The 72089-nt window shown below is 42.9% G+C and overlaps 1 protein-coding gene across 1 annotated transcript; it reads right to left on the bottom strand.

The window, feature by feature from the left end:
* Positions 1-12596: 12596 nt before the first annotated feature.
* Positions 12597-71178, bottom strand: RAD18 (RAD18 E3 ubiquitin protein ligase). Its single transcript, XM_062610787.1, has 13 exons — positions 70877-71178; positions 70413-70494; positions 66648-66709; positions 65221-65291; positions 57316-57671; positions 55100-55199; positions 52589-52773; positions 48676-48752; positions 47914-47974; positions 41953-42087; positions 38584-38740; positions 26155-26217; positions 12597-15121 (listed from the first exon to the last, which is right to left on the bottom strand). The coding sequence occupies exons 1-13, from the start codon at positions 70934-70936 to the stop codon at positions 15019-15021; spliced, it is 1512 nt and encodes a 503-aa protein (XP_062466771.1). The 5' UTR covers positions 70937-71178; the 3' UTR covers positions 12597-15018.
* Positions 71179-72089: the final 911 nt, after the last annotated feature.

Here is a 72089-nt window from a genome sequence, read left to right as displayed (position 1 = left end):
GGACAAAAAGACCACGTCTGTTGAAATCCCAATCCAAGCATAAAAGTAACTGCTTAACATGTACAGCCAAAGGGGAGTCACCCAGAGCAACAGGATGAGAGAGGGACAAAAAGACCATGTGTGTTGAAATCCCAGGTGCAGATCCTCAGTGCTACCCACCTATAGCCTATTCCCATAGTTCCAGTGCTGGGGGAGCCAAAGGTTTTGCCCACATCTTCCTCTGTGCACAGCTTCACCCGCTGCGTTGCTTCACCACCTAACTGTGAATCAAGTATCTCACAGCAAGTGAGGGCAAAGCAAGAAACCAGGTGCCAGTTTTAAAAGGTTAGACTAAACGTGATTAGAAACCTTGTGAAATTCAGGGCAGAGTGTGCAATTAGAATTCATGCTCCACCTCGAGCATGAAATAAGCACAGGGGCAGCGCTGGGCTGGCTCCACTTCCACCCCTATTCTGCCAGAGGGAGCGCAGGCTGCAGCGAGCAGGTGAGGATGAGCTTCATTCATCAGAGACAGACTGAACTATAAAGCGCTCTGCAGGAGCAGTCCTTTCTGCTGCCAGCATCAAAACCTTCCCGGTTTGGCTTAATCTGCTTCCTGCACACAACGTTGCTCCAAGCATAAAGCCTCTTCTGCAGGAGCACAGTGTGGTGACACGCCACAGAGCGATGCCATCAGGCTTGGTCTCCCCCACCCAAACGGTGCTTTTTCCATCCTCTCACCTTCCCACAAAGCAGCATTATGGGTGCCATGCCCCACATTTGCCCCTCTCAGATCATACTGGGTGTTTCTGTGCTACCTTTGCTATGTGCCATCCATCCCCCTGTTCCTGCTGCTCCCATAGCAGCTTTCCTGGAGCTTTGACCAATGCAGAACAGCACACACTGATTCCAAATACCTGTCAAAATACCTCCTTTTATAAGTTTGGTTTGTTTGCTGAATTTTGATTTAATGCAAGCTACGTTGTATTTAGTGTTATCATTTATCCAGTTGGTTTCTTCATTGTCATTTTAATGTAACCCTATGGCTTTCAGCATTTCAATTGAGTGAGAAGGGGGAAAGGAGATGCATCCACACAGACACACATCTGTCTCTTCACAGTTCCTCTTCTCCTGGCTATGTGCTGCTAGATCCCCTGCCCTGCAGGTGAACTGCTCCTGCTTCATTTCCACATCAGGTTGGGGTTTGTTTTCCCAGGAAGCAAAGGTGTGTTTGGGATTTTTATCCCTCTGCCGATTCAGTGAAAGAGGAACCTGCATTTAGAGCAGGCTTTCATCACGAGCTGATCACCAGAAACAGGACAAGTATTCACTGCTTTCAGACTTGACAAGAGCATTTCAGACCTTCTTTGAAGGCCCACTGTAATACTGGTGAATAAACACACTTTTGCCACAGAAAACATTGCCTGTTTGTTTTAAACATGAATCACCAAAACGTAAAAGAATTCAACCAGACATTAGAGCTGGAAAGGCAAGAAAAAAATCATCAGCGTTAAAGAAAGCAAATACTTTCTGTAAAAGCTTCCATTAACCGGGAAAACGAATGCTCCCTGTGGAAAAAGGGGAGATGGAAAATTTCCCAATCACACCAATTTTCAGAAAATGAAACCATTTTTCCTCTTGTTCAGACTCTGAAGTACCTACAAAACACAGCTGCTATCCTGTTATTTCTGACACAAACCAAAGACACGAGGAATTTGACCATCAGTGCAGTTCTCTTTTCAAATCAGACCTCTTAGAACAACAGTAACAGCAGCACCTCCATCCCGCTGCAGGCACATGGTCTGCTCTGGAACAGAGCAAGACAGGGCAAGAGGAGCGAATTCCTTCTTATTTCCTCCACAGCACCAGCGTTCCCAGGGACTGGGAGCGATATTAGAATAACCCCATTGCTCTTCTCAGCGTGTAAAGCGGATGCAGATGCACCATTTGCATTTTCCCCAGGTCAGTTGGTGCTAGAGTGTTTCAGCCCAGGATGCTTTCCCACCATGTCCAGCACCTGGTCACTCACAGGGGCATGGAAATGGGTTCAGGTGTCACGTCTGTGGCAAGTCCTTTTGTTTCCAAAGATATTCCTGCCTGGCAAAACTAGTCTGATAGAAACTGCCCGCACTCTACAAAGCAAAACCAGATAAACGCCTCCTTCCAATCCCCTACTTAACCCACTGGCTATTGCATCTCAGAGGGGTACTTGAGTGGGAGCAAGCAGGGAGCCGATGCCCCATCAGAGGCGACCTCCATTGCTGCTGCTCCAGCATTCCCAGGAATTGTGGCCTTTTCACACGGCTCCAGTGCCGGTCTGTAGGAAGGGAACAGGACAGGACATTTTTACTGTGCCTGTGATTGTTTTGTTTCAAGTTCTGCCCTCCTGCCCTGGCCTGAGGGACTGCTCCGTGACTAAATCAATTTCCTCTCAATGGATGTTCTGCCTAAAGCAGCCGTTCCCAAAGCTTTCTGCTCATGGCCCCCCACATATCCCAGCAGTGTCCCTAGCCCCGGCTGCCAGCAGCAATAGAGGGTTCCCAGGAGCTTCTGCCCTTTTGACATTCCCCCATCATCCCTGGGAGCTGCAGCAGCCGGGGTCTGGCTTGGGATCTGCTGACTTGGGGATGTGTGAAGGGGTCAGGATCTGCAGTGGGGCAGGGCAGAGGGTCCTCAGGACCCTGCATCCCCCTGCACTCACCAGCCAGCACAAGGGGTTAGCCCTGGATGATCATAAAGCGTAACCAGCGCCTTTCAGAATCAGCCCAATGAGGAGGTGTGCAGAGAATGGAGTAACCTGCTTCGTGATCACTCACTTCAGAGGCACAATTGTGCTTTTCCCTGCTTTTACCATCCTCCTTCAGGCTGAGGGCTCTGCTGCAGTGAAGGCAATGCTCAGCAAGCGCTGCTCAGGCAGGAGGAAGCATACCAACATCCATGCATCACCACTTCTGAGCGCTGCCTTTGCTCCTCTTTGCAGTGACTTTTGTCCCCAGCCTAGTTGTTCACAAGTCCCTGACTGCTCCCCAATTGCCCCTTGACTTGGTGACGGAGGAGCGGAGCTGCCCAAGGGAGCGAGGGGACAGGACAGCGCGCTGAGGACACTGCGTTTCCTTCGCCGTTGTTGTTTTTTCCCTTACGTTATCCAATTTATGTGAATTTAGGGCTGGTGAGAGAAGTGCAGTGAATGGCCCTGGAGGAGTGCTTTATGGCACCCAGGGGACCAGCAGACACCCGCAGCAAGGGCTGTACCCGGCAGCACTCACCCATGGCCGGAGCTTGGCCCCAGTGCTGTGTCTGGCAGCGTGCAGGCAGGACTGCCGCAGCCCCTGCCCATGGCCGTGGATCCTGCCCAGGCTCCATCGGGATGGAATGGGAGGCACCAGCCATCAGATCCACATGTTTTTCCTAAGCTTCCACATTGTCAGAGGTGTCTGCTCCATGCAGCCTTCACCCGCACCTCTACGGCTGGTTCATGCATCCAGACACCTCTCTCGGGTTTGTCATGTGTACAGACAAAATCACCCACCCCTGGTGCTGACACACGGCTCATTACAGAAGGGAGAACAAACCCCTTGTCCACAGTCCTATGTTGATGTTCCATCTATCTCCACACCAGAGCATGGGACCATGACTGTCCATGCCCCATGTGCTGCACATCTCCAATGGGACCGAGACCTCAGGGTCTCTCTCACAAAGCAACTCACCTGCTGTAAAGCCGTAAGAGGAGGTGGCACAGGCACAGAGTAGCTGATGCACTGATTGCCTTTGGAAGATCCTGAACAGTCTCTTAAACTCAGAGGTCTGTAAGGACGTCAGTAAAGATGCTTACCACAGGCACATGAATGAAAAAGTCTCTATCTTCAGCAAAGAAAGATAGCTATTTTAGACATTAAGTGGGTACTTCAATAATAAGTGATAAAAAAAATGTATCACAAGAGGTTGTCAGCAAACCAATTTGATTATGTCTGTATTGAACACGTCATAGCTGGTTCTGTCTCTTCTTTATACCAGGTAATTGCTTCATTATCTTAATGCTGCAATTATTGTGGTAGCATGGCTCTTCAAATTATTTTCAGTGAATGCACCCACACCATTTCACTGACCAAAGGTGTTGTAGAACTGGTGACCTGCTTCATCCTTGCATCCTTCCAAGTGATCACCCAGCAGTGGCCTGCCTTGTTTGCCATTGCTTGGAGAAAGCTCTTTACAATACTGTGGCTCCTCTCACACGAAAGGTTTAACAGTTTACTCAGTGGTGCATGGCAAGGAATCACTAACAGCTGAATTTGAATGAAAGGATCACTAATACCATGCCAGCATCCAGAGCCTGCAGGTCCAGGTTTTGCTAGGTGCTCCTGCAGTGTGGAAGAACATCCTGAGGAGGAAACTTGTCTTTCCAGGGCAAGGCAGAGATGTTCTCCATGGGGCTTTGTGTGCTAGGTAGGACCCACATTACCCAGTAGCGCCAGTGGTTTGTGGTAGGTGAGAGTGCCCCTCAGAGGCGCCAGCCAGGCCGATGTCAGAGGCTGCATAGAGGAAGCGTGAAGAGGGCAGTGGGATGCATGCATGTAGCAAATCAGTGCTGCTGTCTGCCCTGGGATGCTGCTTGTCAGGCACACAGGGCACTAGGTTGCTTCACCAACCGGCATCATCAAGCCTTAAAAGAGAATGGGGGAAAAGAGGCTGATGTCATTCCAGCACCTGCAAATACTCCCTGGTTTTGTTGGGTCAGGAGCACGGTGCCTCGGAACCTCAGCAGGTACAGGGTGTATGTGCACAAACCCGCACCAGTTTAGCAGCAATTATCACCCAATTCCTCTTTGAGTAAGTACTCCTAATGGTCAGATTAGTTCAATTCTCCCTCATTTCACCACTGAACACAATAAACAGGTCCCTGGTGGGTCAAAGTCAGAGCAACTCAGTTGACCCTAGATGGAATTAACTTGAGCTTGTTCCACTTGGAAAAAAAATCCAAACACCCTTGATTTGCAACGCTTTAGTCTCACTGTCATGTGGGCAACGGTCAGCCAAGGCAGAGGGTCCCTGCAGGGGCTGGGAGAGGGGCAGGCAGCAGCCCAGCCATGCCCAATGTTGGCAGGGAAATAATGAGAGCAAATCACAGGTGGAAAATCACGAGACAAGTACAAGATTTTATGGCATGTCACAAAGAGCACATTTAACTCTGAGAATACCAATGTAATCCCTGTGTGCTACAAGTCACCAAATGGTTTGGGTTGGAAGGGACCTCAAAGCTCATCCAGTCCCACCCCAAGCCATGGGCAGGGACACCTTCCACTACAGCAGTTTGCTCAGAGCTGGTTTCACTCGCACCAACCTTTAGCGCAGCCAGAAGAAAGGGCATCAAATCCCCTTAGCGGCCATAGGCACCAGGGAAACTCCTCACTGGCCACTGATCTACAAAACCCTGAAAAAGCCTTTAAAGAAAATAATGTGAGCTGTTCTGTGTCCAGACCTGAGGGGACCCTCATATAATGAAGTAAAATGGACTTTTGCAAAGGGGAGTCCCAGCCTAAAACTTGCTGCTACAGAGAGGCTATAAACCAACAGCAATGCAGTTTGAGATGGCAAGGGACATCATTTCTCTCACGGAATGGCTCATGGTGCCTTAAAAGCTGCTATTTCCCCAGCACATTTGTGTCATTCATCACCAAGCTCTCTGGCAGAGATGGTGTTTGAGGGGCAATTTGACTCATGGGGTTGAAGAATTCCTGCTTGTGCTCCTGATTCCTCCTTGCAGCAGCAGACCTGGGATTTGCCCTTTCTTAAAATCCTTTCCCAAGTTGTATGGGAAACACGGTTCAAACTCAGGCAACTCAGAGGTGGGGAGCTGAGTTGCCAGAACCAAACAGCCTGTTAAACACACCTTGGAATGTTTTTATGGAAAATTAAACGTTTTGATAATTACCACAGCTTTAACATGTGCACAAGCTTTAGCAGCGTGGAGGGAACAGTCGTTTTCCAGTAACAGCAAAATCTGCCTTCCTTGGGGCATTCACATCACTTTGCAAGGTGTAGTCTTCAGAATAACACTGGTCTCCCTCTTCTGGAAGTCAGGTTTGTGGTTACCTTCTGCTTGGTGTGTGCATGCCCTTTCCCAGTGTCCTGGGTTCAGCAGTAGCACTCATTTTTCCCCTTCTTGGTAGCTGGTGCAGTGCAGTGTTTTGACTTTCAGCTTGGGAACAGAGCTGATAGTGATGTTTAGGTTTGGCCAAGGACTTTGTGAGCCTCATGCTCTGCCAGGGAGGAGGGGAGGCCAGGAGGAAGCAGAGACAGGACACCTGACCCAAACTGACCAAAGAGGTATTCCATACCACAGCACGTCATGCCCAGGAGGTAACTGGGAGTGAGCCGGAAGGGCTGGGAGACGGCAGGGTTGGAGGAGGTATCGGTCAGAGCTTGGTCGGGCTGGGGGGGCGAGTTATCGGTCGGCTGGTGGTGAGATGATGTATTCTCTTCCCTTGTTATTTCCTTTATCATTATTATCACTGGTGGTAGCAGTAGTGATTTGTGTTATACCTTAGTTACTAAACTGTTCTTATCTCAACCCGTGGGAGTTGCATTCTTTTCGATTCTCCTCTCCGTCCCTCCGAGAGCAGGGGGAGGGCAAGAAAAGGGGGGGAAGTGAGCGAACGAATTACCTGACTGGGTTTAAACCACGACAGTTCTTTTGGCGCCCAACGTGGGGCACGAAGGGTTGAGATAACGACAGATTTGACTGGATTAATAGTCACTCGTCACAATGCTGATTTATTGGCTCTCAGAGTTCTTTCTCTTGATCTCACAGCTTCAGAATGTTGTAACTTACGTAGAGCCGGTATTTGCTGTGTTAGTGTTTATCAAGTATGGGGCTTGGGCTAAGGTTCTTGTCTCACTGTGCTTTATGGCAATGGCTTGTAATACGGGCGGGCTCCAGCAGCAGGGCGGGACGGACGTGGCCGTGGACTTGTACCTGGCCGTGCGGCTGCTCTTCACCGCCCTGGCCCTCGCCCTCGCCTCCATCTTCGTGAGGCTGCGGGGAGCTGAGGGGGAGCGGCCCCGGGAGCCGGCGGCAGCCGAACCGGCCCGGGAAAGCGGCCCCGGCGACCAAGCGGCGGCGGGAGCGGGGCCGGAGGCCGCGAGGGGACGGCTGCCGGTGGAGGAGGTCGGGGCGGTCGAGGAGCAGAAGGAAGCGGCTGCCGAGCAGCGGGAGAAGGCGGCGGAGGAGCCGAGCCCCGCGGCCGAGCCGAGCCCCGCCACGGCCGAGAGCATTTCCCGGAAGCCGCCCGCCGAGCCCCGGGAGGATGCAGGAGACCACGCAGCATTTCCCAGCAAGGCAGAGGAGGAAGAGCTGGACTCAGGAAAAGAGAAGCTGGCGGTGGGAGAGCCGGCAAGTACAGCAGCTACACCAGCCCCAGTGACAAGTACAGCAGCATCAGTTGAGAGTTCTGAAGGTTTTGAATGGCCTTTGGGTGTCCTTGGTACCTGCCTGCTGATTGTGATGGGGATCAGCATGTTGGCACACACACAGGCTGTGTTCTACCCACGACCATTTTGTCTGATCTCAAAAGTTAAGCAGAGTCAGGTTTGGGTCTTGTCTGGGGTTAGACGAGGATATGGGGGGACCAAGAGATTTTCCCCAAAGCTGGACAGTCATGAGTGGCAGGGTGTGTGGGACAGTATGGGCAAGTATCTAGTCCACTGGGCCCCTCCAGTGCTTTGGAAGCGTCGGAGATGGAAGGCAGCTGTATGGAGTCCCCAGCAACAAGCTGCAGAAACTGCTGAAGGGGACAGTGAATTATTTTAAGCCTGGTGGGCCCATGGCACTTCAGGCCATCAGAGCAGAGATGCAACACAGAGATGGACTCATGATCGAGGGGTGGACTTAGCAATGGACACTATTGCCCAATGTTATTCACGAGTGTGAACACTGCACACAGTCTCTCCTGCTCTGACTGTTACAAGAGATGGAGCCTGACATCATGGACCAGATGGATTCAGCAGTTTTATAGCTACTGGTCCATGCACTTAGATAAGAGTGATGGTATATTGAAAATGTGGGATCTGAGCATGACGTGAATGGTATGGAATAAGGGGTGGATAATGTCCTGGGTTCAGCAGTAGCACTCATTTTTCCCCTTCTTGGTAGCTGGTGCAGTGCAGTGTTTTGACTTTCAGCTTGGGAACAGAGCTGATAGTGATGTTTAGGTTTGGCCAAGGACTTTGTGAGCCTCATGCTCTGCCAGGGAGGAGGGGAGGCCAGGAGGAAGCAGAGACAGGACACCTGACCCAAACTGACCAAAGAGGTATTCCATACCACAGCACGTCATGCCCAGGAGGTAACTGGGAGTGAGCCGGAAGGGCTGGGAGACGGCAGGGTTGGAGGAGGTATCGGTCAGAGCTTGGTCGGGCTGGGGGGGCGAGTTATCGGTCGGCTGGTGGTGAGATGATGTATTCTCTTCCCTTGTTATTTCCTTTATCATTATTATCACTGGTGGTAGCAGTAGTGATTTGTGTTATACCTTAGTTACTAAACTGTTCTTATCTCAACCCGTGGGAGTTGCATTCTTTTCGATTCTCCTCTCCGTCCCTCCGAGAGCAGGGGGAGGGCAAGAAAAGGGGGGGAAGTGAGCGAACGAATTACCTGACTGGGTTTAAACCACGACACCCAGTCACCACATCATATTCTTGCTTGAATAAAATGGGGTTTAGTAACTTCTGAACCAAAAGAATCATAGACTCATAGAATGGTTAGAGTTGGAAGGGACGTTAAAGATCATCTAGTTCCAAAGCCTCTGCTATGAGCAGGGACACCTTCCACTATAGCAGGTTGCTCAAAGCCCCATCCAGCCTGGCCTTAAACGCTTCCAGGGATGGGGCAACCACAACTTCTCTGGGTAACCTGTCCATTACACATGGACAAATTAAGCAACTCTGGAAAACACCAGTACTGGTTTGCAAAGACCCATCTCCCGGTTAGCCAATGGGGAACAATATAAAGGATTTGGATAACCAAGCACAGCAAAGAAGAGCTCAAAGCTTGGGTAATTCTGTCTGCATGACCCCAACATACAGTAGGAAAGCCATCAAAGCAAGAAGCTTAGACAACAGTACAACCTTCATGCACATAAACATCTCTATTCTAGCATTTTTATCTGAATGTTCCACACCACCACACATATTCAGCAGTGATGGAGAAACAACACTGAAGAAACAGCTCCTGCCAAACAGACCGCTGCCAAGTGACTATCATAGGTGAGACAGATCATTTAATAATCAAACTTACTTTCTACCTTCACACACTGAGTGCTCAGATTGTGCACATGGGTCGAGGAACAGACAAGCCTCACATTCAGGGGTTTTCACCTCGAAATCCTATTGCTCAAGTGTTTATTCGGCAACCATATGGATTAAAAGTGAGGCACTTTGATGTTTAAGGATTTCAGTTCATTTAAATCTTAAGCTAAACATAATGCGGCAGTCTCCCCATTGAATAAGATAATATTTCTATCAATTTTTATTTCATAAACCCCCAAATCACTCCAGAGATATGCTGGGTCTATAAATACTCTCAGACATATTTCTCTCATTTCACTGGTATGATAAAACTTCATTTCAGCCAGTGGAAGCCCTTCAAAACAGCCTTGTTTAACTTCCTAGAAATTAGAGTTTGCAACAAATATCTCTATAAAAACCTTTTCTCAGGCAGACCTTCTGTTTCTGATCACAGAAACCAGACTGGAGGCTCTGGAGGAGGGGTATCAGTGTGCTGGGGAAGTCCTTGGGCTATTCCTGCCCACTGCAGGCAGGGGTTTGGTAGCAGAAACCACCGCTGATGAGGAAGAATATGAATCCTGCTGCTCCCCTCGCCTCTCCTTCAGAATCTAACCTGTGGGAGCAGTGATGGGCAGGATGGCCATGCAGGCACATTGTGACCCACCAGCACCAGACTGGCTCAGTGGAGCCTCGGGCACATCTGGCTGATGAGGATCTCTTGGAAACCCATCATCTTGATTTCGTTCAGCTGCAAGGCTGGAGCCAGGCCTTGAAAGCTCTGGTTTCCTACAGAAAAAGAGACCGCAAGAAGAAAGCTGTTTCAGGAGTGCCTCTCCCATGCCTGGGACCTGGCCCCGGGGGGCAGGAGAGGCTGCTGCCTGTGCCCTGGCTCTGCTGGCAGCTCCAGTGTGGGGATGGCCACCTCGGGAGGCAGGGATGCTGCAGGCACCACTAGGATGCTGTTAAACCACTCAGTGATGGCTTTATGAGCTCTTGGTGGCTCACATCCACCACCAATGACTACTGAGTCACTGCCACACGGCTGCTCCTTGGCTGAAGAGAAGACTTGCCTGGTTTAGGAACATGGCTTCTTTATGAGCATATTTGATAATAAATCATTTCCTTTGTGGCAGATATCCCCAAAGATACCTGGGACCCAGCTGCTTGTGCCAACAACAGCTTGGCTTTGGGCTCCCACCAAAGTCAAAATGGGACCAAGCCTGCAGGGGACCACCGCAACAGTGGAGCTATGGAGATGCCCTCGGATCTCCCTCAACCTCTGTAATGCTTCTTGCACTGCAGGGTTCATCTCCAGGAGAGCACTCCATGGGCACTGTGTGTGTCTTCTGACTGATGAGGTATTTTAAGGAATCTGAGGAGCAAGATGACATTTCCATGAGTATAACTGTCATGTCTCAACAGTGAATGAAGCTAAAAAACATCTTCAGCTTTACAGCTATTTATAATTACTTGCGAGTCATTTGCTTTCCAGTCCTTAAGAGCGTCACTGAAATAAATACCCTCCATTCAGCCGCTGTGATGAATGGCGCCACATAAAACAGTCAAGAGTTTTCTGGCAGCACTAAAAGCAATACAAGTCACCAAAAAGAAGCCCAAATCCACAGTGGATATGGTGATGCTATTGCTGAAACATAAACCTCTGTTAATTACCATCAGTACAAAGCAGGTGTCAGAAAAGCCCATCAGTTCCCCAGCACAGCACCCTGTGACATTTCTGCGGGCATACTCAGGTTTCCCATCAGGCTGCTTTTATTTAAGCCCTTCATTGTGGCCTTGGGTGCTTATGGAGCGTGGCATGGTTTAGCACTCAGTTTCTGGCCTGTCCCTCCAGCTGCCAGCCCCTCTTCTGCTGAAGGTCCTGTATTCCTCATGGGGAGCTGTCCCCACAGAGATGCTCAGTAACAGCTTATCTGCTGGGAGAGTGTCCCAGCTTGTGCTCTCAAACCCAGTGACTCCAGTGGGTCACTGCTTCTTTGCAGAAGTTCACTTCACCCAAGGAAAACACGACAGCCAGTTCTGTTTGAACCATAACCTAATAGCAGTATTCTTGTGTTCACCGTCCTGCTGGCTTGTTTTGAATAGCTGCTCTGTTATCACTCAGAGCATGGTAGCCAGGAGAAGGCAAGCCAAGGAGGGTTGCATGAAGACTTGCAGGATCACCTCATGATAGAGTCTTTCACCCATTGAAGTTAGTATCCCGGAATTTATATATGATAGTGTATTTTATCTGATCATTAAATAATTGATTTAAAGCTGCCTATACTGGAAAGTTAAGAAGTTTCCTTAGCAAATGGACTATGGCGTTACAGTGGGCTCCCTAAACAGTCTGGACAAGTAAAATGGTTAAAGAAAGTGGAAGCTGAATTAAATTCTACTTACTGCAAGGAAGACATTGAATGGATTAGTTTCATTTACTACACCACGCAGCTCTTGAACGCAGGACAGAGATCCCAGCCAGGCACCCCTCACTATCCCAGAGCAGGCGGGTCAGGATCTGCTTCCACCCTCTCCCCCAAACTCACCTCTTTTCCAGGACCACCAGATTCTGCTGTTTCTTCAGAAGGCAGAGCGCCGTGTACTCCAAACGCTGCTGCTGCCATGCTGCTCCCAAAGACCAGCAAAGCCAGTGCTAAACCCCTTCCAAAATCCCACCTCTGCCCATGGAGCCCGCACTCCCTCAGCAACTTGGCTTCATTTTCACATGAGGGTCTGACATGTTTGCAGGGATAGGAGGGCTGTGATTTGCACTTGGTGTTACTGGTCCCCTCAAGACTTTGCTCCTCCAGTAAAGGAAAAGAGAGGCTGCATCTTCTGAATTCCTCCCTTCTACTCGTCCTCCCCCGTGCACAGCACCAGGAGTTCCTGCATCTTGCAGGAGGAAGGAGCAGAAGTGTTACACTTGACTCATCACTTAATTATGTGAAAACAGATTACGAGAACAGTAGAGCCAACACAGCCTTAAGAAGGAGCTCCTGAGCCTCCCCCTATCTCAACCTCTATGCACCATCCACAGCCCAGAACACATCCCAACCCAGCTCAGCCACTGCCATAGCCCCCAGTGAAGCCAATGTGACCTACAGCAGCCGAACCAAAGGGGCAGGGATTTGCTCCATCCCACCTCCGTAGGTCCCCATGGGTGATGGGCAATGCGGATGCAGTTACAGATTTGGCACACAGCATCCTGCAGCACCACAGGCACCAGCTAAACAGCCACACTGACAACGCAAGCTAGGGCAGCTGTAGATGCCAAAATCAGTATTAAAACAAGAAACACTGGAGGCTTGTTATTTGCAGCAAACAAAGAAGATGCACATAAGAAATCACAGAATCATAAACATTTTGGTTTTTATTTTAGCTGAAAACTTCTCTTTTGGAAAGTCACCACAGATCCAACATAGCAGGTCACTGCAAATGGCCACAGAAAGGTTTATACTGAAAATATATGCAAAAGATTAAACACTGTTAGGAAGGTTCATGTCTCTGCACGTTCTGCCCAGGCCGACAGGAAGGGAATCTTTCATAATGCACACCAAAGGAGCACCAAGCTCTGGCTTTCTGCTTGGAGAAAGATTTGATTGAATGAATGGAAGGAAAAAAGTCATTTCCACAGCTTACGACTTTTTATACATTAAAGGGTATAGCTTCCAAGGGCAATGATTTTTCTTGCGTTCCTCAAGTGTCCGGGGACACATTCTGAAGACGTGATGACAGTCAGGACCACACTGCTGCTTGCTGCTCTGCTCCTGCCACCCGGGAGGACCCTCGCAAGGGCTGCACTAGCCTCTGCAGCACTAAGGCACACAGTGTGTACTTCATGTTTCATGGGTTTATTCACCCTCTATATTGATTTTCCCAAGTACTTCCTAGCTCATACTTACTTAATAAATTTGACTATTCTCCTTATTGGGTATTGAAATACATTTCCACCTCACAGCAGTAGTTACTGTCATTAACTACAAATTTAACTCTGCGAGTGGCACCTGGTTCCAAAGAAGTATCTGCTCTCAATACAACGTATTTATAGCCCATTCACAATACTCAAAAGGAAAGCTCCCATGTAGATAAGTATCGCAGGATCCTAATTTTCCCTGCCAACCCAGCACTGTTAGGGACCTCATGCAGTAAACAGCACCAGGCTGACCTTTAACATGTTGGCCACTGAACAATGAATCAGCTGTCAAGGGCTCCCAGCCTTACAGCTCCCTGCCTAAATCTGTAACTGTACTCTAAAACCAAGCCAGCAATGGTACTGTTTCAGATCCTGCTGCTGTGGGAAGGATGATGGGCTGTGACAGGTCCCTGTTGCAGCAGCCAGCGCTGCTCAGCACCACAAACTGAGCAGAACAGAATGGGCTCCTCCTCCAGCCTCCTCAGAGATACCCTCACACTCCTCCTCAGCGTAGAGCTCACAGTATTGGTACTGATAGAGTTTGAGGCTAATTTTTGGGTATGACAGTGGATATTATTACCACATTAAAGAAAATGAAGAGCTGCTAACTCAATCGTAATTAAAACATAGAATAAAGACCTCCAAGGGATGCTCGGCAGCTGATGTAAACTGGTCCACATGAATTTCATTGACCATTACACATACAAACATTTTTATTCTTCTCTGGTGAACTGCACAGAATTTAGATTGCTCTTGTATTAACTGCTGTGATTAAAAGGCAGACCTACAAGCAGAAGTCAAAAAGGTTCACTTTTAGTACAAAATAACCCCAAACAAACAAAACAAATCCGCTCCCCCTTTTTCCTCTGCATCCACTTACCTCAGTGGTGTTATTACAGTTCACATTGGCCTCAGATTTAGCCTGCTCTGAACAAAAACACTGCTGGGAACCGCGGTTTGAGGAAGAGTATTTTTGAAAGTGCAATGTCCGGTCCCAATTACAGCTACAGCCCAAAGTCAAAAGACAGACAACTCTCAATGTTATACAGACTTTGTGCTGTCTTTGCTACGTTTCTGATGGAAGCCTATGAGCAAAGCTCCAAGGCTCAGTGAGAACATCTTTGAGCATTTTGCATGGTATGTATTTTGCTTGCAAGCTGTGCAATCTTGTTCAGGTGTACCTTAATTCTCTTGCATTGCTGTATTCCACTACAAAGCTCTGTCATCTTCTAAGAAAGATGAGACTTTTGAATGCTAATATTTATTTTAAAGCTAGAATACTGAATGTGCAATGACCTTCCAATTCCTTTCAAATGTCATGACTTCAAACTGAAGTAGTGACACATACTAATGAGTACATTTACATGGATGCATTAAAAACAAGTGTATTCCTGTGGACTCAAAGTCTGCCCCATCCCTCAGCTGCCCCACGCCTTCCCCCAGCTGAGCCAAGGAACCAGAGCGTCAGCATCTGCCTGACCCCAAGCAAAACACTGTCCGGTGGTTGCTTCCAAGAGGAGAGAGCAAGCTCCTGCAGGATGAGATGTGAGCAGGAGTGGCTGGAGTATTCAAAGCCATATCCTTCAGCAGCAAAGCTGCATGTGGCACAAGAGCTCACTGAGGCTCCAGCTGGACTCCAGCACTTCATACCCAACAAGTTAAATGGCCCGCAGTGTTGTAAAGAAAACCCATCAGCACACCAGTCTGGTTATTTTAAGGCAGTCTAATTGACAGCTATGTGAAAGTTCAGCATTTACTAGTTACCCAGATACACTGAAAACTGGAAAAAAAGTAAGAAGTATCTCCCAGCGTTAAGCCTTCTGCGTAGTTTTAAGCTTCATGGCGCTGGAGCACTAGTTCTTCTTCCTCTTGCTCTCAGGAAGCAGTTGAACATTTTCTAGCTCATGGGGCCAACGTGACTCCCTTTTGTTAACTCTTGGACCTGTGGAAGTGCTTCTGGAAAAAGCAAAGAAAAAGGAAAATAGGGGTTTGAAGATGCAAATACCAAAGGCTGTATTAAAGTGCTGTAAGCAGTATGTGGCACACACACATGTATGTGTTACTGGTGATGGTGAAGAGAAATACTGCTCTGCTGTCTTGTTCGAAGAAGGTGACAGCACACACAAGTCACGCCATCCATCCCGAGCCTGCAGGAACAGTGCGTCTCCTCCTGTCACAGGACCACTGTGGAAGAGGAAGGCGCAGCAGCACCCTCTCAAATTCCTTGTCCATAAATGAGAAGAGCCCCTGGCACTGACTAAATGATTATGTTAGATCAGAAAAGGTCGACTTGAAAGGGAGTCATCTCCAGCGGCACAGCCACCAAGGAAAAGGACAAGTGGTTTTGGTCATGGTTACCCAAGAAGGAAAGCGCGTGGGACTCCCATCTTTAAACAGGCTTTTTGCCAGATGCTCTTCTCATTTATGGACAAAGAATTTTCCATTGGAAACTCAAAGAAGTGTTTTCTTTTTAGTCATACAGTTAATTTTAAAGAAAATGAAAAGTTAAACTAGCCATATTTAAATTAAGCAGCTAATTTCCATCATTCAGCCTCAGAGCTTAAAATTCCGTGTAGTGTTGACATGAAGGATACTGCTCATCTGTCAATAGTTATCACTTATTAAACATGCCTTATAAATGCACTCTTTTTTTGACCATTTGCTAGGATGAATCCATCCTGCAAGGACTATTCATTTGGCTTAAACTGGGAATTCACAACTGGAAACAACAACAGAAAACTCCCAAATATATACCAGAAGAGATTAACAGGAACAACCCACGTTGCAGAGTTCAGTTCAGCACCATGATGGAAACAAAAGTTCACCATGTCCAGGAAGATCCCAGCACTGGTTTATTCTGTACCTCTGGAGAGGCAGTGTCACCAAACACACACACCTGCAGACAATGCACAGGCACACCCCTTGCTAACCACTATTTTGCATTATTTAAATTCAAAGCAAATGCTAATGCTGAGTTTTGCTACATCTCCGAGCACAGTGCTGCATTGCCACTAGCAGTCCCACACCAAACCAAACCACACGGGCTAACAGATGAAAGGATTCATAAATGGATACACAGATGTTTTAAGAATGTCATGATACAAATTATTTATTTTCTTTTAAATTAAGCTTAAAGCAGCTACTTTCAACCAAACCCATAGGAGCTGCTGCTCTGTGTATCCACAATACCCAGCTCCTGTACATGGGCTGTATCTTATGTTCTAGGTCAAGAAGAATTTGCCTATCTCCATCCAGCTCTGCAGTTTTATGGCTGAGCAGAGGATAATTAACCTCGGAGGTTAGGTCTTTATGAGCCTCTGGAATGATGCTGGAGAATCACGCTTTTAGGGACGGAATAAGGTATGGAAGTGATACACCAACCATCCTCTACAGCACATGGCTTTGGCCACTGATGGATGAAGGACCCTGAGCTGGATGGACAACTTGTTTGATGCAGCTTTATAGCCTATTAATTGTCTTTGCTTTCCCACTCCAGGGCTTTGCCAGCTCACAAGCACACAGCAGCCTTGTAGTTCTCCAGGCCAGATGGAGCCTTTCAGGTGTGTCCATTTGGTACCAGAGAGAACTGTCTCCTCAGCCACACACTCCAATGAATGGGGGAATGAAGTTAACTCCCAATGGTCTGCAGAGCACTCCTGATGGCAAAACCGAGCAGACAAAGCAAGCTAAGGGTTTTTTCCAAAAGGTAACTGCATAATATAAAGCTAAAACCACATTAAACACTTGCTGTTTCTTTCCTTACCATTAATTGCTGCACTTTCCCAGAGACATCACTTGGGTAGAAAGGCTGTGAAAAAGGGGTGTTTCTACGAATTTGTATTGGTTTATTTGAGATCTTTTTGTCAGATACAATTCCTGCAGTTTGGGAAGAACTGCACTGCTTGCTTACTAATGAGTTGTTGAGGTCTAGCTTCCAGTAACCTATCTATAGGTAAACAGTAAACTGATACAAAGCAATGCTTCAGATTCAGTAAATTATTTCAAATATGATCATATAATTACTACACAGAAAGTGCTGTGAGGCAGGAAGCAGACCACAGTGAACACAGCAGGCAGGCCAGGCAGCACTTGCGCTGGTGTGTGCCATGGCAGTGGATGGGAGCCCATCCACTAAAAACCTAAAGCCCTGATGGTTTTGCATAGCATCTTCTGAAGCTGAGAGTAAAAATCAAAGTTGCATTTGTCCGTACTGCAGATATGTTTACTTTGGCACAGTACATTCTCTTAGATGAGTATTCTCCCCTTCCAGTAAAGAAAAAACTAAACTTAATTACTTATTTAAATCCAGAGGATGTTATCTCAAAGTATTTCCAAATGTCCTTGCAGCTTATGATGGCAAAATAAACTCTTGTAGCAGCCTTCATCTCATAGCAAATATCCCACTGACAAAATAATTACATTTATTGGAGTTTAAAGTGCTTGAGGACAACTGATTTTTATTTTTACTTCCACAAATACTTTTGCAATCCTGCCTCTATTTATTGGTATTCAATCCACTTTATACATGATCCTACAGATAAATCTCCGCTGTCTTTTTATTACATGCCGATTTTGTTCTATCATGAAGTATCTCACATTCTACTTCTGTTTTGCTGAATTTAGGATAGGATGCAAACATTAGAAAAAAATAACACTCAAAGTAGGAATTAGTAAGTTATTTTCCATGCAAATTAAAAAAAAAAAGAAAAAAGAAGGAAACTGAAAAAATGGGGAAGTTAATTTCAACTTTTCGTAATCTAAAGCTTTGTAACTACCACTAAGCCAGAGAAGATATTGGTCACAGAAATCCATTCCAAGAAATAACTGATTAAAATCAATCTAAAGACCCACCCTGCAAATACTATGCCCTTTGTCTTAACTGGGACTGCTCACATGATTTATAGCTGCTTATGTAAGTTTGGAGGGTGCCTAAATAAGATGTTTGTGTGATACTGGAGCCTGAACAACAACCCAGCTGCACCACCTCACTTGAATACCCAAACGTCATCACTCTCACAAGAGACCATTAGGATGCCTCAATGCCACTGCCTCTACGGATTTCATTACAGTGACCATTCCTATCAAGCCTTTCAGAAATAAATAACTATGAAATGTCACATTTCACTAGAGAGAAAGGCAATAATGTCCAAAAATATGCTGGTTAATGGGGTTCCACTGTATTATGGGGAACTTGTGGAGGATGCAAGATATTCAAAAGGCTAAAAAGGAGAAATACAGCTTCCGGGTGAGAGTGATGGGACACTAAGGGGCATAAACCAGACCAAACCACGAGTTTTTCACAGAATGCCCCCAGGAGGGTCAGTTCTAGCAAGGTCTCAGCTGGAACCCCAGAACAATGTGTATATGGCACACTGGTTTTCCCCTCATCATTCCCTTCTCCTCTAAAGGAGGCTAGAAAGGGAAAATAACTAGAGAGATTAGAGGCATAGGGAACATGACAAGGGAAAATCAGTTTCTGTAGCCTTGCTTCCTCTGGAAAAGATAAGGCCAAGAAGAAAAGGCAACAGTTTTCCAAAGTGTAAAATGCCCACTTCTCTCCTTACCAGGCTTATACATGTCACTCACTTTGCTACAAAGACATAATCACCCTTTTAATGTTGGCAGTAGTTAAGCAAATTAACGCTAGGAGACTGCAGAATCCTCACCACGGGACATCTGCATCGAGCCATTAAAGACCCAGAAGCCCCTTTCCCACCATCACAAGTACAGGATTTGTGAAGACACCAGACAAATTATTGGAAGCCCAGTGATTAAAGAAAACCCATTTGAGTTCCCAAACTCCATCTGATACTACTTTTACTATAGTTATGAGGAATACAAATGACTGCACCTACGAAACTTTAGAGAGAAAAATATTTTCTTACTCATCTGACACTTCTGTGGGTTCGTCTCGACCTTAACTGAAGACTGCCAGGTATCAGCCAACACCTTCAGACAAAATCACACATACCCTGAAAGTCTGGGGCAAAAAAAGTAGTATTGCCAATCCCAGGTACTCTAGAAAGCATAATATAGACCCCAAAATGAGACAGAAAATTAGCCTTTGTTTTCTAAAATGAGTGTCCAGCTAGCTTTCTCTAGCTTTCTCTGGAAGTGGAGGACGATGGCTGCACACTGCAACCTGCTCACCTGCACTCATCTCACTGCCACAACTGCCTGCTCCAGCCTCCAGCAGGCAGCCTCTTCAGTGCTCCATCTGGAGCAGAGAGCCCTTCCTAGGGAGCAGCAATGTTCTGAACCCTGTGACTTGGTTCATTCCTCCCCTGAAGCACCAAAGGTACAAGAGAAAAAACAAAATTCACTAAAAAAAAACCCAACTCTTTTGATGACAAAATACGTAGCTGCATTCACAAAAACATGAATTGGAGACCTGCAGACACAAAAATGGGTTAAACAAGCAATTGTCACCAGGAGGTTTTGCTTAATAAGGCGACTTTTGAACGCAGAGTCCATGTCAGTATAATATTAAATGTTCATCAAACCATGAACCTGCAAAGTCTTAGGCATTTGCATAATCCTATGTGCCAGCAACATGCTGAAGTCAACAGAGCTATTCAGATATATAACTGTTTCCAGGAGCATGTGATTCAAATTTTTATGCCTCGCCTATTAACTCTTACCTACACAAGGATGCTTTCTCAGGATCAGGAACTTGATTTATATCTGAAGAATTAAAACCTTACTCTCTGAACTTGAATGGAAAACCATTTGTCTGCCAATAAAAGTTAAGTTGCTAACAGCATAGACTAACAAATATGTGTTGTTCATGGGGAAAAACAGGCAATGATTCAGGCATACCTATTCAACTCTGGGACTGAGAGGCACAGACCACAGTTAAAAAGACTAGGTTGAGATGGCTAAAGGACTTGGCTTGTGGAACCAGACAGGGAAGAAGTAAATGCATTCTTCTGAAAGCAGTGAAGGTGATTTTGATTGAACTAGGCATTCTCTTCACACAAAGAAAAGGCAGTCAACTATTTTAATAATTAACTACAGAAGAGGAAAGAAATATTTAACTCCAAACTGTCTTACAGTGGAATATTAAAAGCATGAAGAAAAAAGTTCTCTCCACTGCATGGCTGGAAAGACACACCAAACGTGTGTCTGATCTTTGATATGCTTTCAGAAGGCCTGAAACCAGGATGCTTGTGTACAGGGGATGGCACCAGCCTCAGAGCTGGACAGCAGTAAGTCACCACAACAAGGAGCCCTGTGAGTCTGGAAACTTCTGGGAGTCCCATGGCCTCCCAGGCGCATCTCCTTGTGCAATAAGGACATAAGACTGATTATTTCAGGGGTTTTAAACAGATTCAACTTTGGTTCACATTCGTTTTAATTAGGGTAAGAATATTTTTGTACTCCTAGACTTTAATCCACTGGTCGCATGGCACAGTGCCATCACCATTAAGAACGCAAAGCAAATGTACTTGACCTTCTACAGAAACGTGCAAATGTTAGTACTTTGGTAAATCAGATCCTTTCCTGTATCTTATGGTGCATTTTGTAATAAGGAGGGATAAGAATATCCTGACTACATACTACATAGTCATTTATGCCCATCTGTGGTGAAGTCATACATTGTAATGGTATTTCTAGCACCCTGCCTTACCTGTTCCTCACACACCAAGGTACACTTTGAGATGTGTGGGGAACTTGTATTGCAACAGTGCAGAGTTAATGACTGAAGCTACATCTGTATTTAGGAGTGAAACTGAGCTATGACGTAATGACAAAGTCACAATAAAAGCCTTTCATCAAATCCACATTAATTTTTAGGCATTCAGATCCAATACTGCCCAAGGAACTGACCCAAACCTGCAGTTAACTTGGCATCATCTATGGCTACTTGACATCCATACCAGAGAACTGTGAGACTTTCAGTAAGTGCTAACCTAGAGATTACTGAGAGCTTGAAACCTCAGATCCATCAGATACAGAGCAATATGAACTTATGTCATCCCAACTGTATTATTCCACAGCCATTGGATCTGTTACTTAACAGAGGAAAAAAAAGCAAGAAAAAAAATGCTGTTGAAAGCTCAGAACACACTGAAATTGTGCTTAAGTAAGTTTCAGGAAAGGAATGAAGTTTCACTAAAAATATACTCCAGACTGCCACTAAAATATCCCTACACTGCTCCTTTTGGGCAACTTTCATTACAAATTAATAGCGAGGATGTTGCATACAAATACTTGGGTTTATTATTCAGTACTAATCTCTGTCTCAAAAAGAGACAATTATGGAATTGTCATTAAAAGCTTAAAAAAAAGCTTTTTAAAAAAAAAACAACCCAAACCCCAAAGACTATTTATTCTAAATACAGAATATGAATGTTTAGTGCTTCCTTATTAGATCTGTCATGTAAATAAAAGGCTCAAACACCATTCCCACTGAAAAAGGTATGATATCCTGGTGCAGGGCTTCACCTATTCACACGGGTCTCTCACTGCCTGCTAAGAATGAACTGCAGCTGAATAAGCTGTTACGGTCAGACAAGCTTCAGCTTAAGCCCAAACAGACGAGAAGGCTGCTTCCAGAAACCAAAGCGATAGATTTCAATTGAGACCCAGCTGTTCCATCTCACTTTTGTAACTTTTTCATCCGTCCAGGGAAAATAAAGGGTGAGCTTTACATGGTTTAATTAAGGTTGGTTTACGTGGTCTAATTCTCTTTCAGAGACCTGCAACCTGAAATTGTTTGAAACCTGTAAATCTCCTGTTCAGAACACTGGCAAACACTAAAAACAGTCACAAAATAGGCAGTGGAAAGATTCAGCCCTGCTTATCTCACCCCGACAAACCACCACAGGGACCATCATGGGTTACAGACAGGGATACCAACCTGAATTTTCACAATGCAAGTGTACTGCCACATGCCTGGCATCCTGTTCTTGCTGGGGAGTGAGGAGGGGAGATAGAAAGCAGGGATCTTTCCCACTCTCCCAAGAATGCACTCCCTGAATGAAGTTAAAATTACTAAGGTATGCTTTCACTGCTGAGCAAAGAACAGCCTGTTCCTATTTCTTTCACTGAAGCTTTAGCTTGAATTTAACCCAAGAAACTCCTAATCTAAACTGTGGAAACACATAAAATGGATGGTATTTTTTAGAAGGACTGAAAATCACATTTGACAAAAATGAATCATTCACATGAAAAAAAAATTTCTGCTAACAAAACAATCCTGCTTTTTAAGGATCGTACTCTGGAACAATACTGGCTTGTCCTTCGGAATGTAAAGCTAAGAGCAATAACAAGGATTTGCATCTAACATACTAAGGAAGCATAAATAAGTGTATTCTCCATGCTCACACCTGTAACTAAATGAAGACACTTCCCCTTGGTCTTGTTCTGCAGAGACCTCAGTGAGTTCCAGAATGAGACCTGTCACCAGCAGAGCTGGTACTTCAAAAGTGAGATTCTGTAGGGCATACAGTAATGCTTTGGAATGCTCAGTACTCGTGCCTTCCTGTCAAATAATGCCATTTAGGATTTATAGGTATTAGAAGACATAAAAGTCTGAATACGGCCCATTTAGAAGTATTCCTACCAGTACAAAATATGCACTTGAGCCCAGACCACCACTGCATCTTTCAAACTTCAGCAAGAAACACCTAATGAAAATATGCTATCTAATAGAGGAATTCAAGTTGCCCATTAGCTAAGAGGTTTTGTTCTACATGCAAAAACCTTGCTCCTCATAATACTCACCCACTGGCAAATGTTTATTGTACTCCAGAGGCAAGACAGCAATATAACTCAAAGCCAGTAGTTCAAATATCTGGAAGGCTTAACTATAACACAACATATAGCAAAGATAAACAACATTCAAACTACCAATTTTGCTACTGTGCCACTTTACAAAGAGCATCCATCAGCTCTTGCACCTTCCCTTTTCCCCCATTTCTGCTTGTTTGGTTTTGAGAATTTGCAAAATACAACTACCCTTGCAAGAAAAAAATACTTCGGACACAGAATGAAGCACAAATCTCATTTAGTTTAAGGCTAGCTTTACTGGTTTACAATCTGCCCATTTCTAGCTCTGATGCCTGTCTTTTTCCACAGCAGAATAGTAATTACCTGATGTTCAAAAGTGTATTAAAACACAAAGCCAAAAACTGGAGCGTTTCAGTCACTTGGTTCTCTTGCTTTGCAAATAAATGATTATTATTTCTTATAAAAATAAAGTAAGAGAGATGATATCTTTCTGGCATAAATCAACTTCTATAAAATCTGGGCTGGTGATGAAATATACCATCTGCCTGTTCTTTGGTATGCTGGCCTGTGACTTCCTGCGGTAAGTCTGCCAAAGCAGAGCCCTCATTTGACCTACCGTGCCACTGAGCATCCTGCAGGATACAGTTCTGCACTAAACAGAAAGGATAACTTCAATGAAAGTTGTAGATCTGCTTTACTTAACATTCTTCTGCACTCACCAACTTGGGCAAACTTTATTACCACTCAACTTAAAACCACCACATGACCCATAAGTTTCCTGGGTGAAAGAAATTATCAGAGGAACAAATGATTTTGTTACGGATATATAATCATAACTAACATTAACATCCATTACGGGACAAACACTCCATTAAAGAACTCTAGTACTGTTTTCAGTATTGGCATTCCCATTTCTTCTTCTACTAAGGAACATGTTTTTCCAACTCATGCAACAAGCCACAGACGCCAAACCCGTAAGCCATAGCATATTCTGTACTGCAGAAAACGATTGTGCCAACTGGCACCTCCAGTATGGAGTTCAGGGAGCACAATAAAAAACAGCAGACAATAATTTGATTGTACCACCACCAAAATTAATTGCAAGTCACTATCTGCCTGTGGATAAAGAAACGACAGTCCACCACCTGCAAGCTTGGAGCCAGCAGTTTTCCAAAGATACGGAAAATATGACTGGGAAGGTGAAGACTGTTTGCTGGCTATTTGCTTTTACAAAATTTCTCCAAAATGCTTTTAAACTGGATGTTTTTAACATGTTTGGTAGACTAGTTACTACCTAGAAAATTAACACTAGATCATAGAATCATAGAATAGTTAGGGTTGGAAAGGACCTTAAGATCATCTAGTTCCAACCTCCCTGCCATACATTCCAGGCATTACATGAACAATTAAAAACTCATTAGAAGTATGTTAAATATCCTCCTACAGGAAGCACAGACTCATCAAAACCTAAGATTTCCCTCACTAAAAGAGGCTGCAATGAATCCTTATAGAAAACACTGAGAAAGTACACAGTTCCCTATGGTAATTAATTACAGTTCTCCCATTAAGTGCAGGTTTGTTTTAAAAATATAGACCTTGTTACCGTTCCCTGTGCTAGTGCAGAGCAATTTACTCTGCTGCTGTTACTGCCTGGCCTGCTCCTGAGCCCTCACAAACCAGCAGAGCCCCACAACATCCGCTGGGTGCAGTTTCCAGCCCCACACTCCCCCACCTCACTTGCAAGTCCTCCAGTTCTGGTAGCCACAGTTCCCCCATTCCTGCTTAAGCATAATTCAGAACCACAGATCCTTATGGTTTTTATTCAACTCACTGAGAAATAGCCAGCTAAGATTAATACTTCACAGGTAACGGAATTATGCAATGAGGTGGTTACCAAGGACTTCAGTTGATCCCTCATCTCATGATCCCTGACCCAGTTCATCAGTCATGTATAAATCTTGCAGCAGATGTAAAGATACCTGTGAGAGAGCTGTGGCTGCTTGCTCTTTGATACATGGCAGCAGCAGATCATCACCACCAGAAGAGACTAGCCATATGTACAACCAAGTACTTTTTACTTTGCTTCCCCTCTCAAGGGGTCACTTGCAGGTACTACAAAATAAAAGGCACTTGTGAGTGTTCTTCCAGCAAACACCTTCCCAAAGCAATGCCTCCCTGTACAAGAAAGGCTCTGTGATTACTTTCTCCAGTGAAGCATCTACCTCTGCCACCAATGTAATCAAAGCCTTATTGGTGATACTGTTAAAGCCCCTTTAAAATCCACTAGGTTTTCTAACCACACATTGTAAGAGAATTTCAAATGCTACTCTACCATTAATCAGGAATTTTAGGAGCTGTCACAACATATTGACCACATATGTATGCAATAGATAACAAATTGTGTCATAAATACTCTTTAAAAAGCAGACTACAAGAATTAAACACAATATGGTTCACATCACGCTGCTAAGATCAGCTACCAAAGTGGATGTGATATTCAAAGAGAGATGGCAGATCAAACCAGTGTCAGCTGCAAGGGTAAACTGTACTACTTTTGCAGACTCTACCAGTCTTGTTCCTGTTCCTTTGTATAGCTACACAGCCTTTCAGTTGATATCACACTACAGTATTCCAAATTTCACTATAACTGCACACCTTTAGCACCCACACAGACTGCTGTATTTCCTCTCCATCTTCGTGTATTTCATTTGGTTACTTCAGGAATCCTTGGATGGTTTCTTAGTATTTCTTTGTACAAAACCTTGCACAGCTAGACCCAAAATTTAAATATTAGCACTATATAGTACAAATAAGATGTTAAGATTTTAAAAACAAGAAGATGCTCTTCTCTCTTCAAAAAGTAAATCAAAACAGATGCTGCAATTCCAGCATGTTCAATTTGACAGAGATGTGAGTGACAAGAATGCAACTTTAAATACAGTAAGATCAGATTCTCTTATTTTTCCACAAATATCAGTTCCCTCATTATTATTTTTTAAACAACTATTCATATTCAAATATACTTTAGAACAATGATTTTCAACTGGTAAACTGACCCAGATTTTCAACTTGGAGCACCCAGGTATTCAGGGATCCAAAAGTACTGACTAAACTGTGATGATTCTCTGGAGATTCTCCAAGAACCTGACTCTTCAGAGGCATTTGCTTCCCCTGCAGAAATCTGTAGTATTCCACAGACTGGAAACTACTACCTAAGTCAGTAACTAGGACTTTACCACTCATATTCTGCTTACTCATCAGAGGAAGCTGAACGTGTCTCAAGTTCTTCCAGATCTCTCAAAATGTCTGAACTGGAGCTGAAAGGGAAAATAAAACAGATGTAAATTATTTCAGTCACAGAGACTACTTAAGTCAGGATGTTATCAAATTCAGCTATCACTACTGCGTCAACACTGGAAGAATCTGTGTGTGTAGATACATCAGACATGCACACACACACACGTATTTAACTACAAGTATGAGTTTAGCAACACCAGTCAGACCCCTTCTCAAAGTTTCAAAGAAACCAATTCCACAGATGATTTCAGCCTGCAATTTAAATAAGAATTTTTGTTAAAATTCAATAAAATCTAAATTAAGTGAACATATTTCTTAGGTCAAATGCTGATAAATAACTTTTACTGCGTGTTCAGGTTCCATGACATAAACTATTGCAAAGCTCTTAAGTATATGCCAAATTGCAGGGTTGCAGAAATCAACTGGGAAAACGGCGTTTTCTGGAAGCTATCCTTCAAAAAGATGCCTGTCAGCTCAGTCTGTACCTCATTACAGAAATTACATCACAAAGCATGTTACACAAACAGTTGAGAGAGATTCTACTGTAAACCATGGGACAAGCAGTTAGATACCAGTCCTCTTGGATTGACTTTAAAAGGTTTTACAATCAAATGAATGCTCTGTTTGTTAGAAGACAGCAGACATAAACTGTAAAAATACATTCCCCAAGTCATAACTTTATACACAGATTATATGTTTGTTCTAAACACATATTAAGGAAAACAGCCCAAAAATACTCATTCTCACAGGACAGATTCCAGTGTGGCAAAGTGGAGTCTTCATAATATGGATGATTGCTGAGGTTTATAAATGGCATTTCTGCCAAAAAAAATAAGTTTTAACAAACAACATGTCTCATACTAGAGAGGTTGTCTTTGTGTAGAAGACCCATGCAGTGGTTTAGTGGGCACTTCTCAAAGGTGGAGCCACATTTTCAGTCCCTGGTAGAATGGAAGGTGGAAGCATCTCACTGCCCACTTCAGGCTCAGCAGCCCTCAGAGGGTGAGTGCTATGGTCTGCTGCCCTCTTGTACCATTTCAGTATTGTCTTTGCTTCGCACTGTCCCTGTTGGAGTTACAAATCATAGAATCATAGAACAGTTAGGGTTGGAAAGGACCTTAAGATCATCAAGTTCCAACACGCCTGCCATGGGCAGGGACACCTCACACTAAACTATGTCACCCAAGGCCTCGTTCAACCTGGTCTTGAACACTGCCAGGGATGGAGCATTCACAACCTCCCTGGGCAACCCGTTCCAGTGCCTCACCACCCTAACAGGGAAGAATTTCCTCCTTATATCCAATCTAAACTTCCCCTGTTTCAGTTTTAACCCGTTACCCCTTGTCCCATCACTACAGACCCTAATGAAGAGTCCCTCCCCAGCATCCCTATAGCCCCCCTTCAGATACTGGAAGGCTGCTATGAGGTCTCCACGCAGCCTTCTCTTCTCCAGGCTGAACAGCCCCAACTTTCTCAGCCTATCTTCGTACAGGAGGTGCTCCACTCCCCTGATCATCCTCGGGCCCTTCTCTGGACTTGTTCCAACAGTTCCATGTCCTTTTTATGTTGAGGACACCAGAACTGCACACAATACTCCAGGTGAGGTCTCACAAGAGCAGAGTAAAGGGGCAGGATCTCCTTTGACCTGCTGGTCACACTTCTGTTGATGCAGCCCAGGATACGGTTGGCTTTCTAGGCTGTGAGCGCACACTGAAGCCGGCTCATGTTCATTTTCTCATCAACCAACACCCCCAAGTCCTTCTCCGCAGGGCTGCTCTGAATCTCTTCTCTGCCCAACCTGTAGCTGTGCCTGGGATTGCTCTGACCCAGGTGTAGGACCTTGCACTTGGCATGGTTAAACTTCATGAGGTTGGCATCAGCCCACCTCACAAGTGTGTCAAGGTCCCTCTGGATGGCATTCCTTCCCTCCAGGGTATCAGCCGAACCACACAGCTTGGTGTCATCGGCAAACTTGCTGAGGGTGCACTCAATCCCACTGTCCATGTCAGCGACAAAGATGTTGAACAAGACCGGTCCCAACACTGATCCCTGAGGGACACCACTCGTTACTGGTCTCCAGCCTGACACTGAGCCATTGACCACAACTCTCTGTGTGCGGCCATCCAGCCAGTTCTTTATCCACCGAGTGGTCCATCCATCAAATTGATGTCTCTCCAATTTAGAGACAAGGATGTCGTGTGAGACAGTGTTGAAGGCTTTGCACAAGTCCAGGTAGATGACATCAACTGCTCTACCCCTGTCCATCAGTTCCGTAGCCCCATCCTAGAAGGCCACCAAATTGCTCAGGCAGGATTTCCCCTTAGTGAAGCCATGCTGGCTGTCACCAAGCACCTTGTTGTTTTTCATGTGCCTTAGCATGCCTTCCAGGAGAATCTGCTCCAATCAAAAAGCAAGAACCGTTTTGTACACCACTTCCATTCCCCAGGTGCAGGACAGCAGTCCAACATCGTGGCTCTTTACCTGGTTCACAGATTTTTGAGAAGAGGAGTTCACCAAACACTGAATATTCATAACACACTGCATCATTAGAGAGAAGATAATTCCAATAGGAGAAGGAATTTAAACCCCAGTGATGCTGTCAGGCAGCTGACAATGCTCAGGGTGCATTAAGAATGGTTTGGGTGCACTCTGATCATTCATGAAGAGCCCTCTGGGTATAAGAGCTCTTGCAGGCAGTCAGCTTGGCTGCTCCTGCTCAGCCAGTTTGTCGCTGTCATCCTGGGCTCTCCCAGTCACACAGACACAGTTGGTGGCTTCCAGCTCCCCAGCCTGCTGTCCAGCACATCCTGCACAGCGTGTTCTCCGTGCCCAGGACACTGTCCCCAGTGCCTCTCACCAGCCTGGACCTCTCCCAAAGACACCAGCCAGCATGTCCTCACAGAGCATCACTTCCACCACCTGAAGATGCCCTGTGTTGAGTTAGGCTTCAGCTATAGAGATCTCCACACTCTCAATGTAATGGCATTACAAAACACCAGCTCCTAGGACATACCTGGAGACTGAGAATCACATGCAAACATAGCTGTTTGGTTTTTTTTTTTTAGCAAGCTTTTCTTCAATTAATAAATGGCATGCAACTCTTACAAGGTGGCAGGATTGTCTCATCCATTACCATTTTGTCCCCTCTTGCTGCCTGTCCATCCCTCTGAAGAGGGATTCATCAGATGTGACTGTGGTGATAATCATAGAACCACCAATGGATTACACTTTTCAACACATGCACATTTAGTCATAAAAATAAAAAGGAAAAAGATACCAAAAATGTACATAACGAACTGGTGCCATATGGCAAAAATTATTTTGAACAAAACGGAATTAGAAGTTTCATGTACAATTTTAGAAACTCTGATGATTTCCTGTGAATTTTCATGAACGGCTGCATAAATCTACCAAATTACAAGCATTATCCAACAGAGCACTTTTAATAGGGAAACAAAATCACCTGAAATTAAAAGCAATGCCTGCACTTATAGGAGAAAAATGTTTCATCCTGCACCAATTACCAATACTACTGCTCCCAACAACCAGCAGAGCAACAGGCACTGCCCAGAGCCCAGCCCCACATGAGTGCCTGCACAGAGGTGAAGAAGCCCTGGGATGCAGTCAAGGGGAAGGCAGAGGATCACTGTATCTTCCTTCAGAGCATTGGTTCAGTACAGCTACAACCTGGTAATACAATTGACTGCTAACCTGTTTTTTTCTCTCTAAAGTCCATCAAAACCTCATTTTGGATACACAAACTGGATGCCAAGGAATAAGTTATTATATTTCTGAATCCTATTCCGATGTTCCAGTCACATTTCAAAAAAAAAAGGAGGGGGACAACACAAGGGCCTATGTGCATGCTTTTAGTCCCCTAAAATAGAAAAAGAACAGGTCTGATGCCCGAACATGATGTACTTGCTTGTGTTATTATCATTTATTACCAACTGCGTTTGTCACAAGCAAAACAATAGAAGTGAAAAAATCTGGCTAATGCTCAGAACAGTAATGCAAGTTCATAATTCACAAGCGTAATTCACAGTCTATGCCTACCAACTTATTTTAAAACAGAGCACAAAATGTCCTGGAGTGAGTTACCACCTTGGCCTATTCGTGTAGACGTGAACGGGCTATCGACTCACGAGTGATCAGTCCCCCAGCAAACCAAATTAACTCCTGCGCTGTGACTGCCTTGAGAGATGGAGGATGTATGAACGTCACTGTGCAAAACCAAGCTGCAGGGTTATGAACTTTCCAGCTGTAGCTTGAAAGCCCTTTGGTTTTGGAATTTCTTCAAACAATCCATTGTTTCAAGCCAACCACTCTGTGAAATAGTTTTCTGCATCTAGTCTCTCCAAATCAATTTCTTTTACAAAGACTGAGCAACTGTTTGATTTTGAGTTGAAGTGATTATATACCTTCTTCCACATGCAGTGGAAACAAACTGTTTGCAAATTAAAAACCGATCAACCAACCAAACCTCCTTAAATATGCCAGACAGTTAAACAATCTAAAAAATCATTTTCAACTAAGCAAAAGGAATTTTGACCACCAACTGAATTCATACTTTAAAAGAAAACTCTTAAGCTCTTCTTATCATTGAATGAGTAGCCCTTAAACTGAAGAAAATTAATTAAATAAAGAAGGAGCAGCTACCTCATTACAGATGTTTCTATACATTTTAGCCTCCGGGGACCAAACAGATCACAGAATTTAGAATAGTTTCATTCATTTCTTCAGTATTTTTTGTCCATTCACTATCCCATAGATATCTACCTATACTGAGGCCAGACAAAGCAAAACACATCTTCAGACTTTATTCAGCCTCCAGATCAGAAACAATTTCCCACAAGAGATTTTCTGTTCTTTACTAAAGGTCATTGTTCTATCCTAAGATTTTACTTATCAGTTCCAGATGAGTACATTTTTATAGCAAAACCATTAAAGTTCTGATACTTAACTGCTCAGGATGCAACAGGCTGACAGAGCAGGTGACAGGCTGTGAAGAGATTTCTTTTCCTGGACTTGTTCCTGTCTCCATGTTGAGCAAGTGCAGTAACCTCCAGTGACCTGGGCAACTCCCCAACTCTGCCTCACTTTTCTTCAGAGTTAGTTTCTTCTGAGCACTTATAGGCAACCAAGAGTAAACTATTCCTTTCCTGACCATCATTTGGATTGGACTTCCAATCCCAACCCTTTCTTTTTATTAAGATAAACAGACCACCTTAAAATAGAGAGAAAAAGGCTGACGTAAGTGTGAATAACATGTCTCGTTCTAAAAATGAAAGGAGCAAACGTCTCTTTGTTTATTTTAAAGGCAGATTAAGTTCCTTCTTGGCTTCACGGTGACCAGACAGGGTCCTTTAATCAGCCCATGCTGCTGTGTATTATGTACTGAGCTCTGGCACGTGCATTGTGCATTTTTTTTCCTCAATGCTGACATTAGAAATGAATTACAGCCTGTCTCATTTTATCAATGTCATTTGAAGGTGAATGCCCAGCCACAGGGAGTGAGGGAAAATGGTTTTCTCCACCTTGCAATCCTGCTTCCCCTTTGACTTGCCTGTGATAAACAGTATGAGCTTGGTGCTGGAGTGGCTGTAAGTCCTGTCTAACATCCAAGATTAACTGTTTACTAGAAAGGCTTCCCTGGCTTCCCACTACCTCCTCTTCAAAACATGTGCCCCTGGTACCATTGAACTTCATCCTCCTCTCTTTGGAGGACAGCAGGCTTGCCAGGCTTGGACCTTCTCCACAACTCCCCATGGATGGCTCTCGTCTACACTAAACCTTATGAAAGCTCCACTGTTTTTCTTGACTCTTTCTAGGCTTTCCTGGCTTCCAGTGGCCTCCTCTGCACCTCGAGAGTGTGCCCTTGAGGCTCTGCTTTTAGAAAAGATCTGCTAGATCCATCTTAACTGCTTTCCTCAGCAGTATGGCAAGTGATGTCCAGACCCCATGCCTCTAGACTAAGGACCAATGACTATCTGAGTACATGCCACAATATAATCTTTTCCCCATATACATCTGAGGTCATCAGCTGTTGCTGTTTGAAATGACTTCTCCAGGACACTCTTTACCGTGTCTCACAGTACCTGGCCATTTGCTACAGCTCACATTTTTTGGAAGAAAGGTATGAATCAACAACACAGCAGATAAGTATCATCATCCTTCCAGAATGAACCCATATTTGAGGCCAAAAATCGAAGATAAAACACTCTTATCTAACATCAGAATATACATCATCTCTGAGCCAAAGTAGTTTAAGACCTATTAAGTCAAAAATGCACTGAAAAAGGCAGTTATTCCCCTGATCAACACACTTTCATTTACTTCACTCATTTGACAGTGATGGCCAGCCTAGGGATCAGCACACTTTCTTTAAACTCAGACTGCCAGGGAAGAGCTTGCACAGCTTTCCACCGTTCCGTCCTGTCAATGGACAAACTGATGTCTACCAAGAGGTTTTCAGAGGATTGCTGCTATCTGGTGAACTGTAAACTGAAGCACAGCTTCCTATTTCTACCTCTCCTTCTGCTCATGAGCTAAACCCCAAACTCTGCAAAGCCCATAAATCCAAGAATAAGTGACTAGCTAGATCCAGATCTTAGATCGTGATCAATAGCTCCTAAACTTAATGCCAAGAAGCCTCATTTACTGCAAACGAGGCCCCTTACTCGGGCATCAATCTCACCTGGCAGAAGCTGCAGCCACTCTGTGCATTCCAATGGCAGAAAAATTTATGCAAGCTGTAGATATAGCACTTCTCCACCAGGATTTCAAAATTAAATCACTGTGTTTCAATGTACACCTTAGCATCCCAAACAAGGCCAACAGTATATATTGTCTACTGTTGCAAGTCCTCCACTCTGGTCATCAAGCACAAACATTTTCTTCTAACACTAAGTTTTAAAGAAAAATAATTTGCTTAAATACCTATTATCCCTATTATATAAAATGCTTTTAATAGAATATTTCCTCTACAGAGTTCATTAACCAGCTTATCATTGTCCCTCCTAGCTTCTTTTCTAAGTTTCCTATTGTTTAAGTAGTTGCATAAAATTTGGCTTCAGTCCCAGAAAGTAAAAGGACACAACAGGACTATTTATATGGAGCACTAAAGCTCTGTGAAAGCTTTATGTATGACTTCATAGCTTTGAAAAATTATCCTTTAAAAGTCATGGCTTTGTTTTGGTGTTTATCTGTTGTGCACATTTTGCTCCCTTGGTGGGATCATCAATTTATGAAGAGACCAAACACATTTGGGTCAATACTATACTCTCTGTGGACGGCCCATATCTTTTTGCCAGCAGGTGTAAAACCTTTCACTTTCTCAATTAAAGTATCAACTTTGAATAATATCAGTACAACAGTGATTACTGTGCAATGTATGAATTTAGAACATTGACCAACTGCTCCTTAGAAAATATTGACACAAGACTGACAAAAGACAGAAGGCCCTGAGAAGGAGGAAAGAGTCCCTAATTTACTTGCAGCATCGTTTTACAGAGCAAACATTTCCAGATTTTGTTATATTCTATATACTGCTCAAAATCCTTTTCTTAATCCATCATAGCGTCAGCCCTCCATTTAGAAGTGCTCTCTTCATAAAAACACAGCAGATCTGGACTTCCAAATATATTTCAAGTTTTGACACTTCAATGTGAAAAACCTTTACCCTTGTCAAAGGATATCCTCTTATTATCAGAAATAAAATACAAGCCTCAGAAAATCATTACTTTGTACAATAGCACAATGCTACTTAAACCCTCAAAATCTAGATCATTCTTTTTTGATCTGTGCTGTATTTATTTTACTACAATTAACAAAACATTAGCCCCATGGTAACCACAGAGTGACAAAATACATCTCTTACTTTCATGCAGCTTATATGACTAAACCTACTTTCTCCAATCCCTGCAAATCCTGCCATAATTCAGGTCCATTTTGGCTGCAACAGGAACGTGCAAGCAGCACACTGAGTACAAACCACCATTCACCACCCAGAGGTCCACAGCCCAAAGCTAGTCCACAGACATGGCAGAACTTGACACAAAGGGCCAAGCAAAGAGCTGGGTATTGCCCAGGACATCAGACTTTTGCAGAGCAGCTATCAGGAACAGAAACAGTAAAGATGAAGAGCACATTTAATTCTTTCTCGTATGTGTCCTCCCACATCACCCCTCTCTTTCTGGAGCAGGTGAGATTCCTGTAACCTGTTTCCCAGAAAACACAGGAAAACCTGGGAGTGCTCTTCAGAAAGGTACAGTGTGGAACAAGGAACAGTTGTCAGCCAAGAGGGGCCTCCCATGCATCATCACAAGGCATCATTTGTCACTTTAACTAAGCTTTCACTGTATTATTGCTGGTTTGACCTCTTCTTGAGAAGAGTATAAAACCAGGGAGTTGGATGTAAAAGATGAGAATCTACAGTGTGTACTGCCCCAAGGCACACTCCAGAGCCCAACTGCCACTCAGTTGAGTCTAATGCACAACTGGAAGAGGAGGGGCACATACAACAAAAAACAACCAGCCACACACACCACAAAGCCAAAAAACCCACCACTTCATTTAACTTCTTGGGCAGTGCAGCAGCTCTCTTTTAAGGTTAAGCAAACTGCCTTGTATGTAAAGAAAAATAAACGGAAAGCACACCACCCAAACCAGGGATGTGCATAGAGAAGGAAAGTGAAGATCCCAGAGAGATACTGAAAAAACAATTCTGCGCAAACTCTAGTCATTCTGTTCCTGTTGCACAGGAGCTGAATTTAGGAGAAAACCACAGGGAGCTATTAAGCATGCTTTTATCTTATAGAAGGTCCAAGTATCTGTGATATGTACCCACTGGTCTGTACAACTGGGGGACTCTCTCTTTGATTCAATAAGTTTATGGAAATATTTCATTTGGAGAGAATGAATGCACAAAAAGAAGGAACAAACAACTGCCTTGAGCCAGGCATAGCGTACACAAATGCACACTTCCCAACAAAATCTGTCAACTCGGTTCATGAAAGCACATTCAGATCATTAGTAACTGCCACATGCTAATACCCTCTAGCAAACTTCCTTACAGTCCCTTAGATACACCTTCATCCAGACTTTAGGTTGATATACACTGCTGTCTGCCGAAAAGAAAAGGCAAAGAATAAGAGTTTAATGTCAAAGGCCACTGGAAGAATCATTTATAATGTCATCCACACACCACATTGGCAGTGAAACAGAGATTTAATGATACCATGGATGAATCACAGACTGGTTTGGGTTGGAAGGGACCTTAAAGCTCATCCAGTTCCAACTCCCTGCCACAGGCAGGGACACCTTCCACTAGAGCAGCTTGCTCCAAGTCCCTGTGTCCAACCTGGCCTTGAACACTGCCAGGGATGGGGCACACAGCTTCTCTGGGCACCCTGTGTCAGCACCTCAGCACCCTCACAGGGAAGAACTTTCTTTAATCTAAATCTCCCCTCTTTCAGTTTAAAGCCATTCCCCCTTGTCAAAAGCCCCTTCTCCAGGTTTCTTATCAGCCTGTTTAGCCACTGGAAGCTGCTCTAAAGTCTCCCTGGAGCCTTCCCCAGGCTGAACAAGCCCAGCTCTCTCAGCCTGTCTTCATAGCAGAGATGCTCCAGCCCTCAGCATCTTTGTGGCCTTCTCTGGACTTGCTCCAACAGTTTCACGGCCTTCTTATATTGGGGGATGCAGTACTGCAGATGGAGTCTTACCAGAATGGAGTAGAAGGGGAGAATCATCTCCTTAGACCTGCTGATCATGCTGCTTGTGATGCAGCCCAAAACATGGTTGGTTTCTGGGGTGCAAGCACACACTGCCACATCATGTGGAGCTGCTAATCAACCAACACTCCCAAGTCTTTCTCCTCTGTGCTGCTCTCAATGAGCTAATACAACAATGAGCTAACACAAGCCCTCTCTACCACCCAGGAACTCACGCTTTAAGATTAAAACTCCAAATTTTCCAAGGTCCTTAGCACCAAAAGGTTAATTTGCAATTAAGAAAGAAAATAAAAATTCAGTAAAATAATGGAAGAACAGGAATACTTGCTTAAATTCAGGATGAAGAGCCAAGCTGAAGGTGTTTATTTTGTACAACTAAAATAATCTGAGCTCTAGGGCAACTGCAACAGCAGGCACAGGAGGATAAAGCAGCCCCATCTATCATCCCTGCGCGTGTCAAACATGACATCTTGCACAGATCTGCATGAGCTGGGCCTGTATTAGCCCCAGGGAAGAGCTTCTGCCTGGGCTCCTGCCCACAACCACTACACAAACCAAATGTCAAGATTCCTCAGAACTGCCTGTCAGCACCAGACAGGCCATGGCCCAAGCTGCAAACCGAAAAACTAAGGCTTCAGGCATATAAAACAAAGTCACAGGGACAGCTTCTTCCTTCTAAGTGAGCACTGAAGAGTTGTTTTCCGTGGCCCATTTCATTCTTCAACTGAGATCCTGAGTGGAGCAGCTTCAAGTCACAACCCAGAACAGTGCAAGCCTGCAAGCACCTTTTAAGGGGTGCATCTACCTCCCCCTTCAGTTTAAGGCTTAGTTCTTGGTCCACTTTTAAAAGGGCTTCAGTGTTTAAAATCAGGAAGCAAGTCTCTTCAAGAGTCCAGAGCACTGGACCCTATTTTAAAAGTAAAGAAATTACTGAGATAACAGTTACCTGCATCAAAGGGAAGCAAAAACTATCATCATTTACATGACATCCTGAGAAACCTAGATAAAACCAGTGCATCAGTAATCTTAATAGGTTTGTTACGTATTAGATAGCAAATACAATGATATGGTACGTTTCTCAATTTTACAGTAGCAATTCAGGCAGAAAGACACACACAGGAAAGAGGGGAAAGGCCATCAGGAGGGGAATGACTTTATTGGTATAATGCAAGTGTGAAGCTAAACAAAAATGGAATGATCCTTTGAATCTGCCACAGAGACCCTTTCTGTCTCCACATTAAGTGATCTGCCCAGCCACCATATTGCTGTTTACAGACAGATGTTTAATATATGCTCTCATTTAGTTCAAGTAACTGGAAACAGGCAGCAAAACCTCATCATGTAAAGCAAAGACATTTAACATTTAGTGCTCTACAATCCCTCTGAGCTGATCTCCTCTTCCCTGTGTCTTCCTAGGCTTTCATTCACTGCTTAATATCTGCCTCTGTGAAACACAGTATCTTTAATCCCCACGCTGACTGTGAGCCAAAATGAATTGAAGAAAATCTGTTTCTGTTAAACTTTGACAACTAAATTGTTCTTTTAATAAACAATGATGAAGCCAAGCGCTATATTATTCTTAATATTTCCAGAAAAGGGAAGAAGCACATACTATTGGTGTAATGGATGGGAAATGAAGAAATGTTACTACTAGCCCAGCAGTTGTCCTTCAGTTACTTCCTCTGATTATCTCCCACTTCTAAACGCAGGAAACCTTTTTCCTCCTAGTACTGAAGGCCTGCAAAGGGTGCCTTCTCCACTCATTGCTGTTATCAACAAGATAGCAAGATTATTTTCAAGATCAGCTTTTTTGCTCTTAGACAAGCATCAAAAGTCAGTTATTCTGTATTTGTTTTCAATTGCTTTTCACTTTTCCTCCAGCAGCTGGGGCCGCAGCAGCCAGTACTGCAATAGGATGTTTATCTCGCTCATCATTGCCATCTTTGACAATTGAGTAGATAGCAAATTATGATCCATGAAGTAAATATCTTAAACAGATACAAATGCTACCTTCAAAAACCAGATAGACCTTATCAGCAGTAACAGCTGAGTCTCCTTCCAAGAAAATTCACTGCACTATCAAAAGGATACATTACTTATAAAGCCTTCCTTGATCCTTCATTCTCTGAAACCAAGTAAGGCAATTTCAGGAGGCAAATCTAAATGCATGAAGGAAGAGAAGTGAATGGCTGTCAGGACTTCAAGTTTCAGTGGCATTCTACCACTGACTGCAAACAATGGGGCATTTAAACTCCGTTTCTTACAGCAATACTCCACTTAAAAAGCTATTAAAATACTTTAGGCTAGATCGATTTTTGGACCTCTCTAAATAAAACTTAAACAGAAGGGAAGATGATGCAGTGGAAGAAAAACACCAAATGGTCTTCTCATTCCCTAGACATTCCACTCAGTGTTACACTATCACTCCTCTATCAAGACATGACAAAACTATTAAGTGAACTCTGAATGTATTTCAGCTCCATCCCTCAAGCAACTAAACAGCCAGAAACATAGAGGAGAATGAATCAGCAACCACAGCTTAGAAACCCATCCTATGAAGCAGGATACATCTATTGCTTGAGCTTACTGGCAAAGCTTTTCCATGTTTGGTCAAATCTGGTATGAACCAGGGAGAAGAGACTCTTCTTCACTAACCTGCTTGTTGATTCAGGTAACAGCGAGGACGTAGGAGATTCTGATCTCCGGTCTTCCTCCAAGGAAGGTAATTCACTTCTTTTGTCATCAGGAGTATCAGGTTTGAGTACCTGGTCTTTTGCAAGGGCAAAACCTGTGTGATGCTCTTCCCTGTGTTCTAGCAAGAAAAAAGGCAGAGATTAGCAGGAATGACAAAGCAAAATGCTGTCATTTAAATTTCTGCAGTGTTGAGATAGATGTTAATAAAAACCCCGAAGTTTTATTACTTATTTAAATACCAATGTTCCATTCCCACCTACTTGCTTCCCAAAGCTCTCAGTTTCAAAGGTTTAATTTCTTCTCTTGCACAGTAAAAAAAACTCCAAATCAAAATGAAACCCTACCCTCTAAGAATCAGAGACTGAACCAGAAACGTTTCATTGTTATGAGCTTCAAACACAAACAAGGAGAGAAATGAAGGGTAAGGATATTTGTCTCATTTCCTAAGATCAAACTGCATTTCGGAAATTAGCAAACACTTAACAAGACAGCGCTGTTCACCGCTTCTGGCTACCAGTTCACTTCATCCACTGCATGAGGGAGCTTGTTCACTTTAAAGTTTTACATGTCAAGTCCATAGGCTTGTTTTAATACGACAAACATTATGACTTATTTCCTTATGCACCTAAGACAGTGTCAATCTAGATTAATTGATGTTTCCACTTTTTAATAAGAACAGTAATTTCTAAACAAAGCATCAAGCAAATCATAACACCATTCCACTGTGCCAAGTGTTTTTACTTATAAAAAGACGGACAGTTCTTTCAAGTACCTTCTACCTCTCCAAGGTGAAAACAAACATAGACTTATAGGATGTGAAGGTAAATTGTCCTTACACCACATACACAAGTGTTTTCAAACGAGTTATTTAACTAGAAAGTTGCACAGGCCATTAAAACTATACTGATACTCATCTCATTAATAATCTTTATTATAGCCACCCACAGAAGTGTTCTGTGCACCCTCATGAACCAAGCTATAGTCCTGCTCAAGTCACTTTGACTTTTCTGCCCCTCCAGAAATTACTTTGACAGAAATGGCCAAACAGAACTGCAATTAGAGTGCAGAGGAGCTATACAATCTTTGAATCCAGCCACAGCTTGCCCTTTCCCTTCCGCTGAAATGCATAATTAAATATCAGGAGCATATTTTCGTCTGTTGAAAACAACTGGCAGATTACAGCAAGTCAGTTGCCCACCTAATGAAACATCTCTGAAATTAACAGGTTAAAAATAGCACAGGCCCTGTGCAATAATGCAACCCAGAAGAGCATCATTTTGTATCACAAATATTTATCAAATCCTGATGGTGCTTCCCCTTAGGCAAAGCAAAGCCCTATGTTAAAAGTTATAAACACTGGAAATGAAACACTTTAAGATGATGTAAATCAGGAACCGATGCTTAAAACATCACCAAAACCAGAGCAAGATTTACAGAGAAGCTTAAAGTTACATCAGCCAATACTACAGTAGAGGGTGATGGAAGATACGCAGGTGTTAAAAGGAAGCACAAAGCAAAACAAGTATGATTTAATTCTGTATAATTCCACTGCTTCCATGAGAACCCAAATCAAGTGGGGAAGGAATGCATACAAAGCCTTTGGTCTTCTCAGCAGTTATGTTTCAAATGGCAAGTCATCACACCACTGCTGGCTTTCTTCCTTTCATGTATTTTTAATTTTCCGTTTGATAAAAAGGCAATTGCTGTTAATAAGAAATACAGGGGGAACAGGCTTTAGGCAGCTGGTCCTCTACCCATAAGCCTTCTTTTATTTTGTTTTGTTTTGTTTAAATGGTTTACAAACAGTCAAACAGATGCAGATATTTGGGATAAAACTAAAAACTGAAACTGAAAAGACTACTGAAAGCTCAGTGCATAAAAAACAATGAAAGTTTTGCAGGTTTGTCAGAACCAGAAGAGGTGGGATCACATACGTAAGTCAACATGGTACAGGATGATACATCTGATAAAAAGGTTTTTTCTACCTGAGCACTCTTTTGGAAAAAATATATGGCTTTAATTCAGCTTCTCAAAGTCTGTGGTTCAGCACACGAAGAAAAAGCTTACACAGAAGACACAAACCTAGTAACTCTTAGCAGCCAATCACTCAACAGAGCATAGCTAGAAATCATTATCTAATAATATATTGCTTCTGTCTTTACTATAGAAGAGGAAGGTCATTGTAAATTATGTTAAATGACATAAACCTTATCCTTGAGATTCTTTATTCTACCCTTCACATGGAAAGGATTATGCGTCACATCAAGGTCTGCATGAAAGGATAAAATTCATACTACCACATTGGTATTTTCACCTCTTTTTATTCCTGAGGGCTTTGTTAGAGGAGACAGCGAAGGGACAGCCAAAGATTAGTTCAGCTCAACTCAGGAGAGCAGGGATTTGTGAGAGCTGATGCAAACTAAATACCAGATTTTCCCAAGGATACAGACAACAGCGCATCCAATTCTAGTCAACGGAATTCTCGCCAAAATCCAGTATCTTGAATAGATTAAAATTTACATGTTAGGCTGAGAAATGCTCTTCTAAATCACAAAGATATACGTACACTGCCAAAGCAACCAGCACCATAAAACAAACAAGACTGAAGATACCTATAGGGAACAAGTTAATAGCACAAGTGAATATTTCTTTGATGCTGTGGGTAACGAGTATGACAAACACACACTGGATGTTGTGCCTGACTCATAAAGAACTGAGTAACTGCAGTTGTGCATTCCCACTTTTCACTATGTTGAAGTATATAAACAAAAAATGAAGTGAGTTAAAGAGAGACAACATACTGTATGAACAGTCTCAAAGAAGCCAAAGTATTTTTTTTCTTGGACCTCAGCACAAATGAATACTTGTTCCAATCCACACAAACATCTCTGCAGCTCCCAATTACCAACTCGCCATTGTATTAGTGAAACAGAAAAGCTGAAACCCAGCAAGTAAGCCCTATGATCACCATGATCACCTTCATTTCAAAGATGCAGATAGCCACCTGCGCATTCTCAGCAGCTTCAGCAGATTTGGACTGGAACCTAAGGTCCCATTTCAACCAGGTAATTAAAATAAGCACCTAAATAAAGGCCATCTATACAGATCCTACTAAAATCAAACAAATTATATATTTATTATGGGTTGTGTTTATGTATCACATTAAAATCAATAGCAGTCAATTTTTTATGCCTATGATTTTTATGCCTTTTTTTTCCCCTTAAGGACTATAGCAGAAGAACAATGGGAGGAATGAACATTTCTCTTTGGGAAAGCCCCACTCCTTAGTGTGGAACGAAGAGGTGGACTATATTAAACAACATTACTAACCTGTGGCTGCTGGCAAGTCTTTGGCAGTAGTGACTTCTTTGGTTTTAGCACCTTCTGTTTTTCTTTTACCACTTTGCTTCCACCGATTATCTACTTGATCCACCAAAAACTGAAACTGACTTCTGTGTTTCTTTCCTGTAAATGGACGAGTGAATTACTAATCATTGCCACAGCACTCTTAAGGTACGCCATAAAAAATGAAAAGGATGTGAACAGAAATAAACGCAAAACACCGAATTAAAAATGTTTTTGTTACAGCAAAGGAAAGCCAACTCATCACTGCAATATGTTCCATAGCCTGTTAATGATCAGAATCTGTGTCTGTGCTTTTACAAAGTTACCCAGTAGTCAAGAACACTTACACAGATGAAAGCTGAATTTTTGCTCAGAAGAACTCTGTTTGCTTGGTAGTCCTGTGAGGAGCCCTCTGCTAGAGAGAAAGATCAAAATCTAACTCACAACTGCTCTGCAAATGGCTTTAAAGTTGCTCTGGGTTTTTTCCCCCATCTCTGCAGTAAAACAATATCAAAAGCTTTTGTGTCATGCTTATTACACTGCTTTGATTCAGGTCCTCTAAATCACAGTTAACACTGCAAATACCCTGCACTTTTCAACCACTTCGTATGTTTTAAGCAATTCTCTGGTATTCAGCCAAAGCAATGTTGTTTTTTAATCTAGATACTTCAAATTCTTTACTCAGGCTGGGAAAACACCCGGTCTCCTTAGTCAGACAATGTGGATTACCTAACCCTGGGCACCAAGGGAACATGCTGTTTTCTCTACAGAATGCCGCAACTTCTATGGAAGAAGCGTATTAGACTGTTGCTACCCACTGCTAGTACAGCAGGGAAGCCCACCAGTCCATATACATGGCTTTATACTGATACGTTATGGTGAAGGCAGCAAACGTGAATTTCTTTTCTTTGGAAGGACTTTCAACAAAAGCCACTCTGACAGATTTGCCCTTTTGAGACAAATAAAGTATTTCAGATAAAACCTTTAGCTCAATTTTTTGCCTACCAAAAAAGTGTTCATAATGTTTTCCATGCCAGAGGCAGGAAGGCCCAGTGGACATCCAAAATGTCCCTGGGGCAAAGCAACTGTAACAGCATGAGAAGTAAAGCACCATGGCCCTTGTGGGCTCCACACTGCCTCTCACAACAGACCCAGTAAACTAGCTCACAGAGACATGAGAGCTCCCAGTCAGAGCATTTTCCAATCCATCCTTGCAGGAAGCAGGACTCAACGCAGTGGCCATGGCCAACATGCCTCCCTCCTCTGCCACGGGCAAGGAAATCTTCCTGGCAATTGCAACACAGTGATGGACTAAACAAACAGCTCCCGAGACGAGTACACCGCATAGTGTAGAACCCACTGCACACACACAGCCCGTTTTCTTTCTTTCCATACACATAACTGAAAGTCTCTGCTCTGTAGAAGCCACATGCATGCTGCTCAAGTTATACTTGCAGGAAAGATTAAGGTAAACCACAGCAGAGAGGATGGGCAGAAAAGTGAATGGGAATGCTCAGGACAAATGAGAGCCAAGGGCTAGCGATGGGCAAACTGGGCCACTCTGCCCCTGACTGCGACACTGCAGCCCATTGTACTGAGGGTGCACACACCAGCTTCCTCCCCATCCCACAGGTGCCAAGAGCAAAAATCAGCAAAGCAAATCAGCATCCCACTCGGCACGGCCAACATTAGGATTGGACACCTCTCACAGAGCACTGCATGGAGTATGGCACATCTAACCCTGATCTGTGTCCTGCTGCACTGATGGGAGCAGAGGAAAGCAAAGACAAAAATCATATCAAGTTCTGCCCCACAGAAGGAAACAGATCTAAAACTGACTCCCTTGCGCTGAGTAGCTGAAAATGCCACATAAGGTCAACAAGTTCTTTAATAAAAGTACATTTCTTGTCCCAGATGCTCATGTCTGAACTGCTGCACATTCATTACCGAATTCCTTTGGCACTTCAGTTTTTCCAGTATCACTTTTTGTTGTTGTTTTGTGTTCTGGTGTAAGTACAAAGCTTTTCAAGTAAAAATGAAATGTCCTGGCAAAACAAGGCACTATTCAGATGCACTGTGAATCACTGCTGTGCTGACATGACATACCATACACATTTCATAAAATTACAGGCATTTCAATAATAAAACAACCACAGATATAATTACAAATATTTAAAATGCAACATATAAGTCAATAAGCCTCTGAATCGCATGGAAAAATGAAAGATTTATAAGCAGAAAAAGCAACTTTTTTATCAAATGTACTTCTTTTCCTGTGGATTTTTTTAACTCTTTAGACAGAGGTCTGACCATGAAAAAAGCAGAAGGAGGCTGACACCAAACAGGGCGGCACTGAGTTCCCATGGAGCAGAAGAAAGCCATTGCAGGGGCCAGCGAACTTAATTGTACCTTCCAGGCACAGACTCTGGCGATTGTTCCAGCAGAGCTTCCCGTGAGCATGTAAACCAGCCCCAGGTTCATCAAGCCAAAATATTAATGGGTATTTCAGGAACACCTCACATACCAAAATGGAAAATAAAACCCCCAAAATCAAACAAACAACAAAACCCACCTCAACAGTGTAATCTGCAATTTTCCAAGAGCCTTGAAAACTGTAAAGATTTGGAAAAGTGTAAAGAAAGGAAAAATAAATAAGTTTTCCCATCACAGCTTCTGTTATCTCGAATTTCAACAAGGCTGTTACATACCTTCCAGTGTGTGGTGTGTTTCAGATGGAAATAGAGAACAAAACGTATATGGTTGGGTTTATATTTTTAATTCAGAATTTATGCTAGTGTTAACTCATTCATGAATTCAGCCGTGAACTGGGGACCTAGGGTGCAACTGTAGTAAATTAAAAGGAAAAAACCCTACATTGTTTAATAAAGCTTTTTAAAGTCCATCTGTGCTACACTGAAAAAAATGGCATTTGATAAGAGTTCTTTTAATTTCTTCCTGTCCTCTAATTTCAATACCCAGTTCTTTCTTCATGCTTACGATTTCTTCCCTATTGCTTTTATTAGAAATAATTTGCTGACAGTAGTTAACACTGACTTCTTTGGTCATCACTTTTTATTAATTTTAAAACCATATGTTCCAACTAAAACATGTTTCTATCTTCTCTTTTTCCTCTTTTACTTTAAAGTGCTCGATTAAGCTGCCTGAGGCTAATTTAGTCACATCAAGATCCTGCTGCTTTTGAAGCCATATCCTTTTAATAATATAAACTGAATAAAATACTGGTTTTGAAAAATTAAGATGGCATTTAATACCTTCTTGTTTCCAAATGTGTATAATAGGTCAAGAAAACAAAAGCAGCATCCTGACTGATGGGCTCCTGTTTCCACACCCCACCCCAGGCGTATAATGCGATTGTTTGCAAGGCTCCAACAAGAATGCAACCAGGGATCCAGCCTTAGGAGGAATTTGTGCACATCCAATATGTGAAAACAATGGAGTTAAGAGGGTCTCTTGTGTAGGATGTCTGGTGACAGTGCTGCCCTATAAAAAGCTGTGCAGGCACTGTACCAAGCAGCACATCCCCATGGCCGCTCCTTCACCCTCCTGCTCCCAAACATTCATCAGTGGGAAGAAGGATGAGAAGCCTGCTCACAGCTGACTGTGATTTCAGGTACCTTCCTCCAACAGCTTTTGTTCAGACTCACCTTCCACATTTACAGTACGCTAAGAAGCAGAGCAGTAACAGATAGGAATGCGCTCAGATGCAGAGCATCCTGCAGGCATCGAGCTTCAGATTTGTGCTTTACAGAACTATGAAAGCCTTGCATGGAAAAATAACCAACCTGGGATTAACACTTTTAAAATTATTTTACTTTTTGAGTTATTTAATTTTACTGCTAGAAATTTCTGCATGGCAAGAGAATAATTACTAACCAGTTACTTGGAATTAGAGGTGAATGCTTAAGATTAAAAACAACAAACAGCACATGTACACTTAAAAAATATATATATTCTCAGCAACAGCAAGAAAAAGGAAGGGAAAAAATTTTCTAAAGATTTAGGCCCTTATTTAGCCCTCACAGAAACACAAATAAAATCAACAAGGCTAAATCTAGCTGCATTATGGAATAATTTATATGCCTGAAGCAACACAAGGAAACACAGGAAATATGAGAGTATTGCAGATTTAAATACCCTTAAGTATAATCAGAACAAGTTGTCCCTTCATTGCTTTGCTCCTCTGTGGCTGAAAGCAGATAAGTTTAAAACCTACTGAATACTGGTTTAACATTACATGGCAAACTACCATGTCTGAGGGTGCAAGCAGAGCACAGGTGAAGCGAAATGAGTGGGAAACAACAGGAAAGAAATTGTGACTAATAAAACACCACTAGAGAGCTAAGTACAAAGTAATTCTATTTAAACCCCGATGTACAAACACACAAAGAAAGGTCGGGAAATCATCTGTAAAAATCGGTTTCCATTAGCCATTTCTGTACTAAATTACTACAACAGGATACAAGTCCTGCAATCTTTAACTCTCACAAGGATGTTTGCTTCTAAACTGACCATAAAGATGGTTAGATGGCTCCATGGAGAGAGAAAACACAATTCTCAAGTTTAAGCACATAGTAAGGAGAAAGTTTAAAATACTGCACTTTCCCTCGGTCAAGTTAAACTGGAATCAGTTCTCTGCTGGAAACTAAAAAGGAAAAACAGCAGTAACAAAAACCCACACCACAAATCACAACACACACGCCCAAAACCCACCAAAAAAAAAAAAAACAAGCAAAATTGTATCACTGAACTACAGCTCTCCCTGTGATATTTTTCTTATTTTTAATTCTCTTTTCTCCTTTAAATATTCTCTTCTTTCCTTTACATATTTATTCCAGTTATACTTCCCAGAACAAATCTGTTACTCTGTCAGGGGAGAAGCAATTTTAATAGCCAACACAGGCCCTGATCTCTTGCACAAACATAGAGGACTCAGTGTGAAAAATGAAACAAACAGCAATAAAAAAACAAACAAGCAAACAAACAAAATCACCCAGTTTACACTGAATCCCAGTCACTGGCACAGAATGGAGGGGAAGAGGTCAACCAAATGAGCAGAGTGTTCTTCCTGAGAGATCGCTTCAAAATCACAGGGACGGATGGGAGGGGAAAGTAGAAAAGCAGACAGGGAGGAGGCAGAAACATTTGAGTGCTTGTGGAGAGGGGTATGAAGGAAGGGAGAGAATGTGAGGAGCACTGTGAAACCCTGTATGATTTGTGAATCACAATACACAAATACAGTATGGAAAAAACATTTTTGCTCAGTTAAAACACACTTTTTAGCAGTATGGATGAGTTGAGAACTTGGGATGACCAACAACCACCCAGAATACAGGTGCATCTTAAATAAAACCAGTGTCCTATCATTAAGAGTGTAGGGGAAGAGGGAATATCCCACGTAATGGGAAAACCCACTATCTGTATTACTGTGGTGAGTGCAGAGGCAAGACAATGAGCCAATGCCCCATCTTGCCAGCTCAGCACACTTCATGTCAGCAGAGACACCTCTCTCTGCAGTCGTCCAGCTACACCTGAGCCAGGCTGGTACTCCTGGAGGGCTCACAGCCTGCAGAGCAAATGCTATAGAGTGCCCAGAACCTAAAAAAAGGGAGAAAAGTGTCAAACCTGAAGGTGAGAAAATTCCCAGGAGGGCATGCCATTGTTCACAGGGACTCAACATTAGGTAACAAGGGATTTTTTTGTTTGTTTGGGGCTTTTTTTGGTTGTTGGTTTGTTGGGTTTTGTGTTTGGTTTTGTTTTGTTTTTTTTCTTGTGATTTAACACACACACATTCATATGCTGCAAGCTCAAGTTTTAACAAAGTATAGAACCAGCCAACTGATAACCCAGTTCACATGAACCTCTGAGTACAAACGAAGAAGGAGGTGAATTTAAAAGCAAAATGAAGTGAAACTTGCTATTACTTACGATAGTCAGAGTGGATCTCATCTATTTCTTCCTCTGTCTTGTCCTTTGTGAAGGTCAAGCTCTATAGGAAACACACAGGTGTTTATTTACAGAAGCAAAAATATAATGCTGTATATTTTGAAACTAGAGTCTTAAAACTGGATGAAGGATCAGCTGTTTTACCCCCACCAGCTCCTACCATCTCATTCGCAGACAGTAATCTATATTTAAAGTACGTATACATGCTGCCTTGCTTTGCTTTCACAAAGTCAACAGGCCTGAGCCCAGCCATCCCAGATAACATCCAGCATGTGTGGACCATAAAATCTTTCCTAATGCTATGCAACAAACATACTCCAAAAGTCACAAAAGTATCATATGTCATGGGAAAAGAACAGGCACTATTGCCGACAAGGAAGTGAGGAATTTACTATCTAAATCCTAGAGAATTCTAGGAAGCAAACTATTCCCCACACTGCCATGGAGGGTCAAAATCCTTCAATATCACCAAGGGGAACATTTCTCAAGAATTTTTTTTGCCATCAAAAAATGTTCCTACTTAAATGGTTTGGGCATAGAAACATCAGCAGTACGCAAAGAACTGCCCAGGACAAATGAGTGGTATGAGAAAATGATGCTGATTATAATATGGTATATGTGAATGACAACATACAATCTGGGAATCAGGAAATTCCCATAATAAGGTGATGGGCAAACGTTCAGTACCCCTCTGCAATATCTCCTAATCATCCCCCTCTCTGAAAACAAAGATAATTAGCTTACACTTTCCCCAGGCTTATTCAATTCAAGCAGAAGCCGGATCTTCTCATTGTTTTCCAGCTCTTTAACGATTTCTGCAGCTGTTTGAAAATACAAGAAAAGGATCAGTAAAACAGGAGCTCTTAGATAAAAAGATGTAACAGCACTGACTGAAACTACCACGAATTTTAGCCATAAAGAGACAAACCAGCATTAGCTCTCCAACTGTGAACTCAGACTCCCATCCCAAGCAAATCCACTGAGCATGGGCTCAGCAGAAGTTTGCTCGTGCAGAGAAAACACTTCCACCCGTAGCAGCTGAGCACTGGAGGCAGTGCTGGAGAGTCGGGACTGGGAGGCACAGTCAGGAGCCATGGCCTTGGCCGAGGTGCCTTGCAGCAGCCCTACTGTGCTTCCCAGTGCCTGGCACTCCGCCACCTCCTGAGCGGCTGTTCCATTTCCTTTGCATTAAATTCATGGGAAAAGGTAGTCTTTTCAATTCACATCTGAATCTCACTCTAGTACGTCTTTTAGAAAAAACAGTTTTCATTTCGCAATGTATCATTCAATGGAAGATAAAACAATGACATCTGCTGTTTATCTTACTTCTACCTCCGTGGACTGCCTTCCAAGGCAACACGAAACTGTCTGCAGGCTTATGTCCAAGTTCAAAGATGAATTACAACCTACCCTAATGATTAAGTTGGACACATCAAAAGCATATAAACAGATACAACTGTGTATTAACATTTTAACTAAAACTGCAGCTATGCAGGAGCCTGCATAGCTTATTTTGGCATTCCCTTTTATAAATCTGTTTCTACACTTAACCATTTTCACTACACTACTACGTAGCGGTGGGTATTTATTAAAACAAACACTTTCACTAGACAGCAAAGTAGCCAGAGAACAAAAGCTTATTTAGCTGTGGAGGTACAAAACCTGTTCAAAACTGGTTTAAAAATCCAGGAATTTGGCACCTGTGCTTCCTCAGAAGCTCAGCTATTCATATTATTAGTGACCTCAAGTTCACTGCTACCACTGAAAATGCATGTCTGCATCTTAAGTGCAAGTTTAATAATTCACCCTTTACAAGAAGGTGTTGAGCCAGAATTCAGTAGAAAGTTTGCATTATTTAAGTCACTACATTGTCACACATAGTGGAACTTCATTTAGCTGGCCTGGATGAACAACACAAAGAAATTTGGTGCTACTTCACCATCAGCATCAAGTGAAGAATTGTCTCCCAACACGTTCAAGGACTAACAGCAACCAGCTCTGCACAAAGCCAACCCTTGCACACCCTGAGCAGACATGAGGCTTCAGTTGTACCAGCATCCATTCCTCATGCTGACCTTGCTGCTGCTTAACAGCAGCAGTGCAGCCCCAGCTCCATGGCTTTTCCTTTCCCCTCTCCTGGAGCTGTAGTGGCTCCAGACCAGCCCACTCCACCCTCCTTCAAAACTGCTCAACTCCTGTTCAGCCATCGGACAACAGAGCACCTCCATGACCTGCTGTACATCGACTCCTGCTGCTGGGGGAACTTGGACAGACTCTTTGAGAGCATTTAACTACATTTTCAAGTTTAACATAAACCCTAGCATGACTGAGATTCTGATGCAAGTGCTGTTCTTGCAGACCTAAACCACAAACTCCTAAACTTCTATTACTGCTGAAGGCAAACACAATGTTAACTCTGTGCTGGTTATCATCCCAGAGACTTTCTGAAGTCCTAGAAAATAATTTTTGAAAGCATGTTTATTTTTGGAAGCACTTCGGCACAAGCTAAGCAGTAACACTTGGCACCTAAATCACTGCAGCACTTAACCTCCTTAGTCAAGTTCTTAAAATGGTTAAAGAAGCAAAACAAAAAAAGCAAGTAGTGTTGGTTGCAGACTCGCTTTTCTCATATGCTTGCTCCCACATTCCAAACCAAGAGCTGGCAAGTGAAATCAGGATTTCAAAAAGCAGGAGCCTACAGTTTGGCTGCTAAATTCATATTTATAATCCTCGGTGACTGACTGTTTTCCAAAAAGCACTGCATCTGGTGGTTCTGCCTGTTTAGTAAAGCAGTTAAACACCAAAAACCTACTTTACTTTCTAAATGCCAGAGTAGAAGTTATGGATATTCAGCATTTCCAACTGCCTGATCACATACAAAACCACTTACGCACGAAGCTAACAGATGAGCTTTTAATATTCACTTGAAATAAATACTCCCCTATACTGTCATATTTGTTAAATAACTGATGAATTAAGTGAGGTTTAATGTGTTTAAATCTGGCAGCCTTCTCCAAGGGTGCTGGCCCCAAATTATTCCTGTTGCAGATGATCAAACAACAGATGTGAAGCTGAGCTGTGCACCTGCAGTGGTGTCTGTCTGCTGCTGAGCCCAGCTGTGCAGGAGCAGCTCCTTGGCCCCCAGCTCACTGTGCTGTCCTGCTTGTTCATTCAGCTACTGACAATCCCACTGCCACAAAAATTTATCTGGTCCCAGTAGCTTCTGAGCCCTTCAACACATAGAGAAACATTCAGAATTGTTTAGAGCTTCTGGAAGAAGCGGTGAACTTGTGCTGCAGGATTTTAGTCTCCGTAAACATGAAAATAAAAGAGATCAAACTGAGAGTGAGGAGCATATTTCTCGTCTCTCTACTTCTGAAGTAGCTGAGACCAGCTCTTGCCAGCAGGAGGACTGACCTAAACTACAGACCTAGCAGGCAGCAAGCAACATCCTGAAACCAGTGCAGAACATGCAATACCATCTATATGAGAATCTCCAGGACACCAATGGCTGTGCAGCTCCCAGGAGACAAATATCAGAACATTATCCTGCTAGAAATTCCTTTAAAAGGATTGTTTGACAAAAGCTTCTAATCAAATAAAAAATAATATAGCTAAATCTGGTGTCTGTCTCTCACCCACACGCACCAGTGTATTTCTGGTGTCAGCTGTATCGCCTGGAGAACTGAACTGAGATGACAAATGCCAGACCTTTAAAAGAGATGCATGTATTCATCTTGTACAAAACAATACAACAAGAGGAGCTGGGACAGTTCTCCCTCTATCTCATACATGCTACTCCAAATCTAAAATATGGCCACATTGCCTACAAAGCCAGGCAGCAAAAATACCTTACTCAGATCTTATCCTCCCTGTTCCGGCCCTGGCATTTTTCAGGCATTAAGCCTAAGCACAGGCAAATAATAGATGGCTGATTAAAGGAAGTTTATATTGCACTCACATTAGAGACTAAACCACATTCTCCTTATCCCATATAGCTATTTATATATAGTCTGAGTTTAAGTGTATAAAAATACTGCCAAGCACCCAAACTGATATAAACTACAGCAAAACATTAAACACTTTCCTGTTAATTCTTTCTACCGTTACCTGTCATCTCCAAAAAGATATCTAATTTTGAAATTAAATCAACAACAACAAAAAAGAAAGTATAATCATGAAATAATAATAATAATATGAACATATAAAAAATATGAAAGTCTCAGTGTAGATGAAGAAGAGAACAACTTCAAAACAAAAGATAAATTACTAATCCATTCACTCACTAAGAACTTCAGGCACTTCTCATTTTTTGACTAAAAGCCTCAAAGTCTAGTTTGGAGGCACTCATGAAAGTCAATAAAAACACAGAAAATTTTTCAGAATTTCAGAACAGGGTTAATAAACCAGGAAGTATCAAAAGAACTTCAATACAAATGTACATCCTTGCTGGATACTTCCAGAGTACAGCCACACATTTCTGGCTTTCATTACATTTCCTTTTATTGCATAAACCAAGATTAATACAAGATAAATTCTTCCAGCTCCAGTTTTCCCCAGATACAGAAACCAGCCTTATTCCTACCCTGAGAACAGAAGAAGCAATGCATACAAATAGCTTGCAGTGGTAACAACTTTCCTAGACTTTCTAACTTACCTGATTTGGGATTTAGAGAATCACACTGAGCATTGTACATGTGCACAAATTCTTGGTGTCTTTTAATCAGCTGTTGTCGGGTCCCACGGGTAGACAGACCATGTTCCTTTAGCTTCTTCTTTAAATCACGATCAGAGAGCAAGCTGTAAACAACCTTAGACATAGGCTTCCTTTTGTGAGCAGAACTGCAAAAGGAAAAGGAAACAAACTATGAAAATAAGAATACTAATTTACATGTTTACAAGGTATTTCATCTACTTTGGGCAAGAAATGCCTGAAAGAATCACTTCAGTCATGACAGACACAGCACATCACAGCTGAAATGGCAACAGCTCTAGAAACCAGAACACCTTTTCCATCTACCACAAAGAATATTTCAAACATGCAGAAAGCAATAGGTCTCATCTGATTTTCTGTAGGAAATGATGCAAAACTACACAGGTAACTAGCCCCGAGGCTCAGTTTTTAATATCTACAGCAAAGGCTTCAGAATCACATCAGCAAACACAGCATTGTCCACCTTCATTAGGATCAAGCCTTATATTTACTCTAAGTTCAAGAGGAGGTGTACTGAATTCAGATTGTTAAAACACAAGTTTTCCACCCAAATACTGGCCATGTCTTAGCTGAATCAGCTGGTGAAGTTTTAAAGCATTAAAACTGCAAGCCAATACTTGAATTAGGAGATTTTTCAGCTTTCTGGGAAAATTACTTTGAGAAAGATAGTCATAGACCTGAACGCAAATCTATAGTTCCCATCTAACAGAAGGGTAATCTGGTAATGCAGAAAGTGACATTAAAAAGAACTAATAGTGTTCTCAGATGAGTAACATCTAAAACCAAAATTTACTCCTTCATACTGCCTTATGTCAGAACTCAACGTTCTTGGCACAGCTAGGGAAAACATCTCAATTACAGGAAACTGCCACAGAAAATTCAAGTCCTACTACAACTTTTGTCATCTAATATTAGCAGGACAGTTTCCTTCTGCACAAATTAGCTCAGTCTTCCCTACACCTCCTGGAGAAATACACTTAAACTAGGTACAAAGGTGCCCAAATCCATCTACTGCCTCACTCATCTTCAACTTACATGATTTGTTATAGAAGAACAGCATTTAGACATGTACATATTAAAATTCACCAGCAGAATGACCCAGAAGAGTGACAACAACTTTGCTAGCAGAGAGCTTCATGAGAACAGTTCACAACAGTTTTGAAGCTTAATGTTGGTGGGTTTTTTCCCCCAATTCTTAAGAAACACAGTGTGTCCTTTGTGAACATGCACTTACCTGGTGTAATTACTCCTGTGCAGGTTTTGGGACTAAATTATCAGTTTCACTGAAAGGCTGCTCAACTGTTAAAATAGCATGCCATGTGCTCCTAATTTGAGAATAAATAGAGCTAAAATTCCTCAGAAAAGAGCTAGAGATGTTTGGGTTTCAGTAACAGCACAACACGGCCATAAAACAAGTACATTGCCAAAAGCTAGCATTTAACTCACAACAGCAGGTCCCTAAGGAGAAGCATCTTGCATAACACGTTCTTAATATCCAAGCAGAGTAGATAAAATAAGCAAAATTTAAATTTCTGTTAGGGACATGGCCTTGACACCAAAGAAAGATCTGGCTTTTATTTCCATTCATTGAGAATATAGAAAAAAAAACACTAAAAACATCCCAATGAAAATTAGGATGTAGCATCAGATTTCAGTATTAATTTACCATTTATTCACCTTTAAAGATCTTAAGCCTATAGACTGCATTCTAAGCACTGGGCAAAACGAGCTTTAACATAAAACTACTTTCTAAGTCAAGGAAGGTTCAGAGGAACTGGAAATACAAGTGTGCATTAAAAGTCCCTCAGAGTCCTTAAGTCTGATCAGTTAGAAATATTAACAGCCTAAATTTATGCTCATAAGCAAAACAAACTGAAATCTACGCTTCTGATGTGACTGTGGTAGCCATGAGAAATTCTAGGATGAAAGCATAAAGCTAAAGGCATGCATTAATCTTGTGGACATCGAGATCTTAAAGAAACAACCTTGACTGGGGCAGCTTGAAAAGAACCACAGTAAGCAGAGTAAGGTGCAATTTTTATTTTAACTTGACAGCTAGTGAAGCAATTGTCTTCTGGAATATCTGAATTGAGGGAAGCAATCCATTCACCAAGTGAAAAATGGGAATAACTCACTGAATGGAATTTTAATGTCAGTGACAGAAACCTGACAAGAATAACGTACAGGCTAAGTTTTCTCCATGTTGAATAATTTAAAACACTGTCTGGTGTTTTCCTGCCACTAAAAGCCAAAAAGTAATACTGCTGGCAATCCACATACTTTCTTGAGAGGGAAAAAATCACTGTGATCATATTTATACAATGATTTCAGGATGGTCTATACAGCAGGTAATGAAGAAACACAATACTATAATCCATCAACTAGTATTCCTTATTTCAAGCAACACAGGAAAATGTCTGCATGCACATACAAGTTCTTAGAATTGCTTCTTACCTTCTGAGGCAGTCCTTCTTCTCTTCTCTTGTCAAGCAGGTATCCAGATGTTTGTTTATGTATTCCTCCGGAATAGCAACCTCACAAACAGGACAATCCACTGAAAGCAAGGGGGAAGGAATTTACTATTGCATATTACAGCAAAGAGCAGATGTTTTCATCTGAAAAAGCTTATTGTTGATAGAAGAAAATGAAAATTCCAGATTTCTTTTTCTTAAAGATAAGGCACATCTATTCAGAATCTTCATTTTTAGCTCTCATTTTTATTCCAGAACACTTACTTCCCTCTCTGTGTAATTACCAGAATGACTGTCATCTTCCCTGCAGTCAGATAGAATGAAATCACTAATAAAAATCTAGAATAACATACATACTACATGGAAACCTAGAGGCTTATACAGACATCAGACATCAGTATTTCTGTGATAATGGTTTTCATTTTTGCGGTATTTCACTCCTAAATAAAGGAAGCTGATTCATTTTGATAAGACTATAGCACTTTATTCATATTAACATAATGTTCCCAATCTATGGCTCTCAAGAGGACTGTCAAGACACAAGTTAACTCAGCCTCACAGGAATCCTACCATCCAACCATGCCTCATACTCATTTCTTAGAACAGATAACCAGATTCTGTGACAGGCTCAGAAGCTCAAGTGCCCTATGGTATAGTCCCACTCAACTCTGAATTCCTCTTGCATCTTATTTTCAAGAAGCAGCTATAAACATTACCTGTAAAACCAATCAAAAAACACAGACTTAAAATATTCATCTTTAGTAATCACATCATGTCAAAACTGAAAGGCTGACTTTAAATGAACAGCATCAGAAAGAGATTCTTTAACTGCCAGCCTCTGTATCAGTATGAAGGAAGTCAGTTTTGATTTAAAAGACAAAGCAAAGCACAAGCTGTGAAAAAAAATGAAATCTTGTGGGAACTGAGGAGCTATCTGGTAACACTGCTTCACAATTCCTGGCTCCCATGACATCATATTCTAGCCAAAGGTTAAAAAAGAAAACAGAAAGAAAGAAGTGGGGACATTAACATAACACAGTAGTTCTGAGCCATCTATTATCGTATTTGATGTAACATTTGAATTCTTAACACGGGGAAAAAAAACAACTTACTAAAACCACTTCAGCACTGCCTCAATTTCAAGTCTTTCATTGATATTATTTGACCGACTACTTTGCATTTGTGGAAATAATTTCAATGTAATGCATGCTTGAAGATTTAATAAGGCCATAAAATGGTAAGCAAGTGAAACTTTCAATTGCTCAAGAATAAATGAGCAGTAAAATTTCATATGAGTTTTAAATTACTAACGCAAGTCTGATACATAAAACTTGGAAACATAACTTCTGAGTAATTTGATGCCATTTTCACATGGCTACTTCTCTGGCTGTAATACATCTTTAAGCAGTATTTACCCAGCTAATGAATAAATATGAACTTCAGAGTTCCAGCTGAATAAATTGTTAAACAAAAGAATAGATAAATATGAGCTAGCAAGTATCAGTGTTGTACTCCTACACGGCCTTTTATTTTAGTATAGGCTTTTATTTGTGTCAATGGGGCGGCTGCCATCATGTCAAAACTAAGAGGATTCTGTCATTTCATTGTAGTTTATTAGTACAAATAGGCATTTTCATGCTTCAAAATAAATTCATTTTAACACTGTAGAATTATAGGAGAATAAAGCAGAGTACTTTCTTCTGGAAAGTGCTTGTACAGGAATATTAACAAAACTGAAGCCATGATCATTTTGATTTTGAGTGCACTTCTCAAACACACTATAAAATACCTTGCTTCTGGTTACTTAAGAATACAAGAGCAGAATAAATGTCTGTCTGGTCATTAAGGGGAAGGAGAAAAGAAAATTACTTCAGTTTTACTAAATCTGTTGTGCAACTATTGTTTTTTTAGAGTTGTTACTCAAAGCAAAGGAATCTGTAAGCACTCAACTCCATTTAATTACTTGGCATCAGCCCAAACTTCCTCATCAAGATATGCTTGTAGCAGAGCTGCGCCACATAAGCAGTAATCTGAATGAAGCAGTTATATGGGAAGCATCTGAACACGCCAATGCAAGGGAAAACAATGAAGAGAAAGGAGATTAATGCCAAGTACTGAAGGTCCTCTAAAGCATGCAGTCAACCATAGCCATGGACTTGGGGGAGAGATCTGGGCAAAACCAAAAATTAAGCATCTCACCTTTCCTGACTACTTTTACCACAGATGTAGAAGGCTTTTCCTGACTTTTGGTGCACTTGGGGCTCTCCTGTGATCCCACTTTATTGTTTTTATCATCAATCTCTGCAGAACTGCTGTAAAGGTCACGGTGTTCCTCAGTTTTCGAACTCTTCTCATCTGTCCCTGCCAGGCCGTCTGCCTTTGTTGAGGTGCAAACTTCTTTCTTTGTCAAGAAACTGCCAATCACTGGCACGTCTTCTTTTACAGCTGTCCAAGATACAGAACTCTTAATGTGGCTTTTGCCAGCTGAATGCCTGCTACAGGCCAATGGAGATGAAATCAGTGGAGTATCCAAGTCCAACTGGAACAGCTGTTGTCTAGAAGCATCCAGAAGACAATACGCAGTTAGCCACAATGGACAGTATCAGCTTTTTCTTTGAGAAGAAACCAGAACAAAAACAGATGGAGCTTTTCCTCCATTCCTTCCTCCCTCTCTCCCTCACATGCACACAGCACTGGGGAATTGCTAGCCCACACAAACCAGGAGCACGCCAGCTGAGCCTCACCACGCTCTACAGAGCCTAAAAAGCAGCTTCCTGATTTTCAAACAAAGTATATTGCACTTTGCAACTATAACAAAGTGCCTCTCAAAACACTACACGGAACACAGCATCCACCATTTCTTTGGGCAACCTGTTCCAGTGCCTTACCACCCTCACAGTAAAGAGCTTCTTCCTTATATTTTTTACTCCTACCCCTGCCCCAGGTTTCTTTGCAGAATCCTATTTATTTTACCATGTATTTTAAACAACTCGATCAAAGACAAATTAAGCCAGAACAGTATCCTTGGCAGGGATGCATTAAGGGCACAGGACAATACAGATGATACTCACTTCTCCCAGGAGACCAGCCCTGTGCACTAGTAACTACAACTGCACAAGATGCTTGGGGTCCCTCAGACATGGATGGATAGCCCCTAAAGACCACAAACAAGTCTGTAACACCAAAGTGTCCTCCTCCTTCCCATCTGTAACACATTGACTTTTTCAGGCACTAGGATTTTTAGTACTGCCAGTGCTCAGCAAGTGCATGCTCTTTATTCAAATGCCGCAGCTTTACAGCTTTGACTGAGACACAATCCACTGCACCAGGGGTGACAAAGCCTCTGAAAGTAGAACATCTGTAGGTCCTCAGCTTGAACAGAGGACTGTGGGTGATGTACCTACAGAATAGGCGCTGCCATAAAATTATCTCTTACAGCACTTTCATGACAACACAAGGCCCATAAGAAGTCTGAAATGCATCTATGCACTCAGATTTCACAGTTCAACACATTTCAGTATTGGGTAAGTACTCAGAAAACTTCTCAGTCTTAAGGTAAAGATTTTTTCTATCTAAGAACAACTAATTAAGAACTGTCTGCACATATATCTTTCAAAGAGAAGTTCACATAAGTCATCGGGTAACCCCACAATACTGCCAGTTTAAGAGGGTGAACCACCACAACTGAATGCCTGCAATAGTTACAGTCAAGCCAGATCCAGAAGGCTGATTTGGAGTTTAAGTTTCTTGGCTTACTGGAGGCAGTGACCACATCTGTCAGTGGCAATTCACATCTGTCCCAGGACTCCCTGACTTTCTGCAGTGCAAGCAAGTACAATTAAGTGTGCCAGCAAAACTATGTTTTTTCTGTCTGCTCATGCCTAGATACAGACTGGAAGGTTTTAAGGAGGTTAATCCCCCAGCTGACATGAACACAGAGTGGTCTAGCTACTGTTGACAATAGGATCAGCTCCATGGGGACCTCAGGAGCTAGTTAATGGGAACATAAAGGGAGTGCCTTCACACAGCCCTGTCCCACTCTCACCTCGCATTTGCTGTTTATAAGGGGTGTATTTCATCCAGAAGTAGCAGAAATGTCTGACCGCGTACCATTGCTCAACACAGCTTTAGCAGCAATAACTGGCAGACAAAATATCTCATTTTATTGCAGATAAATGCACGGTTTTCTTCTACTTGAGGGTAACAAACTATAGCCTCCAAAGACTTGTCACATCACAGATGGTTATAGTCTATGATCAGGTTCAAAATCAAACAAACTTTGTTGCCTTTTATTCCTAACACACTCAGGCAAAGTTTAATCCACAAAAGGAAGCAGCTGGGTAGTCTACCAAAGATAGACTTTTTTAACATTATTCCCCTCTTTATACAAGGAGTTCATCCTATGGTTATATAAAAAGTATCTGTTTCTTCTGACTCCCCCCCCGTTTTCATACAGGCAGCCTATCATTAAAGTAGCTAATTAAAGTCAACACATTGTCTTATCATATTATTCTTTATGGCTGCTAACGCTACAGCAAGCTAAATTCTGCATGGCTCAGATAACAGACCAGATCCATAAATGCAATCATTGGCATCGTATCAGTTTAGTTTTCCCATAAAAAAAAAGGAACAACATAGCCCCAAAAGGCAAAAATAACTGAACTAGCCCATTGCCTATATTCACTGTCTTAATCTAGAGAATACAACTGATCCTCTTCATCTTTTCAGTGTATTTCCATTGTTTTTGAGAGCTCGTCCTCTTGTCAAAGTAACACCTTCTATTTGTAACTACCAATTAAGTCAGTTTATTTTTCCACAACATGCATTCACTAGCCAAAATGTATTTCCCAGTGTGTTCCCACTAGCTGACAACACTCCTAAAATTCAAACTTCACATCAGTTTATCTTTTCTCCAGACTTCAAACTGATTCATGTATCTTCTTCTCAACATCTCTTTCTCAAGAAGTATCACAACAGCACAGCTTATAGTCCCTTGAATTCTCCAATGCAGAGACTTTAGTAGTCTGATATGTCCCTCAGGAAGGCTACCAGTCCAGTACACATGCTCAGAGGTGAGCCTGGACCCAAGCAGACTGCAAACCCAAGCAAGGGGCAGCTGAGCGACTCCAAGGGCTGAAGAGAGGCCAGCAGCTCAGTGGCCAGCAGAAGCAGGCAGCAGACACACAGCAAAAGGCTGAGTGCAAAGCTTGGCATTTTTACAGTGTGTCCTATACAAAAGGATAGACTTCTGATCTCAGAAGAGGTGCTCCAGAGCTGACAGGATGGACTACCCAAAGGAGGACCATCTCACTTCAAATGTAAGTTGTTAACATTTGCATGAAGGCAGCCAGAACAGAGAAATCTTCTGAACAGAGATTTCAGATTCTGTAGTAACAGTTGTCTCAAGAAAATATGATCTGGTATAAAACAGAGAAATTGGACACGCAATATAAAACCCCAAATTTATCCTAACAATAAATTGATAATAAAAGTTGCTTTAATTACATCATTGGTCTGCAAATAATCAAAGAGTTTTTCTTTGTATTGAAGAACAAAGACTTAGGAATAGACTTTCTGAAAGGATCTGATCTTGGCACAGAATCAATGGAAAGAACACTAGGGCAACAATATGAAAACTTGTTTGCCAAAACACACATGAAATCTCTGTATGCCTTTTTTCTTTTTTGGTGGGATGCATAGAATGCTAGTACTAAATTCAAAAAAGAAGAAAGTTCTGGACTGGCTTTTCCCAGAGTGTGGTATTTTGGACCCACTTAAGAGCTTCACTGGCTGTGCAATGACACCTAGGGGGTCTCCCCAGACTGGCACCCCACACCGGAGCACCCCATGGCCCAGGGATGGAAGAGCCAGAGGACTACAGGCACACCTCATGCAGCCAAATGCTCTCTGACAATACCCTTATCAACTGCCACTCCACTCCATTGCCATCAGTTACTCAAACTGCTCATTATCCACAGAGATACCGACAGCTGTCATTGGAGCAACTGGGACAAGTGTGACTACACTGGAAGACTCATCCCTCATTCAGAGACAGACAGCAGTCAAGAAAAAGCATGCACTTGATAAAGAATCCCAACCTCTACCCTCAGCAGACTGTCCAGCTCACCTAGAAATTGATTCTACCAGTTAACCACAGGACAACACAGTTTTCAAAGCGCTGTGTTTTGCACGCAGTTTTCAACACTACCTGTTATACTCAGGAATTTAACAGGCTACTATCGGTTCTGAAAGGTTTTAACAGATACAGTTTTACCTTCCTGGCACAAAAGCAGTAAATGCATCACAGGTGACAAACCTCCGCTTAAGAGCAGGAGCAGCACCCTTTAAAGGCTGAAAGATGCATCAGCCAGATGTTAGTAAGTCCTAACACACTGTTACAACCACTACCCATATCCTCCTCTGAGACCCACACTCTTTAACCACCACTGGGTTAGGACAGTGAGTTACACTCTTTTTAGTTCAACGAAAAATGGATGGTTATCTTACTATGCTGTATACAGCATCCTCTGTGCCAGGCATGCTTTAGTAACAGCACAGACATCTTGAGAAACTTCTTCATGTCTGCAAGACCCATAAAAAAATTTCAGTGTCCTCCCACATCGCAATTCAGGTTCCCATTTTCCAGTCTGTTTACTTCTCCTTTGCCAAAGCAGCTATGAAGCAGAGAAAGTGGGCGAGAATCTAATGCTTCCACGTAAATGAATTCCAGGGAAGAGATGGAGTTGTGAATCTTCCCAGGAACAGCTCACACAGGACAGTCCTAGCTGTACTAAAAGATAATGTCTTTCCTTGAAACTCCTCCTGTCCTCCTGGAACTTTAATTAGTATATAGAAATGACAGTACCTGCTCTCTGAAATAGTGTTCAGAGTAGATGTGTTTAGAGTAGATGTGTTTATTCCTCTGACTCATAGTCAAGTCAAGTAATCCTGATTAGGAAACCAAGATAACAAACATGAAGGTAAAACATATTTTTCATCCCTATGTATGAAAAAAAAAAAGCCCAAATCATTTTCAGCAAGGACTGCTTTTCTACTTATGCAAGTGTAACTCTTAACTGCTCTTGCAAAATTTTCTAACTAGGTGATGCAGAAACTGACAGTTTTTAACAAAATGATCTCTTCCTTAGAGGACAATGAAATTAATTTCAAAACAACCCCAAAACTTATTTTTGAAGACACTGGCCTCATTGAAACTGAAAATATTGTTCATAAAGGAAAGATGGCACAAATAGTACTCCCTGTCTTGTTCTCCTGACCTGGTCAGAGTGATGAATGATGCCTGCAAAGCGCAGCACAAGCAGCAGAGAGAACGCTGAGCAAAGGTTGCTCTCACCCTGACAGCAGCCTGTGGTAATAATCAATCAGAGCAATGAACTCCCTTAACTCCTTCACTGCTCAGCATCTTTGTGTGTACCCAAATACAAGGGCAGGACAATGTGAATTCAAACCTATTAAATCCTATTCAGGATGCTCCTCTACCCTTCCACACAGAATATAATAGTAATGGGTCATAACGAACAACACAACATCTTCACTTTTACTGGGAAACATCAGAGTCAACCACTTCTACAGGGGGAAGCAGGACTCCGAGACAATACTTACCAAGCACAGATGATCACAAAGGCTCTAATTCTGCAAACACTTGTGCATGAGCTAAACATGGAGCTAAAGTATAAGTGGGATCAACACTCAGGTCTGTTTAGAATGATTTCCATTCCATGCACACGCTGATCTTAGAACACAGCTTTTACTTTGTTGAGTACTACCAACATTAACATTTTCTTTCCCTACAGGCCTGACTTAAGAAGCGTGTTTGCATTTTGGGAAGTACTGAAAAGATTTAAGTCCTAATTTTTATAAACGCTAAAATACCTGAGGCTCAAAGTCAAGTCAGGATGGACTTTGAAGAGCTTAGCATGTTTCAAAAAATCAATCTCTAGACTCTGGATTTATTTTGGGAAAGGCCAAAAGGAAAGAAAGCAGATGGGGAAGGAGAGGAGGAGACCAAAGATTTGAGCTCTGCCACCATGACCAGGGCAGAAACTAACAATGCTCTTACGATTTAATGACACTTATATCACATAACCCTCTCCAGGCAAGCAGCGTTCCCCTTGAATTCAAGACCACTTGCAGAGTAAATGCAACCCTGAGCCGAGAGAGGCACAAACGCAACCCTGAGCTGAGAGAGGCACAAACACAGGTTGCCCAGCATTTGAAGCAACATGAGATTTACTCGCTATCTATAGTCCCCTTATAAGTCTGTCTCATTAAAGCAGTTCTCTTAGTAAGCCATCTCTTGTTGGGCCTTTCTTACCAAGATCTAGAAAGAACCTTGCACCGACTCTCACCTACCCCAGCCAGCACAGAACAGGACGCTACAGTTTGTGTCTGACTGATCGAACTCTACGTTGAGAAATTGAACTCCAAATCACAAAAGGAAGGGTTATTAAACTACGTTGACTGGTAAGATTTATACTGATCCATTAAAGCAGTCGTTTAAGATTCAATATCATAATGCATCCAAGTCAGCACTACTTGTTCCCTACAAAATTAGACATTACCAAAAAAAAAAATAGTAATCCATTTATCACTAGGAAACACCAACGATAGAGTTCAAGCTAAAGTAATGGAACTATAGAATCTAAATTCGTCAAATAAAATCAATTCAATCTAATAGTGGTCATACAGAAGATTAGATCTTCATGACAGAGACTCTCCCAAGAAACAAAGCCATAAACTGAACTACACTTCCTATCACATATGAAGCCAAGAATCGTATTGACTTCAAGCTCCAAGTTCATTTCAGCAAAAAACCTGGGAGTGTATTTCTCTACTACAGGCGTAGGAATACTTACAAAATACCCAGCAAATCACTGAGCTGCTTCTGACCAAAAGCAAACAAATATAACAGAAGAAATCCCATATATTTACTGTAGTGTTTGCCAAGTCATTCTTACTCTCTTTGAAAGGTGTCCTGGGTTCAGCAGTAGCAGTCATTTTTCTCCTTCTTGGTAGCTGGTGCAGTGCAGTGTTTTGACTTTCGGCCTGGGAACAGAGCTGATAACAATGATGTTTTGGTTTGGCCAAGGACTTTGTGAGCCTCATGCTCTGCCAGGGAGGGGGGGAAGCCAGAAGGAAGCAGAGACAGGACACCTGACCCAAACTGACCAAAGAGGTATTCCATACCACAGCACGTCATGCCCAGGAGGTAACTGGGAGTGACCCGGAAGGGCTGGTAGACTGCAGGGTTGGACGAGGTATCGGTCAGTGCTTGGTCGGGCTGGGGGGGGGCGAGTTATGGGTCGGCTGGTGGTGAGATGTTGTATTCTCTTCCCTTGTTATTTCCTTTATCATTGTTATTGGTGGTAGCAGTAGTGATTTGTGTTATACCTTAGTTACTAAACTGTTCTTATCTCAACCCGTGGGAGTTACATTCTTTTTGATTCTCCTCTCCGTCCCTCCAGGAGCAGGGGGAGGGAAGGAAAGGGGGGGGAGTGAGTGAATGAGTTGTCTGACTGGGTTTAAACCACGACAAAAGGGATGAGGAGATCAAAGATTAATTAAAAACTAACAGAAAGGTAATGAAGGTGAAAGCACAACACTCCATATTATTCCTCTTATCCAGTAAAGCTCACTCAATGCCTGCATTTTTCTGATCTAGTGATGGGAATTCACCAGCAGGCTTCCCTTGCAAGTTGACCATTATCACTGGACAAAACCTAGAAGTCCCCCTACACACATAAGAAGGACCTTTGTAGAATCCTGACACATCTGCTCAACTTCTTGCGTGTGGGAGACTGCAACTTTACAGAGCAGCTAACCGGAAGTAAAATCAAAATGAGCTCACGCACCCTCCACACATCACCTGAGTGGACAGTAACCTCAAGTTAGAAAACTGTGGGATTTTTCCAAAAGGACAAACATTGGTCTTTGACATCAGTTCTGTGACACCACAATTTTTTCACTCAATTCTCCCACTGCTCCTTGCTCTGCTCCTGTACAAGGACTCCGAGCCTGGCCACACAAAGCAAGTCACACCTATCCAGCTGCCAAACCAGGAGAATACATAAAATTACAGATTACCTTGCAGAATTAAAGCTCTTTACTAGTTCATCCAATATCCGGTTATTTTTCAGGTCAGATTCTGAGACTGCCTATTAAAAAGAGAAAGAAAAGGGAGGGAAAAATAACAAACAACCCTTCAGATGCAGTGAAAATAACAGGTACCCAGAAAATGTTCAGGTGATCAATAGTCTGTTTCTCGGATCAATGTCTCAACTACCTCTGCTAAACTGCTGTGTGAATGAAGATGCATAAACATTTTTCCTGAAAAAAACCTAAAATAACTGCCTGAGAACTGCAAGTCTGGGAAATGGCAGGTAATAGATAAAAATTAAGCATAAAGCTAAAGCAAACAAAATCCAGCGCACCCAGTCTCCAACAGATTGAATACCAAACCAAGGATCCCATGAATTTGATAAGCACCTTAATCAGTGAGGCCTGAAAATAGATGAAGGGAAATGTTAATCTTCTGATTATTGAATGAAAATATGAATTATGAGATGGCTTTGGGCCTTTAATTAATTCTTTTTATACCATTTCTGATTTTTATCTCTCTGCTTTCTTTTGTTTCAAAGCTTTTATGAGTCTTGCTCATATCAATACCTGTGATTTTTAAGAAGACAGCAGTAAAATGTCCTCTGCACTTGTTTGAATGTCTGGAAACTGGCAAAGCTACAAACAGACCTGCTTTCCAGCCTTGAAAAATCTAGCCTGGTTCATTCTTTAGAAACACAGAAGAAAATTACTTATATTTTGCCAATATTCCTGAAGCGCTATTCATTAGTTTTAGGTAGCCTACCATTTTTAGAAGTTCAATAAAGCCCAACTGGCTTAAGATGAAAAGTTAGATTAAGGCCTAGAATAAATTGCATTCTCTGTTCTTTAATCAAAACCGAGCCTCCAAGTCTGATTGCAATAATCACCCACCTGCAGAGGAGGCTGAACCTGCCTCTAGTGCTTTCCACATTTAACCTAACTCTCCCGGCAAACACCCCCTCTCCCTGGTGGGTAACACAGTCCTCTCATCCCCAGAAAGGCTACACAGTACAGTCTGTGAGTTTTAGGACTAGGTGGCCTGTGGGCACTTCCAAAAACTCCTGGAAAGATGAAGTGAGGCCACGGAAAATTTAAGTGCTTAAATTTCAGCACTCATGCTTTAAACAGTGATGTATTTTAATAGACTAGGAGGCAATGTTAAATGTTTTGTGACGGACTCTGTACACAGCTCTGAGCCAAAACCAAGGTTTGATGCTCCATCTACTTCTGCCTATGCTGACATAAGAGTAGCTGAAACAGGAGAATTCCAGCTGCCCAAAGGGCTGCTCACCAAAAGAAAACGTAGGAACATACAACCAGAATTATTTAGCACAGTTCAAAGGAAAAAGCTCCTTAAATTCACCAAGAAATAAACAGAAAACAAGCCGAGGAAAAGAAAACCAAACACTCACCACACAGCATGTTGGGCACTGAGGTTTGTAGGACAAAAACTTGCGTATACAAAGGGAACAGTCTGGAAAAAGGAAATACAAAATTTATTAAGAGGCATTCTTCCAAATGTTCGGTTCAACATCCGTAGTAGTAGATTTTCTTTTCTGTACAATATATGCAAACTATACCACAACACACCAATACTGAAAATACACAATTTCTCCATCAAATTAAGATTGCAGCAAATAAAAGCCAATCTGTATTTTATGCAAGGATTTTTCCACATTTAATCTCAGTCTCTCTGTCAATAGCAGATGTTTACTGTCATTTCTTTAACACTTAAATGTTTCCCTGGAACAGCAGTTGGATCATCATCACATGATGCTTCAATAGACTCTGGTGAATTATGCCATAAGCTTCATTTTGTCACAGTAAATTCTTGAAATTAGTCTACTTTCTGTAGTTATCTGTAAGCTTTCATACCACTTCAGATATAAAAAGTCTCATCACACTCTAGCAAAACAGACATTCATTTACTATATCATTACTGAATAGAGTCTTAGCACTAACACACTTAGCAACAGCTACCTAAGCAGATACAGTTCAAAAACCCTCTATGAAGGAGTCAGAGAAGCAACAGGAGCATAAATGCACCAATTTAACACTTAAAACCACAAATCCATCAAACTACTCAAAAATTACATTACATATAAGATGTGATATGGAGGGAGAGATCCATTAAAAAAAGAGAAAGCTTTAACTGTATGAAGATGAATCAAATTACACATTTGCCTGCCAGCATCTGACACCCAGTCAGTGGGTAAGCAGTGGGACTGACCTCTGTTTGCAACCATCGCTGCTCATAGCCAAGGGCAGCTGAAGCATGTTTGAGGATAATAAATCACATAAGATCTTAGCCTTAACGTTGTGCTTAGGGCTGGCTCTAGGCCCATGCAAAGAAGACTACAGATGCACAATTCTCTGCCCCCTGTCCCTTTTCTCCTCCTCTTCCTAGGGGAGGAATGGCCCCACCATGGCACAGGACTCAGCCTGCCATTCCTGGGGTAACAAAACAGGTCTCTGTCTACTATAGGTGGCACATACACCGAAAATTAAAAGGTGTCACAAAGTTCACTTTCATCTGCTCCAACAGACCAAACCCACCTCTAAACCTGCATCTACCAAACTAGTTACAAGACTCAGCCACAGCACCGTGTTTCAGTACACAAAAGAGAATCCCAAAGTACCAATTTAAGCTGAGCATCACTGGGTCTCAATGACAGAATGAAAGCATACAAGTTGCTGCCAGGAAGTTACAATCTCTGTGGAGTTTAAACTGGAAGTAATAAGGTTGTGAGAAGAAAGAGGAATAAAACAAGCTTGGCACAAGAAAAGTCAGTAATGCCACGACTTATAAACCACGCACTGAATACCATGGGTGTTTTTTTTAAGTGAGCAAGCAGTTCTGAAACCTGCTTAGCTGGAAGCACAGTAGTAATTTCAATACATTTAAAGAAAGGAAAATCATGGGTGACAAAAGGAGCTCACTCCAGCAGCTATAGCCACTTCTCTACGAGCAAGTCAAACACATCCAGGTTCCCCTGCCAGCCTGCCAAGCTACACTGGCCCCAGGTCAGGGCTGCACTCGCCCACAGCTGTGCTGGGGATAAAGGTCCCAACTTCAGCAAATTCACTGGGGCTGGTGGCTGCCTCCATCCCCAGCTCCATCCCTTGCTGGAGGGCAGTGCCCTGATGGCAGAGACAACAGAATGCAGAGCTCAACCACCGCCAGCCACCAGCCCCTGGCTGGTTCCAGCTGCCTGGGCTCTGCAGGGGAGGAACACACTTACACATCCCCACGCCAGCAGTGGTGCCCACAAGAAGCAGCCAGGCAGAAATAACCTCCCGCATCAGCTCAGCATGAGCCGATCAAGCTTGTCCTCCCACACTGAAAGTTCAAGAAATCTCAGGGTCACAATTCATTCTTCCCTGAGGAGATGTCCATATTAAAGAAAACATTCATCTTCAGGTGCTTTTTATGTGTGAAAGAAATATGAATGGCACACCTATACTGTCACTAATGATACAATGCAAAGCACTGTGAAAGTTAAACAATCACCATTAAGAGAGCTACTGAATGATCCCTGCTACCTGAATGAGCAGAGGAGAAATTCCATGTGGCTATAGGTACAAACAAATTATAGATGTGCCTGGAAGCCCTGTGATGAAACCATTAAAAGAAACACAAAAAGGTTTCGCAAGCAAATGTATTTCATTTTTATCTATTGACAAATTACTCATTAATGGCAGAGGGCTTTTTGCTCCAACTGTACAATGTCAGTGGATAGAAGAGATTACACAGAGACAATAGAGTAGAAAATACTTCAAGAAATCTTGATTTATCATGGAAAATTTAGGCTTTCTGCAATTTTCAGGGTGGAATTAAATGTGTCTTTTCAACAACTCAGCTGTGTCACAGGCAGGCTCTAACACCAGCTACTGTGGAGAATTATCAGTGCTCCCCACCAGAGATACGGTGTTTTCAACATGATAGTTTTGCCAAGCTAAACTAAATTTCATTGCCCAACTACAATGCCCTCCTTCATGTAAGGAAGAGGAAGTGCTATAGTTTCTGAACAAAACAATTATAACATTTATTTTAACATGAGAAAAGGCAATGAACTTCCCCCTAATCTGACTTGCAGAAAACTGCTTTGCTACCACATTCCAGCAGTTATCAGCCTGAGGCAGACAGAGTAGCATGGAAAATTTTGGTCATAACACTTAATGCTGTCTGCCATACAGCTTTGCATTTTGTTCCACCCTCAAGATGTTATGAAAGATATTTAAATGAAGAATTGTAGGAATAAGTGGCGTTTAAGAGCATTAATCCAGACTAGTGTTTGTGCTGTCAGAAGACTGTAACTGCACAAGGAAGGATTGCTGCCTGCTTTACAGCTTTCACTCAGTGGCAAATGTCCGTGCTGGCTAAGCCACAAGAAGAGCTACATGTTTTATAAAAGAAATAAAGGATGGGTAATCTGTGCTCTACACTCCAGTAAACAATAAATGGTCAAATGATGACTTGTCTCTGAAATTCTAAAGGATAAAACTTTTTTGAGACATTTTTCAATAGTTTTCTGTCACTTGGCTAAGGCGCAAGAGGATTTTGCTGGCCCACAGGGCCCATACAGTTGCTCTCCAGTCTTGGGTTTCCTGAGAAAGATGTGTGAAGACAAAACCATTCCCTAAAATTTCCTTGAATACACCTTCTTCAGCCCTACCTGACTGCCTTAATCTGTTAAGTGAATGGCAAACTAGGCTCACCTGGAGTCACAGGGCCACGACACACTCCCTGGAACATAGGGCAACGTGCCTTACGAAATACATTGATTCAAAATTCCATAAAGTCACAGGATAAAGGGAAGAATGAACTCACCACCCCTGTAGTGACTTGCCACAAATGCCCCATTTACCTTGGCTCCTACTCATGCAATTTTTATTAGAACTGCTGTTTCTGTGCAATGTTTTATAGAACTCAAGTAAATTTAAACTGCAACCATCAAGTCAATAGTGATGTATTAACTGTCCTTCCATACATTAATCAAGGACAGGAGGCACGGATTTACAATGGAAAAGAAGCAGCAGTTTTGTGATGACTTCTATGGACCTAGTACTCCTGAAGTTAGTACAGGAGGCAGCAGGATAGAGTGAGTCCTGCAAGAGCAAGAAACTTACAGCCCTTCCAGTGCAATAAGTAACGGTGTTCTTTACACTGTACTTACAGTTGTGTGAACACTGTGGGATGATCATGGCTATGCTGAAGTAATCGAAGCATATCCCACACCGCAGCAAGTTATCCACTGCCTGCAAAGGAAGCGCAGGTCACCGAAGGGCTCGCACCAGACAGTGTTTCGCTGCCCGCCCTCACACCGAGGACAGCGCAAACCGCCCGCACCGGGCGAACCGGTGCTCCACGCCTGCCGTTAGGGCGGCTCACGGACAGGAGCGGCGGCAGGCAGCCCCGCGGCACAGCCGCGCTCCGATCGGGCCCGCTGACGGCCCGACGGGGCCCGGAGGAGAGGAGCGGGCAGAGCCTTCATCCCGCCGCGGAGGAGAGACACGGAGGGCCCGGCCCGGCCTCCGCCGCCCCGCGTGCCCGCCGTCTCGCTGACACCCCGGCCGCCATCTCTCCTACCCGTCCTCCCTCCCGCCGTGCCCGCAGCAAGCCCCGCCACTCCTCACGCACCTTCAGCGGGAACAGGCTCGCCGGCCACAGCGGCTCGGGCACCGGCATTGCCAGGGCCATGGCGGCCGGCCCAGTCCCAACCGACCCCGGCCTCCCACTTTCCCCGGCCCCGCCGACTGCGAGTCCAAATCCCCCGCGCCGAGCCCGGCAATCCGTTACCGGGCCGCGCTTCCGGCGCGCTGCGGCTGCCGGGAGCTGTAGTCCGGGAGTCGGGGCCGGGACTGCCGGGGCCGGGGCAGTGCCACGGGCACGGGCGGACCTCGCTGGGCCGCCGCGAAGCCCGCAGCATCCTCTGCCCCCTGTAAACGGCGCAGAGGAGAGGTGTCCGCCCGCAGCCCTGGAGCTCAGTACCAAAGGCTTGAATAGCCTGTTAGAACTGCAGCTTTCCGTGTCACAGCTAGGGTACATCCCACTTTATAGTGACTTGTAACTAAATACCCGCTTAAAACTTTTAAAACCATAGAATCCCAGACGGGTTTGGGTCGAAGGAACCTTAATGATCATCCGGTTCCAACACCCTGCCACGGGCAGGGACATCTTCCACTAGACAAGGTTGCTCCAAGCTCTGTCCAACCTGGCCTTGGGCAATGCCAGGGATGGGGCAGCCACAGCTTCTCTGGGCACCCTGTGCCAGTGGTTCATAACTGAAGTAATTTTTCAGCACCAAATGCATCATCTACTAGGCACTGTTAATACTTTCCCTTTTTTAATGCATGTGTGGAAGTTAGAACATCCCCAAAGGAGCTAAACTGGTGGCACTGATTTCTACGCATTCATCCTGTTCCTTGAACTCCCACGGACAGCTTATGGATGCAACACAGTTCTCAGGCACAGTGATAAGTTGTTTACTCAGGTGACAAATGATATGTGTCAGGGAGTGATCCCATGAGCTAGGCAGGAGTGTTTTCACCCATATCCTCCAGGATAATTTAAAAACCATCCAAGGCACTGTGTCAATGAGGTGTGAACAGTCCCCTATCTCACTTCCTTTCTGCAATTAACCTACTCCACCACCTCACCATCAGTCCTGATGTCTTGCTTATGCTTCTCCTTACAGGTGTACGTCAGCCCTTTGCTATGGGAACGACCTTCTCAGTAGATGTGTGCAGGGCTGTGCTGGGTTGCCATGGAAATGGGAATCATTACTGTCACCTCTGTCCTGGGGATGGCCAGGCTCTTTGAATTCAGCAGAGGGGACATCACAAAACCCATG

This window comes from Pezoporus occidentalis, unplaced genomic scaffold (assembly GCF_034315485.1).
Source record: "Pezoporus occidentalis ecotype Australia unplaced genomic scaffold, CSIRO_AGI_Poc_V1 ctg149, whole genome shotgun sequence".
In the NCBI taxonomy this organism is placed as follows: domain Eukaryota; kingdom Metazoa; phylum Chordata; class Aves; order Psittaciformes; family Psittacidae; genus Pezoporus; species Pezoporus occidentalis.
This window is presented reverse-complemented; position numbering and strand designations above follow the sequence as displayed.

What these genes read in the sequence shown, in the direction of transcription:
- RAD18 (XM_062610787.1), bottom strand. Translation starts at nt 70,936, where the DNA reads ATGGCCCTGGCAATGCCGGTGCCCGAGCCGCTGTGGCCGGCGAGCCTG. An exon ending in CCCACAGTGTTCACACAACT is followed by an intron (nt 66,710 to 70,412) that starts GTAAGTACAGTG and finishes TCCTTTTTCCAG; the next exon opens with ACTGTTCCCTTTGTATACGC. An exon ending in TGAATAAGCCTGGGGAAAGT is followed by an intron (nt 47,975 to 48,675) that starts GTAAGCTAATTA and finishes TGTTTCCTATAG; the next exon opens with AGCTTGACCTTCACAAAGGA.